A 66,179-nucleotide genomic window follows, 5' to 3' on the forward strand; every position below is an offset into this window, starting at 1 on the left:
GTGGTTTTTTAAGTTGTGGAAAGAGCCAGAAGTCAGACGGCAGCAGATCAGGTAAGTAGGACGGCAGAACGATATGAGTGGAATTTTTGATGAAGAAGTCGCGAACAACCAAAACCGTGTGAAACGGCGCATCGAAGAATGAACTTTTGGAGGCAAAGGTCAACAAGCATAACTCATTAACAACTGACGGTCCTGTTATGAAATCTGACACAAATGTCGGTAAAGGTTGTGCCAAAATGAGAATAAAGATGGATTTGGATAAACCCGTTAGTTTTAAATTGGAAAATCTTACTACCTTTTGATCACAGCAGTCTGTGGAGTAGTCTCGTTAAAAGTCGGATAATGGAACAGTCGGCATGCAATCTCACTAATTTCATAAATGTGTTCCTGAGAAGTTTTTTTTTTCTTGTTTCTCTTTTCTCTCCCCATTCATGGCACATATGATGAATTGTAAAACACTGCTGATTAATGTTATATATTTATCTTATAATCTCATATGCACTACCATATAATTAGATCTCCAAACAATCAATAATTATCGCCGACCAGGAGATACGGTAACCTTCACGTTAATATCTGAAAAGAGCGGAGTTATTGATGTAACTCTGGGTCAGATAGAAATTTTGTGAATTGTGTGCTTACAAAAGGACAAAAAAGTTCTTTTTACCTTTGTCGTCGGTGTTCTCGGTGTCATAGGTTGTTTCGTAGTCGCCTTCGTACTTTGTGACACAATCCTCTTCATGACTCTCGCTGCCACTACCCTCTAAAAAAACAGCATAAAAACATTTATATTTGTATGCAAAGTGAGGTACTGTAGTCCACAGTATTAAAGAAAGTCACACGAACTTCCATGCGATTTGCACTTTTTTATTTTCGACCCATGTGACTTGGGGTGACTTCCGCCATGGCAGGCTACGGCTATAGTTATGCAAAGTGCGAGAATGACGATAGTTGCACGCGAGAACATTTCTGAAATGAAAAAAATGAAATGAGAAATAAAAATTATGTAATAAGGGTGAACGATTGCCGACTTTTTGTGCACTTGCTCTATATTGAAGGTGAGCATATATCTTGCGCATTTTTTTTCGACCGTCATTACTTTGTTTGACCACTTGCAAATTTTCAGGATCATTTTCATTAAGAGGGTTCGCTATTGGTCGGTGGCGGAAGGAATGGGTGGGATCAATAACAAGAGTTTGGTTTTACTGGTTTCTATTTGGTCGTAAGTTCAGGGATTATCAGCTCCCCTTTGCTTCCTGACCTAATTAATTTTGGGTCCACCACTTTCTGAGCATTTTGCCTCTTATTTTCCCTGCAATTAGTCCTGAATAGGGGTAGAATAATAGTAGAAGGGGGTACGATTGAAGTTTCTGAATTAGACCGTTCCTTCGCATATGTGATGGAAATGAACGAATTACTCGTAGGTAAATCCCCAAAATACCGAGAATATAACAAAGGAGTTGACATCTTTTTCTACAGGATATACTCGAAGAAATAGGGATAACCTTCCTTAACTTTTGGATGGATCAGGGACAAATAGCAAGATAAATTAAATTGGCAGTCAACTGGTCACAAGTCACGACAACTTTTTGCCAAATCCCCAGGCACATGGGCATGTTAACCTATGGTTTGTTGATACAAGGATATTTTGACCTTCTAAACATGTCATCCAGTAATAGTACTGATATAATTTATGTTTTCTTGTTATACAAAATAATAAAGCATAAATGCCGAGGTTTCAAGAAGAGAGGACTTGGAGAACTTGGGGTTGTTGGACTGAAATCATTGTTCCCTTAGACTTCGGTAATATTGTGAACCAACAGGAAAAAATCTTGGATCGATTCATTAGCGATGAACTGTACTTATGTGGGAAACAGTGATCCGCTATAAATACGAAGAAGTCGTGGTCTTAATGGGCAAGTCTTATGAGGTCCGTGCGACCCGTGGCGCTGATGTAAGTAAGCATTTGCGAAGGAAGTATTGCAGAGAAAAGGGAACTGCATCGGAAATGAAACCGTCATAGCTGCAAAGACCGGTAGCTTCAAAAAGAAGCGACTCAGTGGTAAATGTGGGTTGAAGCTCACTTAAAAACCATGGCTTATATACCTCTATGCAGATTTCAAGGTCTTCAGCTTTTCGAATTAAATCTGTCATTGATAAGATCGGCGACCAGCGCGACTAAGTGGAAAAGCGGCATAGCTGAGAATTTCGGAGTAGAAACACACACCAGCGGAACCATATATTCTGTTGTGCTACAATTCCTGTGATACTGTAACCATTCAGTTACAGTGTAACTAATGCGATGAGTTACGATGGTGAAATATACATGTAAATATATAAATACAAATAAATAAATAAATGCCTAGGGTCACCATGTTCGTAACCACAAAGTGTCAAAAGTGAGCAATGTGCAATGTATTGTAAATCTCAAGCATCTGATCATTAGGCTTCAAGCTTAATTCCAAGATTTTAGTTTAATTCCCTATGTAATATTTCCCTAGCTTTTTTTCTGTAGAAGGTGCGGTGCTTGACAGCAGATCTATAGAGAGGCCCCGGTGACATTCATGATAGCAGAAAAGTAAAATACGAGGAATGTGGAATATGACTTAGTAGAAGTTCTTCAACTTTTTTTTTTGCTGGGGAGCCTATCAAGAGTTAGTGTATTGTATGGACGCACCATTAGTCAACATCCTAGACAAATTTGAAGGTCCGAAGCAGAAAAAAGTCTTATCTGTGCTTGAGATGAAAATGACCCAAGGTTATCCAAAAGTAATTGTCAGAACCAATTTGTTCTGCGAAAGGCCGAAAAGCTTTCCAGAAAAACCAATACAATCTTATCAAAGGAGAAGGTCAGCGAAACTGCAAGAATATTGCAGGTCAGAGATACATAGACAATGTTGAAACAAATGTCCACTTTTTCTGTAACCACATCTGAATTGTTTTTATTTTGTGGATTGTATGATTTAAAAGAAATTTTTATGAGCGTGATGCTTCAAGCTCACTTCTCGCTTGGCATTCATCATAATTTCTACAAATTACTGCGATAATTTTGAGCCGATGCAGTCAAAGTATTGAAAAATGTGTGTGGGGTCCTGATTCCACCATAATCCCGACATATCTATCATTTTGCTTATTGGATCCCTGTTTAATTGGAGATTTTCTATCCACACCTAAATCACTCTTGTCGATTATCATTCACTCATATTCACAGGTGAGTTTTGATCTAGCTCTGCCGTAGATCGTGATGATATGTAACAGATATCACCGATATCGATGCGCATCAAACCCTCGTCGTCCTTGATTTACGATTTCCAGCTGGTGCGAGATTTTTGTGAGAAAGAAAAGATATCTAAGGTGAAGTATGATTTTCGGAAGCTGTGAAATTCAGAAGTTCTCGAGTTGTTGGCAATAAAGTATAAAGGATTAAATATTTGGAATCCATCAATCCTCTCCGAATGTGCGAACATGTTCGACTCCCTTTCAGAACATAGCAATTTATAAAAACGTCCTAATTTGTCGATACCAGAGGGATGGAACGCCCTTTCAGCGTAATTAGATGCCAAATTCATTTATTTAATCAATTTATTCGAAAGGGACTACAGGTGTGCCATAAAACACGTAAAATAAAAAAAATAACGCGGAACAGAGCTCACTAGAATTTCGCCTAAGTTTTACACAGCAAGGCTCACAGCTTGATGTGTTGTGGGTTGGCAGCTGATTATCCTGCCACAGAAGGTGAGAAATCCTCTGGCGAGATCCTTTTCACAAACCCAGAACGCTACAGCAGATACTAGGGTTTGTTTGCTTAATCCTTAAATTACTGATTGTCCAAGAATTGTGAAACTTCTAACCCCTATGCTGTATTGGATGGCAATAAGTATATTATATTACGAGCACTGTAAATATGTAGTGCAGACAGTATTCTGGAAGTTCAAAAATTTAGGTGGTTCAGAAATCGACTTGTTAATCCGTCCCTAGGATATTTCCTTAAGAATTGCTAGCAACTGAACACATTACTCCGACTTTGAACCTTCTCAAAGTGGTGAAGAATTGAGTCAAATTGGGATCTTGAAGGCTAAGCGTATTTTTTGGACACATAGTATCTTGTGGAATGCTTGTCGGAAGAGAATAATTGCAACTACATCTATTTATTCAGCGCTAACGTCATCTCATAATCGAGCTGAGCTGAAAATCCGAGAGCGGTTCCAGCCAACCCACACACACACACACACGTATCGGATCGCTAAAGCGCGCAATCTGTTCGCTTAACTGGGCATCCCAATCAAAAGGTATATGGATATCGTCGTTGGCAGCGTAACAGGTCCTCCATATAAAATTCCATAGCGGAACCTATATAATGCCGTCAGCTTCAAGAATTAACTACGCATTGCATTCGTCTGCCAATTTATTTGGTCGAGAATGTTCTCGAAGCGCACTGTAATTATCTTATTGGTGCTGGTGACTATTGCTGCCGCTTGTCATCCAGGAAAGCACAAACATAAGGGGAAATGCAAGAATAGCGGTAAGTTCTTTTCGCTCCATCAAATGTCGATTCGATAAACATGAATCCTTACCCATATGAGAATATCATGCGATGCGTACTTATCGAGCGTTTCACTTCATTATTATTATAATATCTCAATTCACTACTTTGCTTCACTATCCCTTGTAGCAAGTGCTTAATGTGACAACGGTTGTGCAACTGCCATAGTCCGACAATATCACAGATTGCCGGAATATTTTCAAGCAAAGGAAACAGCCAGCTACTATTTCGTACAAGAAATATGTGTTGAAACCTTAAAAGTGGACCACATTTTGCATGAGAATTTTTTTTACAAGCAATTAAACAAAAACCCACTATGGTTCATCATTGAGGGAAGGATTTCAGCGCCTGCCGTATCCAGCAATAATTCTTGAATGAATTCTGCTCAAAACTATTTCTTAGAGTCCTCCTCTTTGTCCAAAATTGCACAGGTTCGTAAAACGAGAATTGTTCCCCACCCCAGTGTTTTAATTCTGCTTTTGCGCTGTAATCTTTATTTTTGTACCGTACTTTATTCTTGTTTCACTTATTATCCGCACTCTGCACATCTTCAGATCTTCTACTAAAAAGTGTTACAACTAAAGAATTATGCACATTTTTAAAAATTTTCATCATTCGCTTGATTCATCGCGATGTGAACACATATCTTGTGCCGCGCCAATTGCGTGGACGACGTAACGCGTGTGTTGAAAGTTGTTGTCAAACCCAGAAACTCCAAAGATTTGAATAGGACTTCAGTTAATCGATTATGTTCATGAGAATCACATGCGAGGGGCCTCTCCTATATAGCAAATACAGAGATTGAGCACGGAACTTCCGTTTTCAGCTCTGATTTCCTCTATTTTAGGCAGCAGCGAAGAGGGTTGTGATGAGTATTACTATTACTATGATGATTACGATCACCATCACCATAAACACCACAAGGGGAAAGGAGGGAAATCCAAGGGTAACTGAACTACAGCGATCAAGAACGCGGATAAATTATTCTCTACTAATTTACTGTATGAATAAATATACACTTCGATTTGCTTCCAACAATCACTAAATACACAATATTTATTTAAACTGCTTTAAAAAAGGAGTTATTCGACAAAGTCTTTGTTTCTGATAAGTTCATCGATCATTTTTGCATGCCAATGTGCATAGGAAATAGCATGAACTATAGGATAAAATGGTGTAAGAAAATTCTGCTCTTCAATTCCAGGATCATTTTCCAAAGGTTTTTGTGTGAGCTCCGTAATACTATCTGCAATAGTAAACTGTTATTAATCTTTGAGTTGAATAAGCATTTCAAAAAAAAAAGTATTGTTCTGTAACTTTGAAATCTGGTAATGATTTGTTTGCGATTGTTGGAGAAATGCGGTTGTGTTTAGTTGCGGTAACCAGAGCCCACTTCAGTTATATGGCTTTAATCCGAGACTACCTCTGTGGAAAGTGAAACTGAGAACTGCGTGTTCCAACAATATCATGCTAACCGGCCTTAAAGGCATCACCCCACGAATCTTAGGTGGTACGGATTTCAGGTGGAGTATTCGTGCATGGGATCGTAGACTATGGAGAGAAGGGTGATTCCGTCCATTTCCTCCTAATTGCCGTAAAAAACCGCCCGGAAGATACGGCTTCGAGCGCTACGGTGCGCTATTTTTTACAACGAGTTCGATTGGACTGCGCGAGTCGTCTGCACACGCCATATCTTCTGGACCATTTTTTTACGGCAATTAGGAAGGAATGGACGGAATCACCCAACTCTTCATAATCTACGATCCCGTATGCGAATACTCCATTTGAAATCCGTACCACCTCATATTCGTGGGGTGATGCCTTTAACCCAGCTACACATCATAGCGAGTTCAAATTGCTCCCATCCCAACATAAACAGAACTTTATAAAGAAGCATAGTCTGGATCAGGCCCACCTATTGGATCTATAAGACGAATAGGATTGTAGCGTGAGTAAGTGATGGGGTGAGTCTAAAGTGAGACTGGATTATTTAGTAGGTATTTATAACAAAGATAGAAGAATAAAACCTATCAAATTCAAACCTCTGTCGGCACTAATTTTAGTTTAACATTAGGATCAAAGAGGCAAGAGTTGTCCTTGAGCGGTTTGCTCTTGTTGGTTATTCTGGAAGGAAAAACGGAGTAGAGATAGTCACAGAGGAAAATAAATAATCATTTATTCTACCTGCAGTAACAATGCGATGTTTTCATGACGCTTGTATCACTTGCTGTTCGTGATGGTACTAAGAGCGGTGATTGTGATCTAAAAATGACAAAAAAAATTCCAAGAAGAATAATGTGATCCGAAATTAAACATACTCCTTGTCTTTCATGTCCGATTCTGAATCTAATGCCTGAAAAAAAAAGAAAACAAAGTGTTTTGCACGAAAAAGAATGACGCCTTATGATGCGAATGATTTATACGATGTTTTTTCACCCTAAAAAGGTACATTCCATTATTATCGGGTCCGGAGGTTTTTTATTTCGTACAATCAAAAGTGTGCAGGAATAAGTGAGTTACTTTGAACACTTAGCACGAGCACTACTCCTAACGCATCTCCTATCGTCTTCAGAGTGTGTAGCCGGCCATCGCACAAAAGGGAAAACATAATATCAAGAAAAAAAGTGGTCAAGCGATCTTCTATCTCCACCTTTTCCTTTTCTCAGTCTATGCAAAAAAGCGGTCTTCAAACCTCGAACATTTAATCGATTTCTCCTCATGCCCTTCATAATATCCTGATTAGCTACGTCTAAATCCAAACTATCTCTGAAAGTTTTCCAACTTTACAGTTTTTCTCTTCTTATGTAGTGATCTTCAATCTATACTAACTACTCATTTGGGTTTCTAGGATATATTTTGTTTAAACTTTCCTATTATTAGTGCTTTGAAGCAACATAGAGAAAGATGTCTACAGGAGACCAGTTTTCACAAACACGAACGTTGAAAGCTGTTTCTTCTCGAATACATGTCACCTTTTTGTCTCTCTACTTTTTTTTGACTTTCTTCTTCCTTTATGTAGTCTCCTATTTCTTATAATTATTTTTCTTTCGTAATTGGAGCTAGGACCTATCTCACTGTTTATACATTAGCAGTCACTGTTGACACTTAAAAGAGTGAAATCTGGTATTGTATGGAAAGTGTTTGGTCAATCTTATTTGAATTGATTTTACGTTAACCGCTGAACGAAACGAGTCGGTGATCTACCTCTCCCAGGCCTTTTCTCATCAATTCTTCTCTCAGTCCTTCCTTTTGCATGGAATCAACCGGCATGACGTCTTCTTGTCGCGCTGTAGTTGTCTTCGACTCTTCTTGCAATTTCACGGCGCTAGGTTCTGCTTGTTTAGCGGTTTTTGTTGAATTACTGTCTTTCTCAGGTTTTTTCGGCCTTATAGGTGTCGTATGCACTTTGATTTCTTCCTGCAAACAAAACGAAATAGTAATAATCATCTTTCATTCTTTTGAAGGATATCAGAGGATGTCCATAGTCACAAAACTTACGTTGGTATCCTCAGGTGAAAAAAGTTGAGCGGGCTTCTAAAAAACGAATAATCAGAAAACTCAAGAGAAGTACAATATATGGCGAAAGCATATAGGGCAATATAGCAAGACTGTTGAATAGAAATCAATAGAATAAACCGGCATAGTATGAAATGAACCATCGGAGTGCTTCCGAGCTGACCATAAAAGTTGGTTGTTTCGCCGTGCTCTTCTCCGGCATTGTTCGTATATATCCTTCAGTCGTTACATCGAACATATTTCTCAGTAGGGTATATATCCGACTACCTTTGTCTTTATTCCAGCACAAAATCCTTTGACTTCTCCTTATTTTGTTCAGTTGTAGAGCAGATAACGGGTTTGATATGGTAGAGCAGAAAAAACGTAGGTGGCATGGAGTAACGAATAAGCGTTAAGGCATCACCCACGAATCTGAAGTGGTGCGGGTTTCAGGTGCGTTATGCCTACAAGGAGTCGTAGATTATGGAGAGAAGAGTGATCCCGTCTATTTCTCCCTGATTACTGTAAAAAACGGCTCGGAAGATACGGCTTCGAGCGTTCCTGCGCGCTATTTTCTACAACAAGTTCGATTGGAGCGCGCCAGCCTTGTGCATGCGCCGCATCTTCCAAGCCGTTCTTACGGCAATTAGGAAGAAATGGATGGAATCACCCTCCTCTCCATAATCTACGACCCCGTATAGGAACTCTCCATCTGAAATCCGCACCACCTCAGATTCGTGGGGTGATGCCTTTAACGGAGAATCCGCTGGTCTCTTAGCTAAATCTGTGTTTAGTACACGAAATGGCACAAGAATCTTTGGAAGCCATAAAGACATAAAATGACTACTTATTTATGCTCGCATGTTGTGCCAGCAAGTTTTTAGTGAGACTGATGCTGTGCGTATTTTATCAAAATCCTCTTCTGTCCTTGCAAAGCCTCAATATCGTTCTAAGTAAACCATGCAAGAACTCCAAAAGGAACAGAAATCAGCTTCACCGAATAGCGGAGCTGGTAAACCACCGCGTTCCTATAGACTGCCGCCCAAGCGAATGAAGCCTACACACTGTACGACATCCTTAAGTATTATTCTCCGTATAATGTTAAGGAACTGGATGTGATGGGACAATAACAACAATACCAATTATCCCGCATGCAGTTCCTTAACATTATTCAGACGACAACACTTAAGGATACTGCACAGTGTGTAGATCTGTAAGACAGCTGTGGTTCACCAGCCTCGCAAGTCGGTGAGATAATGTTTTCCTCTTCCGAGTTCTTCAGTGGTGTATTCAGAACGATATCAACAGTTAAAGACAGTATAACACGAATCTGAGGTGGTGCGGATTTCAGGTGGAGCATCCGTATACGGGGTCGTAGATTATGGAGACGGGGATAGTTCCGCCCATCTTTCCCTGCATCACTGCAAACAGCAGCCTCCAGAATGCTGATTTGTACGACGCCATCTATTGCAATGTCCCACCGCTTGCGCCGCCTCCGCCCCGCGATTCGTCGAAAATCAATTCGGACCGCCCCGATAGGCAGTAGGCGGCGCTACGCGTGCAAAGGTGGCGCGCTGCAAAAGAAGGCATCGTACAAAACAGCATTCAAAGGCCGGCTGCTTGCAGTGATTCAGGGAGAGATGAGCGGAACCACCCCGGTCTCCATAATCTACGACCCCGGATACTCCATCTGAAATCCGTACCACCCCAGACTGGTGGTATGTTTCCTTTAACAAGAAAAGAGGAGGAGTTAGATGGGATATGGATAGCATTCAAACAGCTCGAACCATCTTTAGGTCTTTGTTAAAGACTAGATTGGTGAGAAGTCATGTCATAAATAAAGTTCCACAAAAAAAAACATAAGTCGAATTCAGGAAGATTTTGCCGAGGCTTCAAGAAGATAGGACTTGCAGACTGAGCAGTCATTTTCCAGAATGGATCACATCGATTGTGAACGTATATGGGTTGTTTGAAGTCGAGGTGGGACCATCGCGAACTGCACCGATGGGTGATGCTAACAGGGGTTCTTCCACGATACTATCCAGGGCATTTCACCGCGAGGTTTCGAGTGCGATTAGGCAAGCTTTCATAAACTATTTTGCATTGTTTTGCTCACGTAAGTCTTATAAAAACATGGATTTGAATAATAGGTGAAATATGGACAAAAGACTTATGAAGAGCAATAATAAATAAGTACCACGTGTTCGAGGTTTTCAGGTGAACGAGCGGTAGGATCCTTACCGTATTCTATCTGAAATTTTGAGTTTTCTGGAATTCTTAGTATTGTACATTAGTTAAAGGCATCACCTCACGAATCTGGGGTGGTACGGCTCGAACCCGTATCTTCCGGGCCGTTTTTTACGGCTATTAGGAAGAAATGGACGGAATCACCCTCCTCCCTATAATCTACGACCCCGTGCAGGTATAACGCACCTGAAACCCGCACCACCCCAGATTCGTGGGGTGATGCCTTTAAAGCTGAACAAAAGATCTATGAAAAGAAAATGACGTAAACATCTCTCCTGTTTTGTTCGGGAGCATTATCACAGAGACATTTAATAGATTCAATCAAATCTCACCTCTAGTTCAGCACTACTGAATGGAATTGCAACAGGTAGATCATCATTCTCGCTTCTATGCTCCTAAGATGAGCCATATTCACACGTGGTAACAAGAAAAAACAACGACAACAGTGAACACGAAGTGAAGGTACAAGCTGACAGGAAGCCGTTTGTCATATTTTCGCCGTCCCGAACTGCTTACTTTTCAGTAATCTCAACTATATAGTCGTGACAGAACTATACAAACTCTGACCTGAAGCCTTGTACAAATGTGCAAGCGACTGCGCTCGAACCAGAGCTGCGGAGCGAGGTGGACGGTCGCTAGCCACGCTCATCTCTGCACTCCGAGTGGAGGTAGCGATGTTGCGACCATAGATCCCAATCGCTGTCTCCATCTAGGATACGCAGCTTCATCAGAAAACAGGTCTAGTACCAACTTACCAGGTTGACACTAGAACGATTTTCAGCTATCGATCGGTTGTGGTGTAACAGTCGGGCGTTTTACCGACTGCGACCGACTGTGAAACACCCACCCTAGGCGATTAAATAATAATCATAATGTTTAGCAAGTCGGGTATATACTTGAAATAAGCAGCAGGAAATTGATAATCTCTTAATGTTCCAACAACGTATGGGAAAGTACTGATGATATATTGTGAATCGGGAAGTGTAGACATGTTTTCTTTTATATGCTATATGCACATGCATATATGTTTTCTTTCATATACTATATATATCTTTTATATACTATATATTTTATATACATGTGTTACGTACACACTTCACGTTTTCAGAAGATACTTGAATATTGATGGTCGCTTCGATTTACGTCAGTTGATACGTGAACCAGGAAATACAGGAAAAAAAATCAGTACTCAGTTGCTAAATGGAAACAACCGCGTGGTACAGTCCCAGTAGCCGTCGTGCTCAATTTACACGGATTCTATGCTGGTCCTACATTGAAAGCATGATGACTGCTAATATGATATACCCGACTCGTTAGACATCGTTCTTCCCATTTCAGTACTGTTCATGCCAACCTTTTCAAATAATCATAATATTATTGTGTATGTATTGTACTGTATTGTCGGATCGGGACCGCATATACAAGTCTGGCTGCTACCTGCTCGTGGTGGCTCCGCTTTAACTAAACCTAGTCAGGCACTTGACTGTAAACACTGGGAACGTACGAGCTATACAACGTGCGCAGTTGTACGGCGCAAGATTCCCATACACTGCAAAGAAGTGCTGAGGTGGTGCAGATTTGAGGTGGAGTATTCGTATACGGGATGGGAGACTATGGAGAGGGGGGTTATTTCGTCCATTTCTCCCTAATTGCCGTGAAAAACGGCCCAGAGGATGCGGCGCCGCACAAGGCTGGGGCGCTCCGGTCGAACATCTTGCAGAAAATGGTGCGCCAGAACGCCTGAAGCCGCATCTTCCGGGCCGTTTTTTACGGCAATTAGGAAGAAATGGACGGAATCACCCCCCTTTCCATAGTCTCCCATCCCGTATACGAATACTCCACCTGAAATCTGTAATACCTCAGATTCGTGGAGTGATGTCTTTAAGCCCATAACCTGAAAGGGAGCATGGAATCTTTGGCAACAACCATTCGTTTCGCCTCGCTGAACAGCCGAACAGTATCGAACGAAACTCCAACAAACCTTCCTGTTTAGGTTTCTACGATATCTTCTTGTGTCGTTTGCTGCGCTTCTAGAAACACGCACCAGAGCTTGGCTCGTCATCAGTATCGGAGACTACAGTATCTACTGCGGCGATGCTGATCAAAGAAGATAGGCGGCTGTTCAGTAGTTGTGAGGAACGACTACAACATCCTAGTGGAGGAACTTGGCTCAACGTCGTCTAGACGCGCGTTTGCGCGACTACGGGATCGCAGAGGGTGCAAATTCGGTACTCGTAGGTGCCCATGCACTTACGGAAAGCGCTGAAGACAACAATGAGTACGCCTTCTATGAACACGATGAATGATGAACTGAATGCGTTGGTGTTTCAAATACTAAGTCTGCAGTTGGTCATTGTCAGAATCGACGCAAACGCGAAGATGGAACAACGACCGATGTGCTAGGAGAAAAGAGTTATCCGGCGGAGGCAGCGCACGTCGGATAACGGGAATCGTCTGGTAGAACCATGTGAACAGACGGGCTCATCATCGCTCCCACGTTTAAGAGGAATCATCAGCGCCATCAGCTAACGGGGTAAGGTCTCTATCTTAGGCCTGAAGAACAGCACAAGCGGAAGGTGAGAACTCTTAAACAGCTTGACTACGTTCTGATGAGAAACATTCTTAATTCAAATATCCGAAAATCTGCAGCTGCTTGGGACGTCGCATTTGACTGTGACTGTCCAGTTCTTCTCAACTTCGAGATACGGTTCCACAAGGAGAACCGAGGAGCTCCTCTTCAACCGAAAATCGCCATGGCAGGTCTGAGAGACGAAAAATGCAGAACGAAATTCCGTCAGCGTACGTCAATTCGTATTGGAATACCAACACGAATTCGACCAGGAACATGCGATTTTTTTTTACAAAGAGCTTTCAGGATGCTGCACGGGGAACGCTTCCGGTTCTAATGCCGCAGAAGTTCGCCTTTGCATCTGTGGAAACAAAATCCAGGTTTAACTTTGCATATGCCTCTCGCAGTAGTGGGATTTAAACCAAGAAAAGCGTCTCAGAGAGAATTTATAGCGCCAGACATTGAAAAAAAAAACATCCGTCCGATATGGGTTGTCGAAAGGATAACTCGTGAAGACATCATATCTATCATAATTCGCCTCCACAAGAAGTTATTCGTCCTGGGTCCGAGGAACTATCAAACAATCTTTCGCTGCGCGTTATTTGCAAGCATTCAGAGCGGATTATCCTGGACTGACTCAATAAACATCGCGAAGGAACACCGCGCGACGAGCAAGCTGGGTTTCATCCTAACCGATGACTGACCAAGTGAGTGATCAAAATCTGTCAACGGTACTCGAAGCCATTGCAATTGGCTTTTCTCAACTTTGAAGCCCCTTTCGACTCTCCTCATTAAGGGCGTCTTCTCAACGCAATCCGTGCGGGGGAGTAGCGGAAATGTTTGTTCGCCTCTTTAGTAGCATGTATCTACTGGCAACTGCTGCAGCTCGAACCTCAACCGGACCTACAACACCGTTTGAAGTGCTGACAGGAGTAAGATGAAAGACCGTGCGTTCCTGTTCAACTTTTTTCATTCCTGAACAACGTCATCGGCGACTTCATGCAAGGTGACATCGATCAGTGTCCTACAGACATCGTCCTCGCACCATCGGGGTGTCCCTTGACCGATCACGAGTGCGCTGGCGATGTTGTTATATACGCGGAAAGCAGCGCGAAACTTCAAAATGTTGTCAACCTTGTGTCGAAAATGGCTGCAGCATATGGACTACACATACGCCCTCGCAAATGCAAGCAGATGTGGGTCTCTTCGAGACCTTGGGAATTAAGGTGGAATGACAATCGGTCGGATTTCGATGAGTTCTGTTACCTGTGCTGTATGCTGAAAAGCAACGGCAGCTACGAGAAAAATACTCAGCAAAGATGGGCTGAGACCATTGCTGTATTTAACTCCTTGACGAAATACCTGTGGTCGACCACCATCACCAACGAAGTCAAGCTGCGAGTCTACCTATCCGCAATTCGGCCCATCATGATGTAAGGATCGGAGACTTGGACAGCATCCCCTATGGTGATGGAAAGGATTGACTGCACGGAACGAAAACTTCTTTTACGGCTACTTAGCTACTTTTGGCCTATGCCACAATGAAGATCTTTACGCGGAAGTCGATGTATTATATCGGAGGAGGACAAATGGAAGAGATCAACATCTTACATCGCCATCAAAAATGGCTACAGAAAATCGTCTTCGCCTCTCTATATTAAGGAGAACGGCAAATCACCTTGCTCAACGAATCCTGAGGTTGTTGGGTTCGGGGTGGAAGAGGCCAACTAGTCGAAAACAGTTCTGGATTGAGTTGATGGTAGGAGACGTGGGGATCCTCGAGGTGGATAGGCAGTTCAGGCGAGACGTAAAGTTTTGCAGTATATGGAATAGCGAAGAATGGATTGATTCTGTGCAAGCTCTCGCAGAAGATCGAAGAGATTCTGTAGAGCTATGTTCAAGACCGATACACCTCTGTGAGGAGGGGGACAGTCGCGTCATAATATGGGACATATCCTTAATAATAGCAATAACAATAAGTTGTCGTGTAGAAACGAGTTAAACCTGACGACTGCGCTCGAAATGGATCCGTGGAGCTGACGATTGCGATTGAACCGGTTTCCAGAGCTCAGTCGAGCTAGCAAAGAGCCCACCTCAACTTCTAGCGCCAGCGCATTGCTCCGAGTGCAACAAGTTACGCACTTACGCCGAGAGCGCCGGCACTTCATTTTGAACCGACTATACAAGTAGAACTACACTAACTGCTCTAGAAAAAACGAGAACTGGGAAGTACCAATTGAGAGTTTCGTGGCGGAATTTGTGTAGTTTGTTGAATGAACCATACCTTCAACACGTTCTATGCATGTAAACGACATGAAACACAGTACTGTTGCGTTATCGGCAGCGTTTGAAGAGCGTTTGGAGTGAAGCGGTTAGGATCGAGTGGGGACCCTTGTTTGCACCACACATTGCCGCAGTTCCATGTTGTCCATTCCAACCGCCATCTCCACCGCTTTGCTTTGGCCTGCATCGTGCTTTATGTCGTTTTGACCCCAGAATACATCGGGCAGATGTTGGGTTGGTTCGCCACCCCCGAAACATTTGTTGGAGGAAGTAATGAAAAACATCGCAGAGGTACGGAACCAAAGGCAGTCTGAACTTTGGTTGATCGTGCTCTCCGCAAGGCTTACTGCTGCACTTTAAAAGATGCTCAACTGCCTTTGTTAGCTTAGATATGTTGTAATGCTCACTTCTAGCTTATTCTGCTATTCAAAACTCATGTGCTCTTGCTGCGTGAGCGTCCCGAGATAATATTATATGGAACCATCATTTGAATTGAGACGTAGTCTGGCGGGCTGGTTTGCGGCCAAAGAGGGAGAATGTCTGGAAATCATGGGGACAAATATGTTGCGATGAACGGTTATTATCACTCGCCTTAACCGCATTTGCAACGACGACATTCAACAAAGATTAGGTGTAGCTCCCATAGACGATGAGTTGCGCAGAACTTCTCTGTGATGGTACAGTTATGTCCTACGGATGACAACTGAGGTAACTACACTCTCCATAAGATCAGCAAAGACCTAGATGCGCCAACCATGTGAGAAAGGCTATAGTCGAAATAGTACTGATTTGGTACGACTCACGGTGACGTGAAACTGCTTTCTCCGTTCCAGCAAGGAGATGAAAGGCTAAACGTAGATCAGAAGGATCCATTTCTGTGCCGGCGCAGATTCTTAGTGCAGACACTTTATTTGTATTTTTGCTGTGCTAGAACCGGCTTATAATTTCGCTATGCGGTTACGACTTCCAACGCCTTTTTCCTTTCTAGCAGATATTTCATTATCAAGGGTTAATCGTACTTAGGAGTGGGTGTAGTGTAGCGGTTAGAGATTCCTGCACTATCTACCGGAGGTTCGAATCCGCCCTAGTGCTCACCAAGCCTTTCATCCCTCCGCGGTCGATAAATTCGGACGACCATGGTGAAAAAAAAATGACTTCTGGCTCCACACAACAACTTTCTAGTACTATTGTTTCTGCGAAGATGGATACCTCACAAATAAAACTGACCCCTTATTACAAGGATGAAAGTTGTTAGAAGTTTTTCATCTTGCACAAATGAAGAAGAGAACTCTTTGTTTAACTCACAGTCAATGGTAAAAAGTCGGGGAAAGTGCAGCGTCTGCCGGGAAAAGTAAATTAGTTGTGGTAGAAAATTGGGGAGAATAATACATAATCAAAACATTCTGCTGCAAAACTACGAACTCTGTCCTGGTCTACTTCGTTATTCTTATTAACAATACCAACAAGCAGCGGGCTCCATCTATCATTTGGATTTTTTTACAGTTGTAGAAAGGCGGTTACCATGTTTTTATCAAAAACATTTTTCACATAATATGAAAGAACATAACTTATTAAGAAAACAGAATATAATAATTTACGATAAGGAACGTGTCTCGAATCACAACAAGTCTTTCTACACACAAGATAAAGCAAGCCTATTCTAATGCGTGAAGACTTGAACAATTGCGTATCGAAAAAAAATTATTCTAAAATAAACTGTTAAAAAAACATTAACAGAGGCGGAGGACGACCAAGACGAACCACAGAGTTGGAATTTAAGAGCAGGACTGGTTCGACCACTACACCTGAAATTCACTGCTGGAAGCATGGCTCTCATTCTTTAAACGAGTATATTCGGAAAATTCGATATGCCACCCAACAAAAAACCATTGCGGGAGTTTTCCAAATTTCGAGTAAATTCAAACAAGTTACCATGTACTATGTATGTACTACTATGTTACTATACTGAGGCTGTTGCCAGCACCCCAGAAAGGTGTCAATTGAATTCTTAGTGTTGCCCACATTGTAGAGAATGAAGCAACAAATAAAGAAACGCTACATCGGCTCGTTGTGGTCGAGCTACCAGACGTTAGATAAGACACACTGTTCTGTATCAATCATCACGAGCTCTCGTTTACTCGTGAAAGATGTCCGATCTATAACACTCTCGAATATGGTGTCGTACAATCGGTGAGTAATCCGATGGTTGAAGATGGTTGAACCGTATTAACTACAAAGAGTAAGCGTACACTAGTAGATAAAGTCCCGTAGAGATGTAAGTTGTGCAAGAAACATCAGAGATGTGTAAAAATGGGATGCAATCTTTAGAACATACGGATGGCGTAGCAGCCGCAGAGCTCTTACGACGTCCAGTAGGTGTTCTCTAAAAGAAAGAATAGCACTTGATTAAAAAAGAAGCATTGGTAGGTGCTCTTACTGCTCTCAATGCTTTAACACTCGGTGACGGTTCGACACCTTTCAATTCTCCAGGCAATTGAATTGGTCCATCAACCTTAGCGAACTTGGCTGCAAGAGTGTTCTCTCACAGATGTGGATCACTTGAATGAACAAAAATTTGAAATCGTTACGCTTGCGTTTTCTTTGACTTTCATCGTGGTACCAAAGGTAGAATGCGTACGAAAAGGCTCCGATGACCACAATTACAGCTATGCTGTAATCTCCACAATTGAAAGAGCTATAACACTGGATAAAGTTAATAAAATAAAGAAATAATCGAGATATCAGGGCGTTGAAGCCTCCTATGTTGGTAACTATGGAGAGCGTTACCCTAAAGACATAACTATAACCTGTTCGATCCTGTTTCGGACCGATTTGTTCGAATGAAACGATGAGTGCAACTTCCCAAAGCATTTAAGATGCCATCGTGTTCTGCGGCAATTTCGAGAAACTTTAACTTCGCATACAAATACTAAAGGAAGTCGATAGCTCAGTTGGGAGAGCGTTAGACTGAAGATCTAAAGGTCACCAGTTCGATCCTGGTTCGGGGCATGGTTTTGAAAATAAAGGGATGAGCACATACTCCCTGAGCCTTTATCCGAGTTTCGTGTTTGTCGACAGTTTAAAGAAAATTTGGAAGAGCAACCAGTTTCTAATTGTGAGCCTCGATAGCTCAGTTGGGAGAGCGTTAGACTGAAGATCTAAAGGTCACCAGTTCGATCCTGGTTCGGGGCAATGTTTTTTGAATGAGAGGACGAGCACATACTCTCTGAGCCTTTAACCGAGTAACGTGTTTCTCAGCAGTGTTAAGAAACTCTAGAAGAGCAACCAGTTTCTCATTGTGAGCCTCGATAGCTCAGTTGGGAGAGCGTTAGACTGAAGATCTAAAGGTCACCAGTTCGATCCTGGTTCGGGGCAAAGTTTTTTAAAAGGGGGGGAGAACAAAACCCCCCAGACCCTTTAAACAAATTTTTTTTTTTTAAAAAAAAAAAAAAAAAAAAAAAAAAAAAAAAAATTTAAAAAAAAAAACTCGATAGCTCAGTTGGGAGAGCGTTAGACTGAAGATCTAAAGGTCACCAGTTCGATCCTGGTTCGGGGCAATGTTTTTTGAATGAGGGGACGAGCACATACTCTCTGAGCCTTTAACCGAGTTTCGTGTTTGTCGACAGTTTAAAGAAAATTTGGAAGAGCAACCAGTTTCTAATTGTGAGCCTCGATAGCTCAGTTGGGAGAGCGTTAGACTGAAGATCTAAAGGTCACCAGTTCGATCCTGGTTCGGGGCAATGTTTTTTGAATGAGAGGACGAGCACATACTCTCTGAGCCTTTAACCGAGTAACGTGTTTCTCAGCAGTGTTAAGAAACTCTAGAAGAGCAACCAGTTTCTCATTGTGAGCCTCGATAGCTCAGTTGGGAGAGCGTTAGACTGAAGATCTAAAGGTCACCAGTTCGATCCTGGTTCGGGGCATGGTTTTGAAAATAAAGGGATGAGCACATACTCCCTGAGCCTTTATCCGAGTTTCGTGTTTGTCGACAGTTTAAAGAAAATTTGGAAGAGCAACCAGTTTCTAATTGTGAGCCTCGATAGCTCAGTTGGGAGAGCGTTAGACTGAAGATCTAAAGGTCACCAGTTCGATCCTGGTTCGGGGCAATGTTTTTTGAATGAGAGGACGAGCACATACTCTCTGAGCCTTTAACCGAGTAACGTGTTTCTCAGCAGTGTTAAGAAACTCTAGAAGAGCAACCAGTTTCTCATTGTGAGCCTCGATAGCTCAGTTGGGAGAGCGTTAGACTGAAGATCTAAAGGTCACCAGTTCGATCCTGGTTCGGGGCAATGTTTTTTGAATGAGAGGACGAGCACATACTCTCTGAGCCTTTAACCGAGTAACGTGTTTCTCAGCAGTGTTAAGAAACTCTAGAAGAGCAACCAGTTTCTCATTGTGAGCCTCGATAGCTCAGTTGGGAGAGCGTTAGACTGAAGATCTAAAGGTCACCAGTTCGATCCTGGTTCGGGGCATGGTTTTGAAAATAAAGGGATGAGCACATACTCCCTGAGCCTTTATCCGAGTTTCGTGTTTGTCGACAGTTTAAAGAAAATTTGGAAGAGCAACCAGTTTCTAATTGTGAGCCTCGATAGCTCAGTTGGGAGAGCGTTAGACTGAAGATCTAAAGGTCACCAGTTCGATCCTGGTTCGGGGCAATGTTTTTTGAATGAGAGGACGAGCACATACTCTCTGAGCCTTTAACCGAGTAACGTGTTTCTCAGCAGTGTTAAGAAACTCTAGAAGAGCAACCAGTTTCTCATTGTGAGCCTCGATAGCTCAGTTGGGAGAGCGTTAGACTGAAGATCTAAAGGTCACCAGTTCGATCCTGGTTCGGGGCAATGTTTTTTGAATGAGGGGACGAGCACATACTCTCTGAGCCTTTAACCGAGTTTCGTGTTTCTCAACAGTGTAAAAAAACTTAGGAAGTGGAACCAGTTTCGAACTGAGAGCCTCGATAGCTCAGTTGGGAGAGCGTTAGACTGAAGATCTAAAGGTCACCAGTTCGATCCTGGTTCGGGGCAATGTTTTTTGAATGAGGGGACGAGCACATACTCTCTGAGCCTTTAACCGAGTTTCGTGTTTGTCGACAGTTTAAAGAAAATTTGGAAGAGCAACCAGTTTCTAATTGTGAGCCTCGATAGCTCAGTTGGGAGAGCGTTAGACTGAAGATCTAAAGGTCACCAGTTCGATCCTGGTTCGGGGCAATGTTTTTTGAATGAGGGGACGAGCACATACTCTCTGAGCCTTTAACCGAGTTTCGTGTTTGTCGACAGTTTAAAGAAAATTTGGAAGAGCAACCAGTTTCTAATTGTGAGCCTCGATAGCTCAGTTGGGAGAGCGTTAGACTGAAGATCTAAAGGTCACCAGTTCGATCCTGGTTCGGGGCAATGTTTTTTGAATGAGGGGACGAGCACATACTCTCTGAGCCTTTAACCGAGTTTCGTGTTTGTCGACAGTTTAAAGAAAATTTGGAAGAGCAACCAGTTTCTAATTGTGAGCCTCGATAGCTCAGTTGGGAGAGCGTTAGACTGAAGATCTAAAGGTCACCAGTTCGATCCTGGTTCGGGGCAATGTTTTTTGAATGAGAGGACGAGCACATACTCTCTGAGCCTTTAACCGAGTAACGTGTTTCTCAGCAGTGTTAAGAAACTCTAGAAGAGCAACCAGTTTCTCATTGTGAGCCTCGATAGCTCAGTTGGGAGAGCGTTAGACTGAAGATCTAAAGGTCACCAGTTCGATCCTGGTTCGGGGCAATGTTTTTTGAATGAGAGGACGAGCACATACTCTCTGAGCCTTTAACCGAGTAACGTGTTTCTCAGCAGTGTTAAGAAACTCTAGAAGAGCAACCAGTTTCTCATTGTGAGCCTCGATAGCTCAGTTGGGAGAGCGTTAGACTGAAGATCTAAAGGTCACCAGTTCGATCCTGGTTCGGGGCATGGTTTTGAAAATAAAGGGATGAGCACATACTCCCTGAGCCTTTATCCGAGTTTCGTGTTTGTCGACAGTTTAAAGAAAATTTGGAAGAGCAACCAGTTTCTAATTGTGAGCCTCGATAGCTCAGTTGGGAGAGCGTTAGACTGAAGATCTAAAGGTCACCAGTTCGATCCTGGTTCGGGGCAATGTTTTTTGAATGAGGGGACGAGCACATACTCCCTGAGCCTTTAACCGAGTTTCGTGTTTGTCGACAGTTTAAAGAAAATTTGGAAGAGCAACCAGTTTCTAGCTGATGGGCCTCGATAGCTCAGTTGGGAGAGCGTTAGACTGAAGATCTAAAGGTCACCAGTTCGATCCTGGTTCGGGGCAATGTTTTTTAAAGGAGGGGACGAGCACATACTCTCTGAGCCTTTAACCGAGTTTCGTGTTTCTCAACAGTGTAAAAAAACTTAGGAAGTGGAACCAGTTTCTAACTGAGAGCCTCGATAGCTCAGTTGGGAGAGCGTTAGACTGAAGATCTAAAGGTCACCAGTTCGATCCTGGTTCGGGGCAATGTTTTTTGAATGAGGGGACGAGCACATACTCTCTGAGCCTTTAACCGAGTTTCGTGTTTCTCAACAGTTTAAAGAAAATTTGGAAGTGGAACCAGTTTCTAACTGAGAGCCTCGATAGCTCAGTTGGGAGAGCGTTAGACTGAAGATCTAAAGGTCACCAGTTCTATCCTGGTTCGGGGCATGGTTTTGAAAATAAAGGGATGAGCACATACTCCCTGAGCCTTTATCCGAGTTTTGTGTTTGTCGACAGTTTAAAGAAAATTTGGAAGAGCAACCAGTTTCTAATTGTGAGCCTCGATAGCTCAGTTGGGAGAGCGTTAGACTGAAGATCTAAAGGTCACCAGTTCGATCCTGGTTCGGGGCAATGTTTTTTGAATGAGGGGACGAGCACATACTCTCTGAGCCTTTAACCGAGTTTCGTGTTTCTCAACAGTGTAAAAAAAACTTAGGAAGTGGAACCAGTTTCGAACTGAGAGCCTCGATAGCTCAGTTGGGAGAGCGTTAGACTGAAGATCTAAAGGTCACCAGTTCGATCCTGGTTCGGGGCAATGTTTTTTGAATGAGGGGACGAGCACATACTCTCTGAGCCTTTAACCGAGTTTCGTGTTTGTCGACAGTTTAAAGAAAATTTGGAAGAGCAACCAGTTTCTAATTGTGAGCCTCGATAGCTCAGTTGGGAGAGCGTTAGACTGAAGATCTAAAGGTCACCAGTTCGATCCTGGTTCGGGGCAATGTTTTTTGAATGAGGGGACGAGCACATACTCTCTGAGCCTTTAACCGAGTTTCGTGTTTGTCGACAGTTTAAAGAAAATTTGGAAGAGCAACCAGTTTCTAATTGTGAGCCTCGATAGCTCAGTTGGGAGAGCGTTAGACTGAAGATCTAAAGGTCACCAGTTCGATCCTGGTTCGGGGCAATGTTTTTTGAATGAGGGGACGAGCACATACTCTCTGAGCCTTTAACCGAGTTTCGTGTTTGTCGACAGTTTAAAGAAAATTTGGAAGAGCAACCAGTTTCTAATTGTGAGCCTCGATAGCTCAGTTGGGAGAGCGTTAGACTGAAGATCTAAAGGTCACCAGTTCGATCCTGGTTCGGGGCAATGTTTTTTGAATGAGGGGACGAGCACATACTCTCTGAGCCTTTAACCGAGTTTCGTGTTTGTCGACAGTTTAAAGAAAATTTGGAAGAGCAACCAGTTTCTAATTGTGAGCCTCGATAGCTCAGTTGGGAGAGCGTTAGACTGAAGATCTAAAGGTCACCAGTTCGATCCTGGTTCGGGGCAATGTTTTTTGAATGAGGGGACGAGCACATACTCTCTGAGCCTTTAACCGAGTTTCGTGTTTCTCAACAGTGTAAAAAAACTTAGGAAGTGGAACCAGTTTCTAACTGAGAGCCTCGATAGCTCAGTTGGGAGAGCGTTAGACTGAAGATCTAAAGGTCACCAGTTCGATCCTGGTTCGGGGCATGGTTTTGAAAATAAAGGGATGAGCACATACTCCCTGAGCCTTTATCCGAGTTTCGTGTTTGTCGACAGTTTAAAGAAAATTTGGAAGAGCAACCAGTTTCTAATTGTGAGCCTCGATAGCTCAGTTGGGAGAGCGTTAGACTGAAGATCTAAAGGTCACCAGTTCGATCCTGGTTCGGGGCAATGTTTTTTGAATGAGGGGACGAGCACATACTCCCTGAGCCTTTAACCGAGTTTCGTGTTTGTCGACAGTTTAAAGAAAATTTGGAAGAGCAACCAGTTTCTAGCTGAGGGCCTCGATAGCTCAGTTGGGAGAGCGTTAGACTGAAGATCTAAAGGTCACCAGTTCGATCCTGGTTCGGGGCAATGTTTTTTGAATGAGGGGACGAGCACATACTCTCTGAGCCTTTAACCGAGTTTCGTGTTTCTCAACAGTGTAAAAAAACTTAGGAAGTGGAACCAGTTTCTAACTGAGAGCCTCGATAGCTCAGTTGGGAGAGCGTTAGACTGAAGATCTAAAGGTCACCAGTTCGATCCTGGTTCGGGGCAATGTTTTTTGAATGAGAGGACGAGCACATACTCTCTGAGCCTTTAACCGAGTAACGTGTTTCTCAGCAGTGTTAAGAAACTCTAGAAGAGCAACCAGTTTCTCATTGTGAGCCTCGATAGCTCAGTTGGGAGAGCGTTAGACTGAAGATCTAAAGGTCACCAGTTCGATCCTGGTTCGGGGCAATGTTTTTTGAATGAGGGGACGAGCACATACTCTCTGAGCCTTTAACCGAGTTTCGTGTTTCTCAACAGTGTAAAAAAACTTAGGAAGTGGAACCAGTTTCTAACTGAGAGCCTCGATAGCTCAGTTGGGAGAGCGTTAGACTGAAGATCTAAAGGTCACCAGTTCGATCCTGGTTCGGGGCATGGTTTTGAAAATAAAGGGATGAGCACATACTCCCTGAGCCTTTATCCGAGTTTCGTGTTTGTCGACAGTTTAAAGAAAATTTGGAAGAGCAACCAGTTTCTAATTGTGAGCCTCGATAGCTCAGTTGGGAGAGCGTTAGACTGAAGATCTAAAGGTCACCAGTTCGATCCTGGTTCGGGGCAATGTTTTTTGAATGAGGGGACGAGCACATACTCCCTGAGCCTTTAACCGAGTTTCGTGTTTGTCGACAGTTTAAAGAAAATTTGGAAGAGCAACCAGTTTCTAGCTGAGGGCCTCGATAGCTCAGTTGGGAGAGCGTTAGACTGAAGATCTAAAGGTCACCAGTTCGATCCTGGTTCGGGGCAATGTTTTTTGAATGAGGGGACGAGCACATACTCTCTGAGCCTTTAACCGAGTTTCGTGTTTCTCAACAGTGTAAAAAAAACTTAGGAAGTGGAACCAGTTTCTAACTGAGAGCCTCGATAGCTCAGTTGGGAGAGCGTTAGACTGAAGATCTAAAGGTCACCAGTTCGATCCTGGTTCGGGGCAATGTTTTTTGAATGAGAGGACGAGCACATACTCTCTGAGCCTTTAACCGAGTAACGTGTTTCTCAGCAGTGTTAAGAAACTCTAGAAGAGCAACCAGTTTCTCATTGTGAGCCTCGATAGCTCAGTTGGGAGAGCGTTAGACTGAAGATCTAAAGGTCACCAGTTCGATCCTGGTTCGGGGCAATGTTTTTTGAATGAGGGGACGAGCACATACTCTCTGAGCCTTTAACCGAGTTTCGTGTTTCTCAACAGTTTAAAGAAAATTTGGAAGTGGAACCAGTTTCTAACTGAGAGCCTCGATAGCTCAGTTGGGAGAGCGTTAGACTGAAGATCTAAAGGTCACCAGTTCTATCCTGGTTCGGGGCATGGTTTTGAAAATAAAGGGATGAGCACATACTCCCTGAGCCTTTATCCGAGTTTTGTGTTTGTCGACAGTTTAAAGAAAATTTGGAAGAGCAACCAGTTTCTAATTGTGAGCCTCGATAGCTCAGTTGGGAGAGCGTTAGACTGAAGATCTAAAGGTCACCAGTTCGATCCTGGTTCGGGGCAATGTTTTTTGAATGAGGGGACGAGCACATACTCCCTGAGCCTTTAACCGAGTTTCGTGTTTGTCGACAGTTTAAAGAAAATTTGGAAGAGCAACCAGTTTCTAGCTGAGGGCCTCGATAGCTCAGTTGGGAGAGCGTTAGACTGAAGATCTAAAGGTCACCAGTTCGATCCTGGTTCGGGGCAATGTTTTTTGAATGAGGGGACGAGCACATACTCTCTGAGCCTTTAACCGAGTTTCGTGTTTCTCAACAGTGTAAAAAAACTTAGGAAGTGGAACCAGTTTCTAGCTGAGGGCCTCGATAGCTCAGTTGGGAGAGCGTTAGACTGAAGATCTAAAGGTCACCAGTTCGATCCTGGTTCGGGGCAATGTTTTTTGAATGAGGGGACGAGCACATACTCTCTGAGCCTTTAACCGAGTTTCGTGTTTTTTAAAAAAAAAAAAAAAAAAAAAAGAAAAAAAAATTTTTTAAAAAAAAGACGATAGCTCAGTTGGGAGAGCGTTAGACTGAAGATCTAAAGGTCACCAGTTCGATCCTGGTTCGGGGCAATGTTTTTTGAAATGAGGGGACGAGCACATACTCTCTGAGCTTTTAACCGAGTTTTTTTTTTCTTAACAGTGTAAAAAAACTTTGGAAGTGGAACCAGTTTCGAACTGAGAGCCTCGATAGCTCAGTTGGGAGAGCGTTAGACTGAAGATCTAAAGGTCACCAGTTCGATCCTGGTTCGGGGCAATGTTTTTTGAATGAGGGGACGAGCACATACTCTCTGAGCCTTTAACCGAGTTTCGTGTTTCTCAACAGTGTAAAAAAACTCAGGAAGTGGAACCAGTTTCTAACTGAGAGCCTCGATAGCTCAGTTGGGAGAGCGTTAGACTGAAGATCTAAAGGTCACCAGTTCGATCCTGGTTCGGGCCATGGTTTTGAAAATAAAGGGATGAGCACATACTCCCTGAGCCTTTATCCGAGTTTTGTGTTTGTCGACAGTTTAAAGAAAATTTGGAAGAGCAACCAGTTTCTAATTGTGAGCCTCGATAGCTCAGTTGGGAGAGCGTTAGACTGAAGATCTAAAGGTCACCAGTTCGATCCTGGTTCGGGGCAATGTTTTTTGAATGAGAGGACGAGCACATACTCTCTGAGCCTTTAACCGAGTAACGTGTTTCTCAGCAGTGTTAAGAAACTCTAGAAGAGCAACCAGTTTCTCATTGTGAGCCTCGATAGCTCAGTTGGGAGAGCGTTAGACTGAAGATCTAAAGGTCACCAGTTCTATCCTGGTTCGGGGCATGGTTTTGAAAATAAAGGGATGAGCACATACTCCCTGAGCCTTTATCCGAGTTTTGTGTTTGTCGACAGTTTAAAGAAAATTTGGAAGAGCAACCAGTTTCTAATTGTGAGCCTCGATAGCTCAGTTGGGAGAGCGTTAGACTGAAGATCTAAAGGTCACCAGTTCGATCCTGGTTCGGGGCAATGTTTTTTGAATGAGGGGACGAGCACATACTCCCTGAGCCTTTAACCGAGTTTCGTGTTTGTCGACAGTTTAAAGAAAATTTGGAAGAGCAACCAGTTTCTAGCTGAGGGCCTCGATAGCTCAGTTGGGAGAGCGTTAGACTGAAGATCTAAAGGTCACCAGTTCGATCCTGGTTCGGGGCAATGTTTTTTGAATGAGGGGACGAGCACATACTCTCTGAGCCTTTAACCGAGTTTCGTGTTTCTCAACAGTGTAAAAAAACTTAGGAAGTGGAACCAGTTTCTAGCTGAGGGCCTCGATAGCTCAGTTGGGAGAGCGTTAGACTGAAGATCTAAAGGTCACCAGTTCGATCCTGGTTCGGGGCAATGTTTTTTGAATGATGGGACGAGCACATACTCTCTAGCCTTTAACCGAGTTTCGTGTTTCTCAACAGTGTAAAAAAACTTAGGAAGTGGAACCAGTTTCGAACTGAGAGCCTCGATAGCTCAGTTGGGAGAGCGTTAGACTGAAGATCTAAAGGTCACCAGTTCGATCCTGGTTCGGGGCAATGTTTTTTGAATGAGGGGACGAGCACATACTCTCTGAGCCTTTAACCGAGTTTCGTGTTTCTCAACAGTGTAAAAAAAACTCAGGAAGTGGAACCAGTTTCTAACTGAGAGCCTCGATAGCTCAGTTGGGAGAGCGTTAGACTGAAGATCTAAAGGTCACCAGTTCGATCCTGGTTCGGGCCATGGTTTTGAAAATAAAGGGATGAGCACATACTCCCTGAGCCTTTAACCGAGTAACGTGTTTCTCAGCAGTGTTAAGAAACTCTGGAAGAGCAACCAGTTTCTCATTGTGAGCCTCGATAGCTCAGTTGGGAGAGCGTTAGACTGAAGATCTAAAGGTCACCAGTTCGATCCTGGTTCGGGCCATGGTTTTGAAAATAAAGGGATGAGCACATACTCCCTGAGCCTTTAACCGAGTAACGTGTTTCTCAGCAGTGTTAAGAAACTCTGGAAGAGCAACCAGTTTCTCATTGTGAGCCTCGATAGCTCAGTTGGGAGAGCGTTAGACTGAAGATCTAAAGGTCACCAGTTCGATCCTGGTTCGGAATATTGTTTTTTTTTGTTTTTTTTAATGAGATGCTTTTATAAAGACCTCCCCATTGCATTTTATATGGTATCGTGTTTTTCAGGAACACCTCTCATTTGGAAGCGAAGATAACTTTTCTTTGTGCTCGTTATGGAACAGTGGTCTCCCGAAGGTGTGCGAGATGGTTATGGATCGTATTTACAATTCAATTACAACTGCTCACAACTCTTACACTAGCAAGCTCAGATCACTGTTTCCCTTGGTCGTCTTCACTTGGTTACACTTTTATCGCTGTTGGTGGTTGAAGTAAATAAATTTAATAGTAAATATTTCGCAGTTGTGTCACTTTCCTCTCCAAAATTTTACTCATTGACACTTCTAAATGAACTTCGACGAGGTGTGCTTATCTGCTGGGTGTTGAAAAGTTTCGGAACTTTTTCTTGTTTTTTGAGTTTTTGAGATCAGCTTTGCATTTTATTGCTTGGCCGACTATTGCGGAATATTCTCTCAGGCACATAAAAAAAAAACTGAAAATTAAGTCAAGACATGATAAAATCATGTCTTGACTTAATTTTCACTGATTTAAAATTGGTGATGCTGCCATCGATTACACGAAGTTTTATGCGACGCTATGCTAAATGACAACGTACCCTTTGTAGAAACTCATATTGGACCGGTAGCAGTACAGACGGTTATAACAATGCACCACCCTACCTTTTGCTCTGATGGTTCTATATTATCACTTATTCGATCACCGATAACTCGGTTTTAGGGTGAGGTTGTGTCTTCGGAGCTTGCATTTCTTGAGTTCTTTGTAAGAAAGCATGGCTAGCGCCGAACCTTTATTTATTGAGGTGCTTATTACCTGCTGGAAATTTTTGCCAGCGATACAAAACTGTTACAATCATAGACAATTCGTGGTTTTTTTTTTTCAATCAATCCAATAAATTAGTTTTTCATCTAATCCAATATTTTGCATTGGCCGTTTCCAAAAGTGTTAATGCAAAACATAGAGGACACAGTGGGATCTACTTTTGCGTTTCTTTATAGAAAGCTGAATTGCAAACGGTTTTTGAGGTATAAGGATATTTACTTTCCACTTTCCCTTACCTGCGAATGTTCGAACCACGTGAAGATCATTGCCGTTTAGAGAATGTAATCGTGTTTCATAACATCAAGCACATATCACCTGTATCACCTGGCTTCCGTTGTTGACCAAATTGCTCGAGCGGGCGCCAGTAATACTTCCATTATCCCGATCGCAAGGGTCGTCAAGTGGCTTCTCTTCTTGCGAGGGATTCGAACGGCAAAGTAATTTTGTTCGACAGGCTTCGTAAAGCGATCTGACCATGGAGTCGGCGGCCTTTCTGCAGTACGTTTGATGGTGCGTGGTATTCAGTCGCCTGTGGGTCTGGTCCTGCGATTGTCGCTGAAACGCATTACGTGTGCGGCCCACCCAATTTTACTTCCCTGGTATATTCAGCAGGGTCCCTGTTCTTCGATCGGTCGGAGTGAACTGTTCCCTGCTTTGTCTTGCGAACAGGAAGATAGTCCTAGCCCCGCCCTTTCGATTGAGCGTTCTGTGACGCTGATCGTTTTTTTTCTACTGCTCGCGAATGGCGACGTTTGTGAAGTGCAGGTGAAAGCAGGGAGAACGGTAGTGTTGAATAGGTTGAATAGGTTGGTGCGCCTGGCGCCAGAAGTTCTTAGTCCTCTTCACTATATCCTCGATGCCCCTGGGTGGACGTTTCCTTTTGCGCAGCTCGTAGATCAGGTCATTCATCATGTTAGTTTCCCGACTATGATATACATAGCTGGAGCACTCGGATATATTCATTCCGTTTAGCGCGAAAGGAGTATCAGAAACCCATCCGTTAATCAAGAACATACTTTTACGATTGGCGAAATTCAGACTGGCGTAGCCAGTGCTTTTAGCCGCCTCTGCTGCCAGAATCTGCAAAGACGGGTAAGACCACTGGCTATGCCTGCTCTTCTCTCTTATGGTCTTCTCTTATCGCTTCTCTGGGATGCTTTGCGGGCTCGGACGTGAATTCTTGGTTGCTTGCGGCTCGTGCAGCTCCCCGCTGACGTATCAGCTCTAGAGTTTCCGAAGACGGGCTTCTCTTCGTGGTTTTGGAACTGAGCCTTTCTCGTGCAGTCATAAAAATGTTCAACGAGCCGATCGTATTTCTCGTCGATGTTGTCCATGAAGGTATCTTCTGAAAAGCTGACAACCAAAGCGAGGAGGATCCAGCTGAAATTTTCTTGGGAAATCGCTTTGTGAACTTCGCGTCTTTCTCTTCTCCATGTGAAAGAAAATTTCCCTCGAAGAAGGCGATGGTCCGATCCCATGTGAAAGTCTGGTTTAACAGCGACACCCGTCAGCCAACGCATTCACTGACGATGATATGGTCAATTTCGTTATGACACCCTTCATCGGGTGACTTCCACCTCTTTCAAGACCGTGAGTTCCGATCCGAAGTTTTTCAGTCGTTTTTCTGATTTTGACAACAATGACCTTGTAGAAACTGTGATCTTCTCTGTGGAACGTCTCCAGATGTATATAGAGAGCCTCGACATCCTCCTCTTCGCAGCAAGATGTTGAAGCGTAAACAACGGAGATATTCAAATCTGGCGTTGAACCTTCTCATCTGCAAACGTCCGATTCGGGTTTTACGTTGTTTGAAGGAGTCGATGTTCACAGGGGACTCTTTCCTATTACTGTGTTTTGCATATAATTTTATAACCCATGGTCAGGTTGCAGACCTCTAGCCACATGAGTTTTGGGAGGACGTTTCGTCCTCCTGGAGTGGACATAGAGCTTGTTTGTCCACTCCAAACTCCAAACCGACTCCAAACCGCCTCTCTTGTGCCTCTGAGTTACTTGATTCCAATCTTTTGGCCTGATCGACGTGCGGGATCCAGTGGTGTTATGCACAGAAAAAACAGGGACATCATCCCCTAAATCCACCTGCGTCTTGGGCCAGGCATAAGGTCGGTTATTCCTCTATCCGTCATCCTAGGACGTGCCACGTATCCACGAGAATAACAGGTTGTTATCGCTCTAGTGATATCTGTGGCAGGTAAATATTGTAAGGTCAGAACGGAATGAAGCACGCTGCGGTTGCGTAAGCGGCTGTGCTGGAAGCGGCGCGGTAGAGACAGCTGTAGGAGTCTAGGTTGGACCATTGCGAGCTGTAGCTACGAGTGTTGCAAGTAAGAGTTCCAACAGGATCTTAACAGCTACGCTACACTGCAGCGCTTCGAAAGCAGCCGCCTGCGCAACTGCATCGCGCTTTATGTCGTTTTAACAGTATTTGACTTACTTTACTGAGTCGGTGGGCTGATATTATCGTCTGACGCGATGTTTAAGCAGTTGTGAGCATTCTTGTACACTCAAAACAAACCGGCAAAAAAAAAACAGCACAAGGTAGGAACGTACGCACGCTAAGAACACGGAGGAATGAGTTTGACCGCATGCTGTTGCGGCGATAGGGATAGAACCTTTTGCAAAATTGCGGCTATGTCAATAACATGTGTTCACTCAATATTTTTTTTTACAAAAAAGGCAGTTTTAGAGAGAACCATCATGGACCATCATCATAATCATGAAGCTACTTTGAGCGTTCCGAAGTGTCCTGAATGAAGAGAATCAATAATGATCTTGCGGATGTGTTCGAGTGAGCACAGATTGTATCCGGCTAGTCCGACCTAAAGTCCGTTCTTCTAAGTAGAAGAATGGACTCCAATGAACAAGAATCCGTCAATAGTAGATGCTCATTTACAAGATCTTTAATCTCTATGTTGTGTAATGTTGAATCTGAGGCGTTATTTAATTCCACGTTATTTAATTTTTCTGGTTCCACTGTATCAAGGACAAACTGCATTGATGCAATGAATCTCGTACATATGAAGCCTTTTATGAGATTAATACAATTATCGTAATAAATTAACGACGAATGATTGAAAAAAAAATAAAGCACAGTGATGAAAATACATTGCTATTGCAGTTGGCCCAAGGCTGCCAAATCGATTCTATGCTTTGAAATCTCCACTAATTTCACGTTCGATAGTCCATGGATCTTTTGCGACGGGTATTTGTGCGTCAAATGTAGAGAAACATTTTTGGACCTGGAAATTATCAATTCTCCGAGGTTTTCTCGGGTTAAAATATGTTTGTCTTCCTTACCTCCTTGGCATCTCCGTGGCAGATTACTCGAAGCGCTGGTCTTCTAGAGCTACAAGCACGAACACGGCTTCGTTCACCAGCCATACATGGTGTCCATTCGCTCCAGGCACTCCATTCACCAAAAACAAGTCCTGCAATGTTATAGGAATCGTTATCGTTCGCAGTGGTCCGCAATTTTTTCTATTTTCCTATTGTGTTTTCTTTTTCTTGCATGTTTCTTTTCTACCAGCGCTTTTGATGCAATGTTTGAGTTATTAGACAAACAGCGCAACGCTACTAGTAGGAATGACAGGAAGTGCTTATCTATAATGACGGGATATTGGTCTCCGCCTAAAACTGCACATTACTTTTATGACCAAACTCACAAAGCGTTCTTATCCACAAGGCCTATAAATCTTCTAGATGATATAATTGTTTATGCTTGAAATAGAATAAAAAGAGTGGAGGTTTATTCAGGTTCTTCTGTCTTTCGCTCTGTGATTCTGCTTCCTTTCGTATCTTTTCTCCGATTTTATTCAACACAATGCTTTACGATTCGATCGACTTCACGCCTATGACAGAATATTTTACAAAAATCGGTTAATATGTGCCATTAAGTCCGACTCAATGTATGTATATGTGTTTTCTTGACCAAGTGCATATCTGGTAACTATTATTGAAAGTAGAACTCCAGTTCCTAAGTAACAGCTTCGAAAGGGCGATCACTACAAGCGGCAACAATGAAGGGCACTTTTAGGCAGTCTCATTGATTTTTTGAATCAGTTGCAAAAATATTTTTTTCAAAGATATTCCATATGAATTGAAGACAGATAACAGATAAAATTATGCTAAGATATTCCTATTTTGTTTTGTTTTAAATACTTCTTCTATCAACCATGTATCAACACTTCCACAGTTATTATTTGTCAAATTCAGGTAACCTGATTAGTATGTGTCTCTGACACTTTCGCACGCACAATTCAGTGAGGTCTCTGAAAAAAGGAAAATGCGGAAGTAAAAAAAAGAGTTCATCAAGCCGCCAGAATGCATTCCGCCCTGTGGTTTTCTAATATGAATGCTGCCATCATTGTAGAGATGATCTACCACTTAGCCCATCCTGTAACTCATGCATTGTCTGACTGCAACCTCGCCGCTTCCCAGCCCTAGTGGAGTTGATATCTCCAAAATCTTCGTTTGAGTCAATACCATCTGGGGATGTGATTGAAAGAGGTCTTTCAAAAATCAGCTTGAATAAAAAAGAATATCCCCTTGGGTTAATGATAAATAACAAATCTTCATCTTTCCTTTTTTTCCTCCTTCTTCACTATGTATGGGAATATTAAGAACAAAAAAATGATTTTTTGTCCGCAATTTGTTCCGTTCATTGTTTTTGTTCCATTCCGCAAAAGTGTATTTGAACGTGAATTCCGTCACAAACTACGCCTAATTTTCCAACGCTATGCTGCAAAATCTTGCACATCAATGTAAAATTCGTCATAAATCTCGTCGTAAATTTGGTTTATTCACATCCAAAATCTTCTTGTTGATGCAGATTGCATCAGACCGTGTTGTAAATCTTGAGGAATGGATGTAATCAAAACTCCTACTCAATGTCCTGTTGAGTGAATCGCAATCATTTTATCGAAAAACCACGATGCCGCAAAAAGAACAAATCAGTAAAAAAAAGTACAGTGGAAAGTACAGCAGAGGCGAAACAAAATAAAGAAGAATAAAGAAAAGTGCTTATTAGCTCGTGGTTTGGTACATAGTTACGGATTGTCAGTCAGCTCTACCTTCTCCTAGTCACCCTACCAATTTTATTGATATCAGATGACGTTTGTTATTTTTTCTACTATTTCTTTGTTATTTTTTAAAAAAAGTCCTAGCCTTTAAAGGCGCTGCGGCGAAGATATCTCTGTTTACCTCTGCGGATATCATTTACACAAGAATAACAAATTCTTTAACCTCAATTTGCTGATTCACGCTGGCAATGGATGTGATTGTAAAAATCGTTTTAGAAAAATCAACAACTTCATATACCTTTTATTTTTTTGAGCAAAGTAAATTTTCCTTTCACAATTCGTGAAAAAGGCATATCGCGAAAACTGGTTTCCAGATCATGGACCTACTACATTTATGCTGACTAAAAACTTTACCTTCTTGCGATTCCTTCAAGGTTACACTAACTTTGTTTGATTTTGACTAACACTTAGGAGTGACTCTTTTAATAATGAAATCTACTTTGAAGAAATTGCACTTCTCTGAGAACCTCTCCTCTCTCTCAGGTGATATCCTCTCAGAATCAAACTAACAACTCTAGCAGCAATTGTGGAAAAATAGATTTAATATTTTCTAAATCTTCTACTTCTTAGATTCCTTATGGTCATTTCATTTTTAAAGAGGATAATGTGCATTTCGTATTTAGCGCCATTAACTTATTTTTATTTTTATTTTTTAGCCCATTTACTTCCTTCAATGAAAACAACGGAGAGGAATCATTACAACTAGAAGAAGTCTTTCAAAAAACTCACGAAGAAGACCTGATGTTTGTGTGGCGTGGTCAGTGCTGCCATCATGTAGCGGTGAATCGGCCTCACTCTCTTCAGTGGGTTGAGGTTGTACTGACTTTACTCCCTCTGCTCGGCGTTTCAACTGTTCTCCTTAAAACGAATGTGTGCTAGTTTTATGCATAGAAGGATGATCTTAGAAGACTTTACAGAAGAATGACGTTGCAGGATCTGACAATCTGCAGTTGGGTGCTAGAGGAGTTAATGTCATAATTTTTCAGTTGTATTTTTTAGGGAGGGAAAAACATCAGGACTCATTTGCAATTGCATCTGTTATAGTCGATGCTCACCTGTAGCCAACGCTGCTGTTTGTAGTGGGTGAAATTGCTCGATCAGGTCGAATCGGGTACGATCATAGGGGCCAAGATGAAAAGACTGAAAAAAAGACATTCAACAACGGTAAGCCACTCAATCCTGCGATATCTCCTTCTCTTTGTGTTCCGGTGAAACCTCAGTCAGGGTCGTTCGTTACTTCATTTTATTCACATCGTAATGGGGGAAAACATCAACTGCGGGAAGAACTACTGTGGCAAAAAAAAGTTTTGTATATTTTCAACGTTTCTCGAAGGCTTTCGACTCTACTAAAAGTGATCAATATCCAGAAAAGAATGAATACGAGAAAACAGTTGCTTCTAAATTTGTATGAAGAAAGTCACAAAAGAATCACAACAATATCTTTTACACATAAAACTCTGAGTTGTTCTCATTTCGTAGAAAGCAGTAGCAAAGACCAAGAATACCTATGTGCTTAACTCGTAGTTTAATATCATTTCAATTTGCCTCATAAAACATGAGGCAGCTGATTTTCGAAAAAGTAAGAGTTTTATTTTACAACCAGGATTTTTACTAAATTTGGAATTCCGAATTGTTCAAAAAGTGAATCCAAAATTATCAACAGCTGCGAGGTGAGCTGAAGCTATTCCATTTCTTCGTGAGTAGAGATGGTTATATTAGGTTGGACAGAAAGTCTTGTCACCCATTTTTCGAAGTTTTCAGAACTGTCCGTTTTTTTTGGCGGAATCCATGTTACAGCATGTTGCAATTGAAGATTTTCTTCAGAATAGGTATACATAGCCTTCCTCAACTTTAATGAGGATGTCAATTAGGCAAGAGTAGCTTCGGCAGCAGCCCGCAACATTAACAGCAGATTGGATATCACTACCATTAGGACTGTCAAGCGCTGGTTCGCTCGCTCCGCAAGCGGAGACGCCGACTTCGAAGACAAGTCCCACTCGGGACGCCTCCATACCATCAAAGACTCCGCCATTCTCGACGCTGTCAAAGAGGATCTAGAGATCAACACCCGCAGTCTTGCAACGAGACTCGGGTGTAGCCATTCAACAGCCGTCAGTCTCCTCCAGGCCATCGGCTACAGAAAGTGCTGTCTGGATGGATCCCTCTCACCTTGACGGTTGGCATCCGGTTTACCCGGGTATCAATCTGTCAATCTCTCCTTCTTCCCCCCCCCCATCGAAAGGAGTTTCTCGAAGATTTTATTACTAGAGATGAGAGTTGGGTCCTCTACGACTCTAATGCGCACCGTGCCGTGTGGATCCCTTTAGTGGACCCGCCGACGCAAGCCAAAGCGGACCTCCACCCCAAGAAGTCTCTCTTTTGTTGCTTCTGAGATTAGAGGAGAATGCTAGTTTATGAGCTGCTCGCACAAGGCCACACCGTCACCGGTTCCATATACGCTACAAGCTCGCATCGGCCGTTCTAGAAAAGCGGCTGGGACGAGCTTCGGTGCAGCTCTTCCAAGATAACACTAGGCCCCACGTAGCTAAAAAGATCCATGAAACACTGGAGGAGATAGGCTGGGACACGGTGCCCCATCCATACTATTTTCCCAACCTTGTCCCCTTAGACCAAGACTTATTCCGGCGCCTCAAAGCTTACCTAGCGGAGAAAATCTTCACCAAATCTGAAGAGGTCGAACAGCGGTCAGCGGCTTCCTCGGCTCGCATTCTCCCAGTTCTTGGAGAAAGGGATCGCTGACATGCTGATTAGGTGGGACACTGTTGTAATTAGTAATGGTGATTATATTACCTATTAATTTTCATTGTAAGCTGAGTTAAAAAAATAAAGCAGAAAAAATGACAAATGGTGATAAGACTTTCTGCCCAGCTTAATAGTTGACGAACATTCCCTTTGTTGCTTTCTTCTTATTTTTTTATTCCATTCTTTTTTCTTTCATTTTTTAAATTTTGACTCCACTTTTACTTTTATGTACTTCTTTTTTCACTTCCTTACTCTAGTTGTTTCTAAAGAAACATCGAAGACTGCTGCCTAAGGAGGACTTTTTCATCAAAAAGTTCAGGACAATTACTATCCTCGTTAAACGTACTAGACAAAAAACTGTGATGCAAAAAGTACGTTGTTGTCAAGGAACAAAACAATGGCGCCACTTCTTCTTAACCTTCAACTTGAATAAATAAAATTTGTGTGTATTCAGTTAAATAGTTGAAGACGGTACAAATCCAGATGCAACCGTGAAAAAATGACGTGACGTCGCATATCATTTTTAGATTTAGTCATATTAGATGCTCACAGCAAAAACAAGCGTGCATCATTAAATAATTAAATGCAACCGTACTGATTCTATTTTGGCGTTAAGTAACTCGCAACATATGCGTAGGTTTTAGTTTTTGACCTACTCAGTACTCACCTTCGATGTGTCTGTTTCTATTTGAACATGGACCGGCGAGGAACGAGGAGCTGAAAATTAAATCTGTTAAAAAGTGAAATGGGAGTGAGCTTAGAAATATATAGCAAAGGAGAAAAAACACATAGATACGCAAGATTCTTAGATTTTTCAACATCGTATTCAATTACATTACATTCGACATCGTATTCAATTACATTAATTATTACATCAACATTAACACATATTGATTTGTCTATATTTTGTTTTTTTTTCCCCAAAAATATCAGCAAAATGAGAGGACGTAGACTTTTCTAACTTCTATTAGCCATCAATCTCAGGGGAATGCTATCGTAGGTATATTCCACGGATATTATGAGATGAGATCGGTGATTGTTATTTTTCAGTCTCTCTTTCATGGAGTATAGTCGTGAGAATTTCACACGAATATTCCTTGAAACGATTTTCCTTCATGAATCTCTCCCGGCTAACGCCCATGCAGATACCAGTTGCAGTTCGTTAGTTAGTGAATACCTATATCATTATGCATACAGTATTCTCTAAATAAGCATTTTTAAAGTGGGACCTCTAATTATGTTTTTCTTTAGAAGTTTCGACTTTAATAATTGATTACGTTTGATTTTAAAATTAATAAAAGCAGCTCATCCAAATATTGATTATTTCTATTTTGCTACTACAGTAGAATTCAGTCTACAATATTACATATGTTATTTAAGGAGTAATATTAATAAATATAAGGAAACAATCAGCTTTGTAGTCTGGAGGGACGTGACTTTATTATTGGTTATGGATTGCTGGAGTAATTTTCAATTTGCTTCTCTGTCATGAAGTCACAGTACCCCAGTCCGGAATATATACAACCACATTTTTCCGCATCAACTAAAATAGAATGATAATTGGTGAAACTCTTTCTTTTGAATATATGGATCCTCTGAGACAGAAATTAGAGGTGGTCGTTGCATCAGTTGCTCCAATATACCGATCGCAACGTGTGAACTTCAGCAAATGGGCAAATGTAACATTTTACAGAAAACTTTGTTCTTAAGAAAACCTAAGACACAGAATCCCCCTTTATGAAAATAAAACAATGGTTATGGCGATAAGGGAATTATGTTGAATGGTATCCACAAAGAGCAAATGCGAAGCACATACGTAGAGACGCTTCTTTGATTGGTGCTGAGGCCAGTTATGGGCCGCAACACTATTCAACACCTAACTCGTAGACTACGTTCAGGAAAAATGCTACAATTACCTCTAAGAAGGATTCCCTTCGGGAATTCTGCGGCAGCCATGACCCGACGAACAAAAAAAAATTCACCTTAATCTACTAAATTCAAGTCTCCGGCGTTACTTTTGTTGTTAATTGGATTCTTCAAAATTCGAAAAAGAAACAGCGTTGGCGGGTTGTTTTTATTTTTCAACATTCACGGCCCATTTGTTTTATCGCACCTTTATTAATAATGCAGTTCTCTGTAACCTAATGCTTACCACAATTAGCATTAGTTGCTCGTTGGTCTACGATTTGAGATTCAGTCAGCTTCATGTCTCTTTGACTTGTCGCTCTGCGAGGAGGTCGCGCATGTCGGCTATCCTTTACATATATGAATAATTAATTATTGTTGTTAATTGGATTGTACGCAAAGGAAGATAGGATCACTCTTGAACCAGGAGTTATGCTCACTAAACAATCCCATGTTTATTGCTTATCACGCAAATTGCCACTCATGTTTTCTTTTTAAAAAGAAATCGATAATCCTTCAGCGCATAATCATTCACTCCTTTTCTGTATTCCCGCGTATTGGATTGTTTTTTGTTGACTTTTTGAATAATCAGCTCTCGACTATCATTATCACCGTGCTACGGTTCTTTGCACACCCTACTTGCCTGCACCGACCCTTATGATTGAGCTACGAAAAAAAAGTGATAGAATAGTCCAGAGATAATTTTTGGTTACATTTGGTTGTGAATGAGTCGAGCACTACAAATGAGCAGGAAAAGAATGCGAAGGGTGAGCAAAATATCTGAGCAAGAACTGTACTTCTGTAAAGTATTGATCAACTTGTTATATTCTGATGTTTCAGCACGTTTGAGAGAGAATATACAGAAAATTTGGATCGATGGGTGGTTGAGGGCGAAAAAAATCAGTTGAGCACGAGGGGAATCTCTTCATATTATATTAAATATTGATGAGCTGAATATGTTGAAGAAACGCGAGATTCACGCTTTTCTCTGTCGCTGAATACGGTAACTGTAGGTCTTGACCTGAACGACGCAGGTGAGCTTCTCAAGTACTAGAGAAACGATGGGACAAGGGAAAATGATGGAGGATGATCTGCACAATCAATGCATACGGGAAGATGTCTTTCACTTCAATCCAGGATCGTTCGAGGTTTACGAGCGTGTGCAGTCTACAGAATAACTTGTTGGGGCCCATCCTATTAATCAAGTGAAGTGTTTTCATTTTCGCATACAAGTTTGTTGGCAATTCAATGACTTCATCATGGTTGCGGTCTAGCGTGGCTTGAAACTATCCGTTACCTTGCAATCGCAACCAAACCTCTCACCAACTGCTCTCCAGCCACTACATCGGTGGAAAGTAGGGAATAAAAATAAGGACAGAAATGTGGAGCTTCGAAGGAAAATAACGAAGAAAATGAGTAGTTGGTTAAGTGAATTGATACAAATCAACGAATTTAACAGCTATCACATCACGTTGAATCTTTCTCGATACACTATTTTCAAATTATGGAATTAAACTTGAAAGAAAGTGATAACCATAGCAGAAGTAACATTAGACTCCCTCTCATTTGAATGTATGTGTTTACTAAGTCATGCAAAGTTCTCTAAAATTCTATGCAAATTACTTAAATGACTAGAGCTGCCTTTTTTGGATAACACTCGTTTTTTCTCGTAATTGTTCCCTGAACGTATCATTTATTATTCTTCTTCTTTCTGCTGAAATTTCTCTGTACATATCTTCAACTTTTCCGTTGAAATTTCATATTTTCTAATGTACTGCAGTAAATAAGCTGTTAAATGTTTTGAGAATAATTCAACTTAGAGTCTGTAGCCATTGTAGAGCATCCCCGCAAGCGGAGCAGAGGCTCACGCGCAATCACCCAAGTACTTGCCTTATGCCGAAGTGCAAGATATGTCCGGATAATGAGGAAAGCAATCGCATGCGCTTCCGTGTTGTTTATCGGTTATTTTTGTAAGCGGTGCTATGACGAATACAGAGGAGAAATGGCAGCATACACTGTGCTCGCCGAAAAGACCCGGACGGCAAAAGGGAAATCACATGACGCGGTAAAGAGGTCCTGGAGGTTCTCTTAGAGTGGATTTTGGATCCATTCTAACAAATGAATCGCAGAGGGGATCCTTCTATAGCACGCGGGAACTCGTACCTTTTCAAGCTTGTTGTTTGACTGGTCAGTTCACCGCAAGTATTTAGCAGCAGCAGAGAAGTATTCCGATCCTAAGGAACGATCTGCACTTCCACTTGTAACTATGAGATCCAACAGTAGACTTAGAACTTTCTCTGTTGAGCGGACGGGGAGTTTGATCGGATAAATACCTTCCATCTCACCCTTTCGGGCTCTAAAGAAAGCGAACTATCCGGAACGTTATCTAAGACTGAAGGGTTATAGCAGCCATGTCCAGATTAAGTAAAAAAGATGAATGTTAATTTCAAGTTGAACGTAGTCGGCATCCAGCATCTCCACAGGTGCGACCGCTAAGCGCCTACCCAATCCCACGCTCTTTTCTGCTTTACACACATACTCACTTCTTTCTTCCTGTCATCATTCGAAAAGGCACTGTATTCACCTGCTGAACATATTCCGGCTACTATTATCTTACTCAGTTACATTATACATAGACTCCGGTTCTTTTTGAAACCAAATTTCATGGAAGGAGCGGCAAATTTGGGCTTTAGTAAGTAAGCTACGGCATGCCGTGCAAGAAAGATTCGAGAAGGTTTTTTTTTCGCCATTTCTTCTAGCTTTCTAATCAGAAGTAACATGGATACTTACCGAACATTTACGCAATCCAGTATTTTGTATGCAAATCTTTGTGCAAAGGAATTGTATTACATGCAGCAAGGATATATTTTATGTGTTTTGTACATGTTTCCTTCATATCTGTGTGATGGCTTTCATTTCATGCATTTTAGTGAGCTCGGCTAACTTCCACGGGAAAATGCTGACGGAAGGTTGCCGAAAAAATCAAAGATTATAGCAGTTTCGTATCCGGCTAAACTTGAGAAGGCAAATGCTAGTTTAACATAGGTTCCATGTGCGACTGTTAGTCAACCTCGGCATGGTGATGTTTCAGTATTTGTTCTCTTTAATTGTCCCGGACACGAGGTTGTTATAATCCTTTATTCGTGGCTAACGTTTCGGCAATATCGCCTTCTTCACAGCATTAGGATCGGACGACCATCCTACCACAGCTAAATACCTGAAGGGTGGCTCGACCATCATCGACCGTATGGTTACAGCAGACCTCCAACGGTCTGCGCCACACCAACGCTCATTACTTGCATATCTATAAATTTCAATTTTGCAACCTGGCAAAAGTAATATGTGGCGGGTGTGGCGCAGTCGGTTAGAGGTCCGTTGTAGCCACATGGTCCATGGTTCCAAACCGCTCTGGTGCCAACCGCTTCATCTCTCCTTGTGATAAATTGGTACCAGACTTGTCTGGGACAATAAAAACACCGACTTGATCATCGGCTGGCCCCTACAAGTAATTGTGTATGCCAACACGAGTTCCAAAACCTCAACGATTACGAATTATGTACAGTTAAACGCGTTGCTGCATCCCAAATGGATTTAGACGCTAGTACTTCATGTAGTTTCATCCTTTATTCAGTTAACAGTAATATTATGAGTGTTTTGCTGTCATTTTGCTTATTATTATTATTCGCTCCAATCCCTATTACAGTGTATGTATGTAACAATTGTAACAATTGTAACAACCAAAATCAACTTTCTTTCTTCGAGCTTCAACCTTCACGCAGAAGGTTACGAAAATGTGAAAACTTTGCAAGCGTTGTCATCTTTTGCAAAGGTTTGCAGGAGAATTGCAGATCCTTCAACGAAAAGATGGTTGTTCCCATGGAAAATCATGTAATTACAGTAATTGCTGGCTGCACTTATGCCAACTCTTCATGTAGTTGATTTCATTTGTGAAACATAGCGATTAGAGCTTTAAAAAATCAAAATCTCCGGAAAATCCAAAGGAATTATGCTGTGGTGTGATAGTACCTATAATCTATTATATCTCTAGCTGTTCCTCTCAGATGTGCGTCATTAGCCGAATTATTTTCAAGAATCCCCATTATGTCCCGAAAAAAACATTTGGAGAAGGTTTATGAGTACTGAATTAATTGTTATTCTCCCATCAAAGCCCCGATATTACGAAGGTAACAGAGGGGTTGCCGAAGCGCACAATTTAAATGTCAATGCAGAATGTAATGAAAGATTCATTAGGTGAGCATTTTTTTTGCACATCGACCGTGCGGCCACCGCGGACCTCTTACCCATTGCGCTACACCCGATATTGAATCGAGTAGGTGTACAGTGCTAAAAGACGGTGCACAGCAGTGTGGTGAAAGAATAGCCCCTAGACTGCGCGGTCTACAGTCCAATATCACGTGAGGAAGCTGAGCTTTTCATCTCCTCGCGATCAAAGAATTCATGCTAGATTTTTCCACGAGGTGTACAGCGACATGGTACATCTTCTAGCTCCTGCTTTTGACTTGACTTAACCGGCGGGCTGGGATTATCGCCTGATGCGGTTGCTCACATCTTCGCTGAAGCTTGTTGTTCTTGAATACGGTTCTGCTCAATTTTCTCGATCTGCAGCAGGAGCTCGAACAGGTTCCATCCATTCGTCACTGTTCCATATCCTGGGAGAACTGTGGTCTCGCTTGAAATCCCTATCGGCATCGACTAACCCGAGAACTAGCACTGTCAGCCAGTTCAGCACCACGAAACGGAGTGTTGTTACCAAAGATTCCATGGTCCCTCTCCGAATTTCACCTATTTGGATTGGGCTTTGGCAGTGTGTGCAGGACAGACAGTGTATAGGTAACTTCCGCCATATAACTGTGCAAGTTATATAGATCGTTCGTGCCCTGAGGGTATACACAAGTGCCTGATACCATTTAGTTCACATAGGGCCACCTCAGGCAGGTATCAGACTCGTATATTCTGCGTCTAGCTCATGCTAATCATTGTATAGGCGCTATCGGGGTTCATAAACCTCAAGCAACATCTGAATTGAAGTCCGATATGATGACGCAAGGGGTTGATCAAGGGAAAGCACTTCAAACACTTGTTCTTTTTATATTATTGAGAAAAATTCCATTCCGCCCTCCTCTATCGTCTCTAAACATCCTTCGGATGTCGGCTGCCTACAGCTCATTAGAATAAGCAGTTCCTTAATCGCATTAGTAGGGGCCGTTGCTTTGATCGCATACTTCCTAATGTGCTAACGAGAGAATCACTGGTTATCCACACTGCAGCACAGCTCACCACTCAACCAGTCGCTAACAATCTCAGCGTCAGCGGAGCGATCCGCCGGAAAAAGCACGGACTTCTTTGCCGCATGTCCTCCTCGGTGAGCCCGCCCAAAAGCAGTGCTAACAACACGCTGACGGATTTTGTCACACATCAACGTATGTTTTGCAGAGTTAGATTTTTTTTAGATTTATCTCTTCGATTTTTTATTCTTTAAAATGGTGGGATGCGGCGGCTAGATGGTGAAGTGATTTCTATTGGTTGTGAAGCGCAAATCGCGAAAATTACGTTGGACTTTCCGATTTCTATTGTGACGCCCTTCCGGATAGCATTAACAAGTCGTTTATTATGACTAGGAACTGAGCTGAAGTCTCTTTCAGGAGTTTGACTATGTCACTTCGCATTTTTACTAGAATTTTTTTTGAGAAACTAGTGGCGCCATCATATAAGTGGTCCATTAATTAAACGTTGTAGTAATTTCCTGAGTCTATGACTCAAGAAACTGTTATTAATCATAATTTTTGGTTACACATCCGATTATTATCGGCTGAGTGGCTAAAGAGGCGATTCCCTTCATTTAGAGTTTAGCTCGGAGGTTCCATGTCCTCATTTTCCCTCATCAGACCATTCGCTGTCCGATTGATGACAGTTTAGTAGGTGTTCTTGCTTGCTCGAAAGGATCATGCCCACTTCTCTATTTTCTGGTTCCCTTCACAAGTTGAATTTGCTTAGCTTTCTGTTTACGGACTAGGATAATCAGATGAGATCCAGATTCAATCAAGTGGAAATCTAAGTGTTCCAAAATAGCCGAAAACAATGTTTCATGGGAAATTTCATTGTTAACCCATTGACGACAGCGCGCTTTTTTGCGAATCTGGCGCCTAGAAAAAGCCAATCCTACTTTTGCGAGCTATATTCGTATCGTATTCAAGGACACTAAACCCATTAGGAACAAAATAACTCTCAAAAGTTGGGAAATCATGAAAAATTACCTTTGGAAAGTGGTCGACTAACAAATGAGCCGAGCTGTCGACAAAGAGTTAAAAGAACGATTAATTTGATTTCTATTCAATAGAATAGCGGCAGAATAGCAGGACATTAGCGGTGCTTTTATGACGTTGTTCTGGTATTTTCTTCTCAACTCCTCCTGGAAACTGTTTAATTGCTTCATTGTGCATCCTCACTTGTTCTAGAGAAATTAATTTGTACAGTGAAATGAAGTCCCCGAAATGATCTCCGCAAATCGATCAATGTATAATCGCAACGCTTTCGACACAATTCTGTCATGAGGATTTAGCCGAAACAGACGCATTCACTTTTTCTATCACACTCTGGATTCGCTTAGCTAATTGTTTGTTTACCTAATCAGGTCCTAATTAGATATTTTAATTTCATTTAAAATTATGTTTGATGCAGTACACTTTGAAAGATAGTGCCCTAACCTTATTTCGTTGGTTTAAAGGTTCTACATTGAATCCTTAATTATCCTGCCATTTTATTGTCTGGACCGCTGATTAAGTAATTAATTGCACATACAAGATTCCTCACTAATTGCTTACGATGAAATTTTTTCCCATCGCTTAAGTTCTCTTCCTGTCGTCATCCAACGAAAAAATAAATATTTTTGCATTAACTTTAACTTTACCTATATGTTTGTGAATTTATCCACCCAATTATTCATCTGGGAATGATAGCTGAACCAGTCATGTATATGTGAGCAAAACAATTCGAAACGGACATTTTTGTAAATTTGATGTTACGATCAGTATATCGGAAAATCGATTAATCATATGATCTTGTTGAAAATCGTTTTGATATTTCGAATCATTGCTACTGTATTGTATGTATTATTGTTGCGGCAAACCTTTAAATTGTAGTGTGAGTCTAAAATACTATAGGTGTATTTTTATCTTCAACATTTTAACTCTAAAAGAAGCTAGAACAATCCTCTTTGAAATAAACAGAAAAATAGGAAGTTTTCCCCATGGTCATATTGTACACAAGCTTTTCAGGCTATTTTTCATGTCGGAATAGCATAAGTAAAATGTACATTTAGAATCTGCTAAGAAGAAGGAAAGATAGGAAAGAGAAGGAAAGGAGAGAGAAGGGGGGGAAGGGAAAAAAAGATTTATGGAAGGAACGTCAAAGCGTCGTTTTTTTCTTGCAAAATTCTTCTTTTTCACGTGCCAATCCACCTTTTAATTATGATTTGTCAGTCCTTCATTGTTTGAAAAAGTAGAAAGTTTGATTTAGAAATGAATGGACTTCAAACGTACTTGCGCGCAATTAAATGTTGGAAGAGTACTCTTCGAAAGGAGAAAAAACTGTCTTTTACTCCTAACAATTAACCTGGAATAAAATTGCACAGTTTTTCCTGATTCAATTGTACTAAAAAGTAATTCTTCACCTAGAATATGAGTAGAATTATTAAAAATTCAGTTCGCTAGAAACGTTCAGATTTATGAACCACTTTGTTCCTAATCGAGCTCAAAGGCGAAAGTTAAGACAAGAAACGATGATCTAGATGTTCTCGCATAGAAAGGACCTTCTTTCCGCACATTTATTCATAAGAACCATTTCAAAAAAAGAAGATAAATTGTGTGAAGTTCAAAGAAAAGTGCAGAAGGAAGTTTTAAAGAACCAACTGTGGAATTTTTCACGATTATTTAAACCAATTTTTCCACAAAACACATTCGTTCCTAATGTTCGAAGTACAGTGTGATTGGTCCTAAATGTAGTTTTACCAATGCCCCAATGAACAGTCTTATATGGAGCGGTCTCGAAACGAAATCTGGTGGTAGTATCACGACTTTCCGCTAGTAAACTTAATTGCAAACAGGATTTCGCTAATCAACATATCTGCACTTCTAGTACTCAATTATTTAACATACAATAGATTTTTTCCCCTCACCTACATATTATATTATCTCTTATGCATGCATATTATATTAGCTATGATTATTACATTATCCTTGACACTGTTTTCCATCACATGAAATTGAGAATTCGAAAAACAACCGACAGTAATCTTTCGTAACGAACTCGCAATCAGCTCCTCTTTACACTAAACAGGGCACTTTTCAGAATGTCCCATTCGTGACTAAACACTATATTAATAACACCACTATTACCAATTCTCATATATCCACTTATTAACGGAATTTTATTTGTGGTACTCAATTTAGTACCTTACAAATAGACTATTGTGTACAATTCCAGGGAATTTCAGGAAAAAGAAAGGAGAAGGGTAGGAGGAAAAACAAAGAAAAGGTTTTTTTTTTGAAGTTGATTAGTCGACGAATAAATTGATATTTCCCTCTTTTTAGACAAAAGAGGTTTGTTTTTTTTTCGCTCGAGAATGTATGACAATATAATTACACTTCATTAAAATTTCTACCTCAAACTAAAATATTTCAGTTTTATCCTAAGAACTTATTAGGTTTCGTTACAATATAACGATTTGAGGGGCATTCCTGAATCGAACTGCTTCTAATTTTTTTTCTGCAGTCATATTTCTGGTAAGATTTGGAAATGTAATGTAGGACACGTCCCACATGGGACCTCACTTTACAAGATAGTAGGGAGGAATAGTACCTAAGAATAACATATCGACACTATTTGCTGAAATTGAACATATCTTTTCTAAACAGATTATTTCGGTTCTGCTTGTTTTTTTTTTCGACTAAGCAGCGCAAATAATGAGCATTGTAAAATTTTTCCAATAATACTGACTATAGATAGACTTTAGATAGACTTTAGATATAGATAGAAAATGTTTTTTAAGCAAGCACTTAACTTCCCAATCAATAGTTGCTAAGCAGGAAAAAGTCTACAATTACTTTTGCTTTTTATCAGATTCGCGACATTAGAACCTCTAATACGCACTTTTCATCCTCCTAAATCACACATGTAGCCATCACTACTGTAATTTTTAGCTCGAAAAATTCCTTGCTTTTTCATTTTCTTCCGCGAACAATTTTTTCTTCTTTGTTTTGAAAAGTCAAGTACACTTGAACCGCATTGTCAAGTGGTTCTGGTGGTTTCGGTCAGCTTTCATTGTATGCTTCAAGTTCATATTTGAAGAGGTAAGAAATTTTGTGGTGTTTTAACTTTTATCAGCGTGGCCACTTTTTTTGAGTGATTTTCCAGAAAATGATCTTATGATTATTTTTGTGACTAGAAATAAAAAAAGAGAAATATGATTTTCTCGAATTTGAAGAAAATGAATACCCTAAATATTCAGGAAAGATGAATTTGAAGCAGCAGCTCAGATTGAAATAGATTTTTCTTCTCATTTTTTTTACACAACTCATAAGTATGGCCCTTGAATGTTGGGTAATGTTATCCTAAATGTTCTTAAAAGGCACTTTAAAAAATCCTAAACGTTCTCCCGTTGTACTTATTTACTCAATAACCTTAGGGATTGCCTTTTAAGAAGAAGAATAAACAAAAAGAAGTGGAAGAAAATGGTGATGGTACGTCTAGTAAAACAAGGTCAGGCCCTTCCCGAAAAATGAATATTAAAAGAAACTACTGATACTAGCGCTGCCTACGTAGTTCAAAATTTTAAGTTGTGCATGCAAGACCATTGATAAAATTTGTTCATTCATGTTGTTGAAATTTTTGCTAAGAAGACCGTTTGAAGTCCAAGCTATCAAAATCCAAAGTCACAAAAAATATCTCTGGAATTTAAGTAAAGAAATCCAAGAAGTTGGTTCAGATTAACATTTGGCTAAGGGTACCTGGCTTTTAATGAGTCTTATAGAGAGGTAGCCGTCTTAAAAGATTTTTTTTCATCGATTTATAGAAGAGAATTAACTAGAGTTTAGTGATTTTAGTTTAATTTAGTAAATTTTTCAGAAGAGAATCCGACTCTATTGATCTGTGAAGTCAGTGATAAGAAGATAAACGTTGCCTTTTTTTAGACTCATTGCTAAAAGGAGATCCAGGCGAACCTTAGGGGTCCTTGTTAGAGTAAGAGCTCAGAATTTTAGCAATCCTTACGAGAAATTCCCTAGCTCTCTAAAATAGTCAGATGCTCACTTAAAAACGATGAAAGATTTAAAAAACCGCTAACAAGGCAGTTGTTCAAATATAACAAAACTACAAATATACCTATAGTTGACCAAAAATCCACAGTAACTTCACTTGAATTCAAAATGACTGCATGGAATGGTAGCTGTCGCCGATACGTTCGGCATGGAAAAATATGAGTAATGGCTGGATCTGTAGAAAAACGCTCGATTTGATTACATTCTGGATAAGAGTGGGCATGGTGTTGGCGGATAGCGAGCGATACTCAGATTACCGCCAATGGAGCTGCTGGTTTACTGGCACTGCAGCCGGCCGCCTCGGCTGCGGACTCCACGGATGTGTGCAGCGACGATTCACGCGCTTCCTCAGATATAATTAGCTCCATTTGTGTTATCTATGCATGCATGAGTGCAGACATACGAGGACAGCACGTTTCTTACTCCACTGTCATTGTTACGATGCACAAGTTATCGAATAATTGGTTTTATTTAATTCTTCGCCTTTTTGTCTACTTTATTAAGCTTCACAACGAATTTAGCTACGATGTTTGGATGCGAATGAAACTATTCAAAAATCAACGGAATGCTGTCCGTTTGCCCTGCACTTACTGAGAATGCGAAGAACTTCTGCGGTAGTCCCGCAATTATTTAGGGCTGTTATTATACATCTGAGCCTTCCCTCATCTTTAAAATTTCTGATGATCAATTGCTTCTCGTTGTACTTTGAAAATTTACTCTTTTATTTTATCAAAAAGCTGACCAAATACGCTGAATAATCGCTATTAGATTTTAGAGTGGAAAGCTGGGATAGCACAGTCGATAAGCGGTTCCACTATGAATGCACGATCCGTCGATGGATCGAAACCGTCCTAGTGCCAACCAAGCGTCTCACCACTCTGGGGTCGCCCAATTGGTCCCAAACTTGTGTGGGAGGATAAAAACAATGACTTAATTTATTGGGTGCCCTCGGTAGTCACTGTATAGGCTTTGTGAACGCCGAACTATTCGGAGTTAAAGTGAACGCGTGGGCGCATCCCAAGCGGGATTAATTAACGCCAGACACTTTGTCGTTTTTTACCCTTTTAAGAGCGGTAACCATTCAATTTAATTGCAGAAACAAAATCGTATTATTTTACAAAGGCACCAGCTGACCTAGACAATTAATCACGGAACAACAACCGATGCAGTCAGTGTTTTATTCTCCCATACTGATCTGGTACTAGCTTATTAACCACAATTGGAAGAAACACTTGTTTGGCCTGAAGTGAAATGCGAATCGGAGTCGCGGAGGAAAATTCCTACCATTGGTCCTTGTCCGCCTAGTTTCCATATATGTCTGTTTTCGCCGGACGAATGATAAATTCCTAACTCTCTTAAGAGTTTTCCACAACTTTACAATTTTCTTTGCATGATCCTACGTCACAATGTCGGTCAAATCACAGTTTATTTTTTTTCTGCTCGGAATTTTCTTGCATCTAAAATTTGCTCATATAATAGTTTTGACCATTGCTTCACAGTTTATTTCATAACTAGCTCGGAAATGATGTGAATGTGGTGAAAACTAAAGCAACCTAACAGATTTGAATTTTAATTTAGTCTCCTCCCACCCCGCAAAATCTGTTACTTTTTCTACAGCTCACAGTTCTCTCCTTTTTCCTTCTATTTTGTACTTTTTCCGATAACTCTTGCCTAGACGATGCGTTCATACTTCGGCGTATTCCAAACATAACTTGACGCATAGGACGCATATCGACGCTGATATACAGAAGCTTGATTAGAAATGACACACGCACTATGTTCTTTGCCGCTTCTTAGTCCCATGAAGTATGCTCAAGGTGGTCACAGAACGTCGCGCTCTTCTGGACGTCACTACAACTTATCTGGATATTTTCATGTTTGTTAATCAGCGCTTAGAGGGGAAAAAATAGCGAATAAACGTTTCCTGACATTGCTCCAATTCTCAATCGCTGATTTGATGGATTTCAAGAGTTTTTATGTTTTTCGAATCATCGCAGAAAAAAACAAATGATGGATTTACAGGAGGATTAACCTTGATTTTCTGAATAGATCCATCAATCGTCAATTTCTTAACGAGATGTTACGATAATTCACATATCACACAAAAAACAAATCTTCACTGAGGGATAACCGAGAGGACTATGTTTTAAAACAAGTGAAAAAATATATCTATATCTTTGTTCATTATTTGTTTACTTTATGCTATACTATTAATCATTTATTTTTTGTTTGTTTTTGTTTTCTTTATTTCCATATAAGATAATCATAAACTAGAGAATCATCAGAAATTTCGTATACAGTCAAAGACAAAGGGTTCGGCTAAAAATAAGGAAGCTCCTTTGAAGCAAGTTCGAAAACATCGGTCGGAATTGTTTTCCCCATTTTATCAACATTTTTCGAATATTCGTCCTAAACAGTATGATTCACTTTAAATTCCACCCTTACGTTTTTAAGGTCTTTCTGCTTTAGAGAAAACAATAAGAAAAAACTTGGAGAAAGCAATTGCCACTGATACTAAGCGATATTTCTCAAAAGTTTATTGGAAAGGAAAAGAAGTTAAGATTTTGTCATTGGAGTACGCTGCCTCAAGCAAAAGACAAGTTTTGCGGTTTTCGTGAAGGATTGTACTATGACAGTGAGTTTTACAGTAATGGAAAACTGTTATCAGAGATTCCGATTTACGTTAGGTTGGACTTATCCTTTATTTTGTATCCGCGCCTTTATTTCTAGAAGGTAATCGCAATTAAGCCACACCCACGGTAATTAGCCATATGCTGCAATTCGTCCAAGCTACTAGAAATCGTAAAATTGTTCGTAAGATTTCTTATTATCATTGTGTTCATACAAAAAAGCGAAGGCGACAACGCCGAAACCTTAGCGTGAGGTGAAAGTTTGTTAACAATCTTGGCTGTTGCTTAAATTTGACTATCGACAAAAAAGCATTCAGCTTTGATAACATGCATTAGTTCAGTCAAGATCAAATTTGAAAAAAAGAGCTTTAAAATAATCTTGACAAGATAACAGCATATTTTGAGTGACTTTCTCGTAACAATAATAAGTTCATAGTTCTCCTCCGATCGCGTAAATGTCTGAATGAGTGTCACTGGAAAATCCAAACAGCTGATAAGGAGGAAACGCCACCAACCTGCATTAGCTAACGGGAACAGTACAACTAGCAAGTAAGTGACGAGCATGTCGCAGCGCTAGAGAGCGAAAGGATGTGATAGGTTGAGTGGTCGAGGAACACGATCGGATAGATGGCTGACGTGGGTGGGTGGGCGCCGTTGTGAGGGCGGTCGACGAACGAATGATACGAGCGGATATATCCATAAATTCGAGCGTGAAAAGATCGTCTTGTCGCTGTTTGCGACTCGTCGCTCATGCACATCCTATTTGGTACGATCGGCGGCAAAAAGAACAATGAAACAATAGTGTAACGCGGCGACGACGACGAAAAAAGTGCATGCGATGTCGCCGTCGCATCGCGTTGCGATAGTGGTGCGCGCGTGCTGTTCTCGTCGATTGGATGATTAGACGAGACGAGACAGCGTTTCTGATTCATTAGGACAAGAATTCAGGTCGGTTGAATGTTTCAGCGCGTTTCCGGGGTCGAGACACGAGAAATACGGGTGCGGTTAGGATTCACGAGCGTCACGGGAACCGGTGCGTAGGAACGGGAAATGAAAGAGAATCGCTTCGTTAGATAGCTAGAACTGCTTCCTAGAATGATTCGAGAATTTCAAAGGTAGGAAGGAGAAAAAAGCAAACACATCCGGCAAGTAAAAGAGAATCACGTTTTGATGTTGTTTTTTTGTATAGTACATTAGAAAATGTGTATAAAGGAAGCGGGACTTCCGCACGGTTCAGTCTTGACTATTGGGACGAAATGCGGGCTTGTATTTTGAAAAATTACTCATTTCTCCTTCTTAAAAAGTGAAGATAATGTGAATAAATGAAAAATTTTCAAAAAAAGAGAAGAAAAGAATGCAACTGCTCAGAAAATATGCTACAGATTGTCAGTGTAAGCGTCAATTTCTTCTGTTACAATATTTTAGGGAATTTTTAACTGGGAGTCAGACTTTTTTGACCCCTTCAATAGTAGTCTTACGGTAGTTTTTACTGTATATTCTGCTGCACTATCCAACTGTGGATGCTTATTTGCACTTTTAACTGTTCATTATCGATGCATAAATTCAACATCAAAAATATATAGTCAATTATTCATTATCGATTGAACTTTCGTAGCGGTTTTGAAGAATAAAACATTTCATTATTCTAAACAAATACATAATCCTGAAAAAAAAAATGCTATATTTTTTGCAGTTGTCCGAGCTACAGCTAAACGGAAAAGTCCCACAACTTCCCAAGAATGTTCGTATTTTGCATGTTTTTCTCATCCGAACCGTTATTTTTCCTCTTTTTCGCCCTTTTCCCCGTCTTTTCGTCTTTTTCGCTCTTATTCTACACAGACTCGGATATATTTGTGTTCACTGCAGGCAGTTGTACTGTGGCCGGCATCACTCGCCCTTGGAATGCCCATCAATGATACACATCGCCGAGATGATGACAATATCAGGTACGATACATATTACGGTTCTACTGATCATCCAACTATTTAGGGACCATTCACAATTTTTATAATCGAAAGTTCGCTCCGCTTGCGCAGAAATTGTGAAGTTTTCTCCACAAACATGTTGCAAGATCATCAATCCTCCATTCCCTCGCTACACTGTATTTCCGCGAAAATACTCCATTTGAGGCCGCACTGAACTAAAAGAAAAGCTAGACGCTGTGTAGAACAAGCTGCACTATGCGCTTATTTTCTTGGTTAAAGTGGAAATGTCCGAAAAATGTTGTCGTCAGCATGAAACTTGCTACGAACCTGCTACAATCAGTTCGAAGGGACGTTAATGATGGACTTAAAAAAACATGCGACTCCTATAGCTGGATTGGAGGAGTGAGTCATTAAGGAGCTAAGATCTGTAGTCAATTAAAAGCACAGAAAAGCTGCAATATATCCATTTTTATGGAAGAAAATACTTTGAACCGGAATCTCTTCGTGCAACTTCTTTTTTTTCCAGGTGTCCTCGTGAAGTGGCCAAAACTGCATGTTCCTTAACATTAGAAATTCTTTATTCAAATCTGACGCCGTTGTGCGTGAAAGACAGAGAGAAAGAGAGGAAAAAAGGGACAAGAAAGCAGGGAGATATTGTGGAAACTTTTATTTTGCCTCAAATTCTTTCCACTATTAAGTAGAGAACTTGCGGTGGTTTTCAAGAGTGACCGCTAAGAAGCGGACCATTCTCTTCAAATCCAGGATCAGAGGCGCAATTTTGGCGGACTAGGCAACTTCTCACATCAATTCGAGTTGCCCTCAGCCTCCGCTTCCAGATTATCCGAGAGATGCTTCGTGTTTTCGTTCTGACGCTTGCAAAACTTATTTATTACGGGAGAGAACCCAACACTGAAAAATTCCCTAGGCGCTGCCCTCAAGGTACAATGTGCACAAAGCAGCTTGCAAATAAACAGATAAATAGAGTAAGTAAAGCTAGATAACAATAAAGAGCTTGGAAGTAGAGGGGGTAAGACTTTGAGGCAGAATTTTGAAATTTCTGGAATTCGATCTCCATCCTTTATTACTGCGATATCCATCGGATACAGATTCCGGCAGTATTTTGCCTCGATAATAACACTTGAGGAACATTGCACACGGTTAATATGATATTGATCACTAATTCTTTTCCATTCTTCCGTAAAGTGGTTGAAGCTGTTCATTTGTTTTTCTACTACAGTACGACACACATTACACTACTATCGGTGGTTTTCCAAATACCTCCGTAGTAATTTCATGAGCACTAAACTTATTTTCGTAAAAAGAACCAGAGAAACGAGCTCGAAGAAAAATACACTTCAGGATTTGAAAGAGGAAAAGAGAAATCAGTTTCTTCCAGTTTTTCCTCCAGGCTTTTCAGCACTAAAAAGAACAAGAGTGAAGAGCATTGTTCTATTTCAACTGCTAAGCATTGCGGATACTAGTTAACAACAAAAGAAATTTCGAAAGAAATTTTTTGAGTGCAGAATCAGTTTTCAGTGGAACGAAGTCGAGAAAAATATCGATTAATTCCTTCTTCAGAAGTTATAAGAGCGGCAAAAACGAGAGTTTCGAGGTAATTGATAAAATTTGGAATAGGTCATACTTAAAATTGAAACAGTATGGTCGCTGTATTTTTTCCCAGCTACTTTATTTCCTTTTTCTAAGGTACCATAGGCGAGCGGGAAAGGGATTCACGGAATTCGGTGTGTGAAGCTTAGAATAATTTGCGGAGAGGAGAATCAACCCCACGAAACCCTCCTCCGAATTCATTACTTTATAAGCAATTTTTGAAGGATAAATATAAAAAAGGTGTTGCAGGATGTCCTTTAGCGAACGCAAACGGATTTACTCGTGACTTATTCGCTCCGTAAATGAGCGTATTTCGAATGCAAATAGCGACAATTTTGTTTCCCCCTCGCATCTCTACGCATCTCGTTTGTCCACACTGAAATGTTAAGGACCTGGCGATGGATCCATCGATCAGTAACCAACGTACGAACTTAGTAGGACCTTTGGCAACGTCTTAAGCTCGACGGTTCTTTGCTTCTTTTTCTGGAATAATCAATGAATCCACAAAGAGTCATATAAGTATTTTTTTCCCAGCGAGAAGAACTCTGAATGAAATTTTCCAGAAATTCTTTTAGAATGTATTGATTATGATTTTCTGTCTTCTGCTAACAGCGGCTAGCTAAAGAGCCTCTATAGTCGTGTCCGGCTAGAAAATTTCATTACTTGGTAAGAATTTCGCCTTGTTAGTGCTGTTGAAGTTTTTTTTTCCTAAGATCAATAGAGGTATTTTGATGTTGCAGGGAAATCCAGCAAGATTTTCTTTCAAATTCCAAGAGTAATGTTAAGGATATAGAGGTTACTTTTCATTTCGGCACTGTTTATCTGACCAATTCCTAGTGATCATCATATTCTAGCACATTTCTGTGTTTTCATGGGTAAAAAAAAATAATTTTCAGATGGTCCTCGTTTTATTTTCTCTACAAGAAAACTTTGCTTGGTTGTTTTTTTTTGTGTCTTATTTAAACTATAGTTTTCTACGGTGGATTTTTCGATGTTTGATGCAGATTATTGGAAAAACGTTTAAAAATGTAACTTCTAACAATCACAGTGCACGTATTAGAGCAAGTTATTAGCGGTTCCAGACACATTTGTGCTAATGATTTTTATTAAATTACGACTCAGTTACTGTAAATGGATAATCTGAGAATTCTTCGGAATTACTGTAAGCATGCATTGTTCTAAAAACATACACTTTCTTCGAAAAACCACTTAAATGCACTTTTCTGGGAATGAAACAAGCCATACACACACACACGATGTTTACGATAATTATGAAACTTGTCCCACCACGACTTTTTTTTCTGGATGAATAGTTTTCTTTTCGTTTCGTCGCGTACGGCTGACGCTTTTTGAATGCGGGTGCTTCGTGACGTCACGATTTCTGGATGTAACAGCTGGATACTGGATAAACTAGATCTGAAACTTGCACCCTAGTCTTTATCTGTTTTCCTTCTACTTGCATTTTTTTTTCAGCCATGTAAAATTCCTTTAGTGTTCTTATTCTATACAAAACTTTTTGTTTGTGTTTACAATATATATATTAATCAATTTGCTGCTTCCAATCTTATTACTTTTCTATTTTGTTTTAACTTTGGGGCGAATCTGGACGAAAACTCGAACCAATGTCATTTTTATTACTTTTTAACGCATTTTTTCTTCCTTTCATTGTGTAACTCAATGGTTGGTCCTCAATAACTCGCATGTTCTTTTCTTATATATTATTTGGTTAGTTCTAGAACGAGAAGAATGTTCCCTGCACTTTAACCTTAAGCAATTATGGGGAATTTTTGCACTAATCCTTAGAAAATAAGCAGATAAAGTGTCTGACGTTAATCAATCCGCTTGGGTTTCAGAATCACTTCAGTTCAAAATCGTTTGAGATTTACGAACGCGCAACCAGCCTGCCTATAAAATGACTTGCGGGTGCTAGCGGATGTATCACGTCAGTGTTTTTATCCTCGCAGACGAGTCTCGTACCAACTTATCGTCCACAGAGGCACGGAGCGCTTGGTTGGCACTAGGGCTGTTCGGAACCATCGACCGATTGTGCACTAACAACGGAATCTCTTACCAGCTGCGCTACATCCGTTCACACTTAGAAAATATATATAGCTCAAATAATAGGCTATACTATCTGGACGCGTGTATAATATCCTTGTTATAAGTTGTTGAAGAACTTTGGGTTCTTCCCATGACGAAATCTGCATTTTTGTTTGAACATTAACATAGAAATTAAAAAAAAAAACTGTCCATTGTGCTTCGTAAAAGAGCAAACCATACGAGTTTTTTTTTGAAAATTTCAACTGCACTAAAATTGCTTATACATCCTCCTACTATTCGTTAAACGCTAGGCTTAAAACGGTATCCACGGAAGTTTTCGATTTTTCGGAAATAAGTTCTACCGATTATTGCGTAGCATTCGACTTGAAATATTCCTCCATGAATATAGAAAGCAGAAGACCGGGCAGATCGATCAATTCACCAGACAAAGCATCTCTTTACGCCCATAGGATTGACTGACTGAAGCCATGTGAGGAAGAATAAAAATGAAATTGCGTTGTTAAACAACTCCTTGCTCGTGCACGACTAATAAAATCCAATTTATGCGGTTTCATATTGTCAATCAAATGAATGTAAAGAGTTGCTTCGTTGGATGAACTGGTTCTCCCGGTGTCTCCGCTCTATTTTTTCCTACATTTGGAGGGAGTCTTCCATGCTTTCGTCATGATACTTCCAAGCTACGCTTTGAGTATCCGTGAACACTACCACTGACCATAACTACTCTACGCGGGTCCCATCCCAAATGCTACGATGTTTTCCATGGTGACCATCCTTTCCATTCACATCCTCGGGCAAACTTCAATCATGCGTTACAAATGCATGCATAGGTGATTGTTATCGCCAACTGGGGAACTTTTTTTGGCGATTGGATTTTTCTCGCCTACCCTTCGGCACATTGCTCACCATCACGCAATTCACTCATTTCACTTCATACAATTCCTAATCTCAATACGGAGGTATCCGATACAAACTATGCGTATTGATCGGGCCAAGCAACACTATGGATATTGTTGGTTCCTGCATGCGTTTATGCACAAGTCTCCATTCTGGTAACAAACGCTCCGCCCCTAATCAACGCTTTGGGAAAGAAAACTAATCCTAGCTATGAGGCAAATGGATCGCTTTCTTTTGCTGTGACGTTAATGTCAGACATAAATAGGCAAGCCATTAAATCAATTTTTTTTTGGGAAGGGTACAATTACTGCGGAAAATTGTAAGAAACCCTGTTACTAAATTAGGTAGTATGATGATTAGTAATTTAGTCTTTGATTAAACAGCGAAATGAGAATCTATTTTTATTTAGGTACTATTTTTTAAGTTCTATAATAATGCCAGACATTTTATTATTTTATTTTATTTCGAATAATGGCCATAACATTTTGTTTTTTTTTTGGTTCGATATTAGTGAAAATTATCTATAATTCGGTTCGACATGTGTAATCAGATCCGCGTAGTGAAACGCTCGCCCTCCTGCAGATCTCACTATTCCACTTTTTTTCTTTTCTTTGCTTTTTTCCCCCATAAAAGTCGTTTGCGTTGCGTGCTGCAAGGGATTGAAGAGGTAAGAGGAAAGAATTCGCTGAAAGTGTTCGGAATGTAACGATAGTGGCTACTCCCTGAATTGGGTGGAAATATTAATTGAAATGGTCACGATCTATTTCTCTTGAAAATTCGGCATTCGACTAATTCGGCTTTTGTGGTTGGAATTTCCAAATTATTTCGTTAAAACTCGACCTCTTCGACTCTCAGTTCGTCCTGAAAAGAAGAGAAATAATCCAAGAAATTATCAATATTTTCACTACTGCCCCAGAGAAAATCCTTGAAAATATTTATTTAGTTGATTCGTTTCAAAAGTACTTTCGTCGACACCTCTTCGTGGTTTCCGGAAGACGTCTGCAGAGTTACTCGTATGCCTATTATTGCTAAGTGTTACTTTAAGTACATGTGGAATGCGTCGAACGTGATCGTTCGCTCACCTTTCGCTTCCGCAGACAATTAGTCGACCATTGACTACCGCATAACTCGTCCATCCTAATGCGCCCACTAGCAAAATTTCATTTTCTCCGTTCAATATGAGAGCACATCGACGGGCAACGAAGGTTGGTCCCCGAAATCCCATCAAATAGTCGAGGTCCGACCAGTTTTCGATTACATTCGTCGTGTCGTGGTGAATTTGTAAATCTGCAATAAACTAGTATGTAGTCGTTAGTGTAATTACACCATATGGGTCGCTCATTCGGGAAGTATAGGAGATCCCTATCATTTGGTGAAGTCAGCTCTTCATGTTGCGTCGAACCGGAGCAATATGTCGCAGGTGAGTCCTTTAAGGGGTTAACATCAACGGTAAATCGAGGCACCATCCATTCACCAGCTCTCCATCGGTCGAATTAGAGCTTACAAGTTGTGGAAAGCGTATGATTTCACACAAATCTCTCCCTCCTCTCTTTCCCCCCACTACTGAGTCGCCACTAGCGCCAGAAAGTGTCAGTTGTCGAAATCTTAGTTTATCAGCTTTTCAGAATTGTTCTTATCTGATTTTTTTTTTCGTTGTCCTTTAAATATTTCCTACCTGAGTCTTAATATAATATTATGTACCTGTTTTGTGCTGCGGAATCCCCCATTCACTCTAATTTTTCTAGTAATTCCCACCAAATCCGCAGAATTGAACTGCATACCAAAACTTTACAACTATACTCCTTATTTCTTGTCGTGCATTTTCATTCTCTGCTGTTTTTAACCAGGATTTCCCCAATGTTTTCCAGTTTTTTAAAAGGGACCTAAAGCGAAATATAACCTTTTCCAGAATAACTGCTCAACGAACTATGTTTACACATACTAAAAGAATAGTTTATCCATGCTAAATGATTCGTCTATCATCGAAAATAAGTAGGAAAATTTCTGTTAAATTTTCGTAGATCCTCTAATGTTTTATAGCCTTCAGTGTTTTTCCTAAAACATGTTTGCTAGCTCTTCCTGAGCATATTCTTCTTTTCGACTTGTCGAGCGTTTTTTTAACTCCCCCAACGAAAAATTCTTCCTGATCACTTAGCAAATCAGCGGAAGTCACAATCTTTTTCGCAATGTTTGAAGTGATCTTCTGAAGTGTTCAAAACTAAGTTAACGAATCTAATGAATCTCAACCAGCAGAAATTGGTTAGGTAGAAATGAGTGAAAATTGCGTAGCAGCTAAGCTACAGAGAGCTAGGAAGGAGGGGGACATATTATTTCATTCTATTTTGTCTCATTTATTATCATTATTACTATTATTATTAAACGTTAAAGGCTTTTCTTTAAGTTTTACATCTTTTTTCTGCCCACGTCGACTTCTTTTTAGTCTTCCCTACTTTTTTTCTCCTTCCCTATTCCTTTCGCCATTTCATGTGCATCATCAAACCTCAATACTATAACGCAACAAATCAATTATCCATTATCTATACTCAATCGAAGTATGTCAGGTATCAAACATTCCACAAATAGTGCACAATTGATGTTCCGGAGTGTGCAGTCATCCCGGGAAAGGCTTTCCGTACACGCCCATTTTTTATTTCCTCTTTTCATCCTCATTCTCATCATCAACCACCATGGAGAACATTTCTTTCATACGTCATTTGAAGTCTCTCCCGGGAAATTTGCCCAGAAAAAGAAAAGTCGCTTCGAAGCTAAGAAGTTACGACAAAGAAGCAATAAGAAATAGCAAAACTTAGTTAGCGTCGATTTTATTCCTCAGAACTCTTGCACTTATCCCGTGCACGAATAGTACACGTGAACGATTACGAAATTCGCCTATTTGTAAAATCCGTTCGGATATAATATGAAGCATGCAGCTTGTGCGCTCCATTTACGAATCTTTGCTCTATGGCTGAATTTTGGAGCATGAAAAAATAGCCTTCTCTAGGATTTATGTTTTCTTGTTTTGCCAACGAGGGTTTGGTGAAATTTTATTATTGGCCTGACATTTCGACAACTTCGTCTTTGACAATGGCCTGAAAATGAGGTTAGAGGTTCGTTATGCTATCCATATCCGGTCGAACTCTTGCTCTCTCCTTGCCTAGCCTCGGGATCGTTCTGAGTACGCCACGCAAGAACTCCAAACAAGTAACCAACTGACCAGTCTCACCGACAAGCGGGGTTGGTGGACCACCGCTTTCTTAGACTGTCACCCAAAGCAAATGAGATCTACACTGGTGTATTATCCTTAAGTACTGGATAGTGTTAAGGATCTACGTATGGGACAATCTTTTGGCTCACAGAGTGTTACGAACAGCACAAATTCACATAAGTAATATGTAATTTTTGTTATCCATCAATAGATTCCCGACGGAAACCTTTCCTTAGTTTTTCGCAATTAACAGCTTAGAGTCTGTCCCGAATGTGTTCGGTTGGATGACGATGGTGCACGCACACTTTTTCGATCACTGATACGAAATCCCCGTTCCCTCTAACCAGGTCGGATTGATGAAGCGTCGAGCGTAAAGGCCCCACGAATCTGAGGTGATACGGATTTCACGTTGAGTATTCGGATCATAGATTATGGAGAGGTGGGCGATTCCGTCCATTTCTTGCTAATTGGCGTAAAGAACGGCCCGGAAGATGCGGCGCGTGCACACGGCTGGCGCGCTAAAATCGAACTCATTGTGGAAAATAGCGCGCCGGATCGCTCGAAGCCGTATCGTCCGGGCCGTTTTTTACGGCAATTAGGAAGAAATGGACGGAATCACCCCCACTCCTTAATCTACGATCCTTTATACGAACACTCCATCTGAAATCTATACTACGTTAGATTCGTGGGGTGATGAATTTAACCGATAGAACACAATCGATCCCGGCTTCAGTCATCCAACAAATTTACCTTACACATTTTTCCAACTCTTAGCTCTTCACCTCGTAAAGTGTTTGAAAATTGGATTAAATTAATGTGCAGTACAGATAAGGTTTTTTCCTTACCTAGAAATAAGTGAAAAGTGCTTCCAATTCTACGGAAACTGCTATGCGTGTTAACTTTTTGGACTCCATTGTCGCCAGCATTGGTAATATGTTCTTTAAATCCGCTGTCCCGTAGCAGTAACACGCTTGTTAAGCTTATTTTAGTACTTTCAAATAAAAAATAAAATATATTCGTCCCTCCGGTTTTCTGCACTGCATTTTTCTACTTTTTTACTTCTTTTTTCACTTCACATATTATGGAAAGGAAGAAAAAGTAAGACTATATCGTGTGTTTAAACAGCGGAAAAAGGAAAAGCGAGGCGAGATTAGCGAGTTTTGTGATATTCGTTCTGGGGAGCCTCGAATGCACGCGGATGACTACTTCGAAAAGCATCATACGTTGAAATATTTCAAAATGTAAACAATTTATTTCTTTTACTATAATATTTTATGAACTGAAAATGGCTAGTAATGGTGTTTACAACAAATAAATAGTACTGCAATGATTGTATTTTCTGTTTTATAAAACACGTGACTTAGGATTAGGGTAGCTTTTGTAACAAAAAATTGTTGGAGTTGCTGGTGTTCCGTGTGGCTGAATAGATTGGAGTGCAAAGTGCCAGTGTAAGATTCACTTTACGGTAAGCGCATTCCCGTCGGTCGTTCATTTAGCGGCAACTGAGAATTGCAGGTGGATATAGCTAACGGCAATGACTGAGAATACTTTCGCTTTGCGCTTCTATACCGTCGATTAAAGTGGATTTGTGCAAATCGCTCCGCCTTCTTCTTCCTTCATTTCTGCCCTATCGATGCTCAAAGCGATTTCATTTTGTTTCTCTCGCTGGTGAGCGCTTTTTGTTCTGCAGAGTTCAGGAAAAACAGAGATTTCCCCAACAGCGATCAAATGGGATGCGGATAATTTAAATGAGCTCTTAGTTTTGGGATAGTGTGCCTGCGAGGTTTTCAGATGGAACTCTTTATTTGCCTGACGTTTCGGCTTCTTCGCCGTCTTCAGAGGCCTAAATAGAGTATTACTTAATAGCTCTTAGCGAAATGAGGAACTAAGCGACGGCAGTCATGCGTGCATCCACGACTACCGTATGAACAAGTACGTGTAAAACTGTGTCGAGTTTTCGAAACTGTTAAATATTTCGCATAACCGGGTCCGAGGATTTGGAAAGTATGTGAAATATTTACGAATATCCCCGCATAAACACATATATACATTTATCAAGCTATTAGCGAGAACGATGGAAAAAAAAATGCGCAGGAATCATTTATAAGCACTAATCGAAATGTGTATAGGGAATATTTATTTTGTTTATTTGTTTATTTTGTAGCATCATCCACATTTAATTTTTTTCCATCCGTACGACTTTTTTCCACCAAATATACCTCAACGTTCTGGAGGTTTTCAGGAGTATTTTGCATATACTGAGATTATGTGACTTACTAACGAAACTGTGGAGTTCTTTCTCACCCTCTCGTGACAGAGAATTTGAATTTCCGAATTTCATTTAGAAATTCAGAATTTAGATCTACAGAGAATTTGTTGAAGTGGAAAGTTCAAACTTTCTTTTTATTTTTCTTTTGTTTTAAATATTCGTTCATTCATAAATTCAGTTCTAAATATTCTGGAAACATCCATGTTCAGATTGTTACCCTTTAAATCCCGCTATTTCCCAGATCTTCTCTCGTAATTCCGATGAAAAGCTTGGGTGGAAAATCACAAAGGAATTGTCCCACTCCCTACGAAATCCACGAAAGTCATGCCTCCTCTCTTCCAAAAACTGCATCCTTTCGATGAATTCCCGTTCAGAAGTTGCGATTGAGATGTCAGTGGCGTATCGACTTTAGGGAATTGAATTATTTGGATAAAATGTGCGTGCGAATAGGGCCAATTATTTCTCTTTTCGTATTTCTTGCTCACGTATGGAATAATCAACTTCTGTTTGCGTTTAATGTACGAGTCTGCATCTCAGGTTTCACGCCCGCTTTACTCTTCGGCTATAATTGCAGGATGATTAGGTGCCTACCTCACAACAAAAGATCCCCGTCACACTTGTTCCCGGTGCTTGTTCGGATTTACTTCGATGCAACTTTGCCTCCGTGAAGACAAATGTTTCGCACATTTAGTCCTTATATGGAAACCTTATATTATATATAGAAAGCTTAACTATACTTTATACTTCATATTTTGTATCAAATGTAGATCAAAATATAAAAAAAACTGGTCCGTATACTAACTATGATATATATTTCATATTATACTTTATCTTTTTAGTTTTCTTTATATCATTGCGAAAACTGGTCCTCAATCAAAGTTCTTATTTTTATTGAATGCTGTTCGTTATATTTCCTCGCCTGGATTTTTACATCATTGCTATGTGGATGTTTGCGGACATGCGATAAGAAATACATCACTGATGTTTTACCCACACCCGTTTTGGTTTCCTTTTCCAGAAACGGGAGAGTAAGCAGTAAATTATTGCACTAAGTACGTTCACGTCGAGAAAAGAAGCTCGATCAAGCCATTCCAGTTAGAACTAGGCTTAAAAACAAGATTAAAGGAAGCAGAGTACTGGAAATGCGCAGCATCCCCTGGATCTCCTGGATCTCTTCATTCTCCACTTGAAAATATTGCTTGTTTAGTTGGGAAAAGTCCAGCCTTCAATGTTTCAATTACATTACGACACTACGAACCTGAGGTATAGCATATGTGCATCTTTCTCCCATCAGGAGCAGAGCATATTTTTAGCCGTAGAGCACATCACTTTACTTTAACCTCTACCTGGGGACCAGTTTTAAGAGTTTTAATTTAATTCCGTCACCGTTACCACTCTCCTCCCTCCCCTCCCTTCTTGCACACACAACCAAGACGTAAAAATTTGTGACGTAGAAGAAAACAGAGCTGATTTTAATTGACTGAAAAACAAAATTGAAAACTACGCTTTAATTCTAAAAGTTTAGAATTTTTTGAAGTAATAGAAAAGTCGTATTTCTGGATTGTAGCTTCCTGAATTTGTAACATTCTTAGGCCAAAACTAGTCCCTAGTATAGGTTTTTTAGTGAGCAAGCCCTGTTACACACTTAGTAAACTAACATTAATGGGGAAAAAAATGCAATGTATGTTTTGACGAGCTCTCAAACATTTCGATACAAAATATTGCTGGAGGGTGGTGAAGCTTTAGACTGGGCGTGATGTCTGAAAAATGTGAGTTCCGTTTTTGCGAGAACTGGTCCGCAGTAAAAGCAGGTCCTACTTTTTCTGCTCGTTTTTTTCCTTCTATTTTTGTCCGAAAACATTCCCTGCCCTGCGCTATCTCTTATAAAACTAAATTGAAGCTCGAGATCATTTAGTTTTCGATGTAAGATGTTAACGAGGTTTTTTTTGAATTTTCCGTGCACTTAGCCTAAAATTGCTATGCTGGGATACTACATGCTGGGATCTATTCTGCTACACCTTTCCACATATGATCCTTACATTTTTGCAACTCTCAACTCTCTCAACTGCGCTGGTGTGTGTCATTTGGAATTCCTTTCAAACGGCCCTAAATTCCTCACGCTATGCGATGAGATGAGCTGAATCGGCAACAAAACAATGCCATGAGTTCAACAGCCATTTTATTTCCATTTTCATTTTAATTAATTTTCACAACCGTGTTTTCAGCTGAATGTGGAAAAATATCATTTTACTCATACAGCGACACAGGCGGTCTAATTGACGATGCTGCCTGTTGTGTTTTCGCGGAAATTCGGCATCGTATCCGATTCCAATTAATGCGAATGGAGAGGAAATGCCCATTTTATTATGTTTGAGATTTTTGTTTTCCATCACTCTTTTCACTCATTGTTTTTCTATACGTTTTTAGCAGTTTGTTCAAATTGTTATTTCATCATTCATTCATCTCTTATATCGAATTTTCGGGGATCGAGTTTGCCGCTACCTCTTTTCATCCAGGCATCACGTTTCGGGTGATGATTATATCATACCACAACAAACTCGTCTCAGTGATGGGAAAGGGGATAGCGGAAAAAATAATCTAGAAAGATTTTTTCCCGAAATTATAAGCATCGAGTGCACATGGGAAGCAATGTGCTTTTGAAAGAATATATCTACTCAATCTTTCCTACTACCGATAAAAATTATTATTCAGTTTCAGTTTCAATCCTTATTCAATGAACAAAAAAAATGTGTGCAGAATGACGCGGAAACACACTCAGAACCTACCAAAAAATAGAAGAGAATTTTTTCATCTTTTTCCCGTATTTTTTTCCACAAAGCTCGTATACCAGTCGTCACACATATATTTTAAAGCATTTCCGGGCATAGTGGAACCGAGAAAATCCTGTAAATAGCATACAAATTAAGAGCTCTTCTTAATGACTTTGATTTGGTACGCTGAGCCAGTTTTAAAAG

The 66,179-nt window shown here is 40.7% G+C and overlaps 5 protein-coding genes across 9 annotated transcripts; 1 reads left to right on the top strand and 4 right to left on the bottom strand.

Moving 5' to 3' along the window:
- Positions 1 to 535: 535 nt before the first annotated feature.
- Positions 536 to 967, bottom strand: RB195_015374 (uncharacterized protein; the record flags this gene model as incomplete). Its single annotated transcript, XM_064206057.1, has 3 exons — positions 536 to 576; positions 668 to 763; positions 847 to 967. 3 exons carry the CDS (start codon positions 965 to 967, stop codon positions 536 to 538), a joined length of 258 nt encoding a protein of 85 aa, XP_064061938.1.
- A 4,658-nt stretch (positions 968 to 5,625) lies between these two features.
- RB195_015375 (uncharacterized protein) lies at positions 5,626 to 28,307 on the bottom strand (the record flags this gene model as incomplete). 4 transcript variants are annotated; one of them, XM_064206059.1, is made up of 13 exons in its annotated part: positions 5,626 to 5,789; positions 6,459 to 6,513; positions 6,586 to 6,667; positions 6,728 to 6,805; positions 6,862 to 6,896; positions 7,748 to 7,960; positions 8,042 to 8,077; positions 10,236 to 10,289; positions 10,618 to 10,680; positions 17,473 to 17,520; positions 17,575 to 17,663; positions 17,726 to 17,808; positions 28,291 to 28,307. In XM_064206059.1, the coding sequence occupies 13 exons, from the start codon at positions 28,305 to 28,307 to the stop codon at positions 5,626 to 5,628; spliced, it is 1,017 nt and encodes a 338-aa protein (XP_064061939.1). The 4 variants fall into 4 exon arrangements, with proteins under 4 accessions (XP_064061939.1, XP_064061940.1, XP_064061941.1 ...); XM_064206060.1 differs by having other exon boundaries at positions 17,726 to 17,832; XM_064206058.1 differs by lacking the exon at positions 28,291 to 28,307 and adding an exon at positions 17,925 to 18,008 and having other exon boundaries at positions 17,726 to 17,840.
- RB195_015376 (uncharacterized protein) lies at positions 13,854 to 14,291 on the top strand (the record flags this gene model as incomplete). Its single annotated transcript, XM_064206062.1, has 1 exon — positions 13,854 to 14,291. One exon carries the CDS (start codon positions 13,854 to 13,856, stop codon positions 14,289 to 14,291), a length of 438 nt encoding a protein of 145 aa, XP_064061942.1.
- A 1,331-nt stretch (positions 28,308 to 29,638) lies between the features above and the next one.
- Positions 29,639 to 30,034, bottom strand: RB195_015377 (uncharacterized protein; the record flags this gene model as incomplete). The annotated part of the gene is made up of 1 exon (XM_064206063.1): positions 29,639 to 30,034. The coding sequence occupies one exon, from the start codon at positions 30,032 to 30,034 to the stop codon at positions 29,639 to 29,641; it is 396 nt and encodes a 131-aa protein (XP_064061944.1).
- Positions 30,035 to 31,675: 1,641 nt separating this feature from the next.
- On the bottom strand, positions 31,676 to 51,806 carry RB195_015378 (uncharacterized protein; the record flags this gene model as incomplete). 2 transcript variants are annotated; one of them, XM_064206064.1, is made up of 7 exons in its annotated part: positions 31,676 to 31,771; positions 31,830 to 31,960; positions 34,340 to 34,468; positions 34,666 to 34,750; positions 37,041 to 37,090; positions 41,431 to 41,582; positions 42,846 to 42,988. In XM_064206064.1, the coding sequence occupies 7 exons, from the start codon at positions 42,986 to 42,988 to the stop codon at positions 31,676 to 31,678; spliced, it is 786 nt and encodes a 261-aa protein (XP_064061945.1). The 2 variants fall into 2 exon arrangements, with proteins under 2 accessions (XP_064061945.1, XP_013301177.2); XM_013445723.2 differs by lacking the exons at positions 41,431 to 41,582; positions 42,846 to 42,988 and adding an exon at positions 51,758 to 51,806.
- Positions 51,807 to 66,179: the final 14,373 nt, after the last annotated feature.

The sequence above is a fragment of the Necator americanus genome, chromosome V, assembly GCF_031761385.1.
Source record: "Necator americanus strain Aroian chromosome V, whole genome shotgun sequence".
Lineage (NCBI taxonomy): Eukaryota > Metazoa > Nematoda > Chromadorea > Rhabditida > Ancylostomatidae > Necator > Necator americanus.